General features: G+C 37.1%; 6 protein-coding genes and 1 pseudogene across 7 annotated transcripts; 4 read left to right on the forward strand and 3 right to left on the reverse strand.

Moving 5' to 3' along the window:
* The first annotated feature begins 80 nt into the window (after nucleotides 1-80).
* Nucleotides 81-2522, forward strand: LOC143568890 (UPF0481 protein At3g47200-like). The gene is made up of 2 exons (XM_077054924.1): nucleotides 81-942; nucleotides 1637-2522. The coding sequence occupies exons 1-2, from the start codon at nucleotides 340-342 to the stop codon at nucleotides 2360-2362; spliced, it is 1329 nt and encodes a 442-aa protein (XP_076911039.1). The 5' UTR covers nucleotides 81-339; the 3' UTR covers nucleotides 2363-2522.
* Nucleotides 2523-2743: 221 nt separating this feature from the next.
* On the reverse strand, nucleotides 2744-12924 carry LOC143568895 (protein SHORT ROOT IN SALT MEDIUM 1-like). The gene is made up of 21 exons (XM_077054928.1): nucleotides 12691-12924; nucleotides 12228-12309; nucleotides 11225-11362; nucleotides 10353-10571; nucleotides 10092-10189; nucleotides 8980-9522; nucleotides 8858-8903; nucleotides 8395-8487; nucleotides 8257-8312; nucleotides 8050-8167; nucleotides 7733-7944; nucleotides 7588-7651; nucleotides 6807-6971; nucleotides 6677-6707; nucleotides 5285-6297; nucleotides 5132-5206; nucleotides 4587-4661; nucleotides 4049-4492; nucleotides 3922-3963; nucleotides 3780-3842; nucleotides 2744-3309 (listed from the first exon to the last, which is right to left on the reverse strand). The coding sequence occupies exons 2-21, from the start codon at nucleotides 12306-12308 to the stop codon at nucleotides 3223-3225; spliced, it is 3663 nt and encodes a 1220-aa protein (XP_076911043.1). The 5' UTR covers nucleotide 12309; nucleotides 12691-12924; the 3' UTR covers nucleotides 2744-3222.
* Nucleotides 12925-21986: 9062 nt separating this feature from the next.
* Nucleotides 21987-25577, forward strand: LOC143568901 (uncharacterized). The gene is made up of 5 exons (XM_077054936.1): nucleotides 21987-22040; nucleotides 22135-22290; nucleotides 22820-22946; nucleotides 24494-24680; nucleotides 24800-25577. Exons 1-5 carry the CDS (start codon nucleotides 21987-21989, stop codon nucleotides 25575-25577), a joined length of 1302 nt encoding a protein of 433 aa, XP_076911051.1.
* A 3492-nt stretch (nucleotides 25578-29069) lies between these two features.
* Nucleotides 29070-32723, forward strand: LOC143568896 (uncharacterized). 2 transcript variants are annotated; one of them, XM_077054929.1, is made up of 8 exons: nucleotides 29082-29759; nucleotides 29847-29946; nucleotides 30381-30437; nucleotides 30955-31066; nucleotides 31148-31230; nucleotides 31851-31912; nucleotides 32209-32290; nucleotides 32359-32723. In XM_077054929.1, the coding sequence occupies exons 1-8, from the start codon at nucleotides 29524-29526 to the stop codon at nucleotides 32419-32421; spliced, it is 795 nt and encodes a 264-aa protein (XP_076911044.1). In that variant the 5' UTR covers nucleotides 29082-29523; the 3' UTR covers nucleotides 32422-32723. The 2 variants fall into 2 exon arrangements, with proteins under 2 accessions (XP_076911045.1, XP_076911044.1); XM_077054930.1 differs by lacking the exons at nucleotides 32209-32290; nucleotides 32359-32723 and having other exon boundaries at nucleotides 29070-29759; nucleotides 31148-31319; nucleotides 31806-31918.
* A 150-nt stretch (nucleotides 32724-32873) lies between these two features.
* LOC143568902 (inactive leucine-rich repeat receptor-like serine/threonine-protein kinase At1g60630 pseudogene) lies at nucleotides 32874-33649 on the reverse strand (annotated as a pseudogene).
* A 13955-nt stretch (nucleotides 33650-47604) lies between these two features.
* LOC143568903 (putative late blight resistance protein homolog R1B-16) lies at nucleotides 47605-52886 on the reverse strand. The gene is made up of 4 exons (XM_077054938.1): nucleotides 51933-52886; nucleotides 51426-51900; nucleotides 48221-48625; nucleotides 47605-48178 (listed from the first exon to the last, which is right to left on the reverse strand). Exons 1-4 carry the CDS (start codon nucleotides 52807-52809, stop codon nucleotides 47605-47607), a joined length of 2331 nt encoding a protein of 776 aa, XP_076911053.1. The 5' UTR covers nucleotides 52810-52886.
* Nucleotides 52887-58177: 5291 nt separating this feature from the next.
* On the forward strand, nucleotides 58178-60538 carry LOC143568904 (putative late blight resistance protein homolog R1B-16). The gene has a single exon (XM_077054939.1). The coding sequence runs from the start codon at nucleotides 58178-58180 to the stop codon at nucleotides 60536-60538; it is 2361 nt and encodes a 786-aa protein (XP_076911054.1).
* Nucleotides 60539-60948: the final 410 nt, after the last annotated feature.

Genomic DNA, 60948 nt, shown 5'->3' on the forward strand with positions numbered 1-60948 from the left:
ATAGGGGGTTTTCCCTTTTATTTATCTCACAAAATAAATCAGAAAAAGTACAAAGGTTTAGACTGAAAAGATCCATAAACGTACGTATTAACTTTGCTTTCATGTGAAGGTTTGAACACCTTCTCTATAAATCCATAAAAAGCATGACCAAACATTAAATTAATAAAATTTAGAAAGACCAAAAGGCAGACCTTCTTCATGTACTTTCATATTCTTACTTGCTTCATGAGCCAAAACCAACTAAGATAAAAAGAAACCAATGGAGATCAACAATTTCCACAAGATCAATACTCATAACCCACAAATCATATCAACACATTTTCTGTTTCCACACCTAAAATGGGAGAAAATGATTGGGTGATGAATGTGAATCAAGAACTTAAGAACATGGGTGATTCATCATCAGAAATGGAGCAATGGAAAAAAAGATCAATCTACCGCGTACCCTCGTGTGTAACCGATCTCAACAAAGGAGCCTACAAGCCGCAATCGGTCTCATTCGGACCATACCATTATGGAGAATCAAATTTAGAACCCATGGAAGAGAACAAACACCGCGCTCTCCTTCACTTTCTTAAAAGGTACAAGAAACCTTTTGAATGTTATGTGAAGGCTGTGTTGGAGGTTGCGGATGATCTCAAGCATGCATATAGTTCACTAGATCAGCAGTGGCATCAAGATACAATGGGATTTGTGAAGATGATGATTTTAGATGGGTGCTTCATGCTCGAAATCTTGCGTACCGCGACTGGTGAAGATGTTGATGGTGATAATCCGGCTGATGGTGTTGATGATTATGCTTCGAATGATCCGATTTTCAGCAACCATGGAAAGTTGTACATCATGCCTTACCTTAAACGTGACATGCTAATGCTCGAAAATCAGTTGCCGATGCTGCTTCTTAACACGCTCATTGCGGCTACAAAAGACGACCCGAAGCAGGTGAATTCTGTTTCACGCTATGAATTATTCTAAGCAAAATAAGGTGGTAATAATCTTATAAATAATAAACAACATATTGAACTTCATAATTATAAAAAGTATTGTGAAAAGTGTAAAAAGACACTACTATAGTTTACCATTCTGAAAAGACACTACTATAGTTTGCCATTCTGCATTCCCCATGTAAATGTTTGTTTTTTGTTGGTTTAGAATATTTATAATTGTTTCCTGTAGCCTTTTAAGGGTGTTGCTAAATGTACGTCCTCCCTACTGGTTTTACTAGTTGTACTCCCCCTTAAACTTCTCAAATGAATTACAATTTTCTATAACATTTTTACTTACATATTAGTCCTTTCAACATTTTTCAATGCAATAAATTGGGGCTTTAGTGACGACAAAAGTCGTAGTGATAGGTCTTGTTTGTCCTCATAGCCATTCTCGACGACTTGTCGCCGACATAGCTGGCATCGCTGAATAATGGACATAATAGCTGAAATTTGCCGTGGAGATAGATGTCGTAATAGCTGAAAGTCATCTATTCATTCATCATCCACAAAATTGACCATAACTTATTTAATGTATTTTCTACAGATATGATAACAGAAATAAATAAAAGTTGGATAAAACTTCTTTGTACTAGTTTTTGGTTACATATATTAATTATATGCATGAAGTTTGCTAAATCAATTTGCAGCATGATGAGGAATTCGTAAACAAAATGATGCAAAGATTCTGCTCTCCCTATTCTCGGATAACAAAAATGGGGAGATGCTTGCATCCCTTAGATGTGTACCGAAAGAGCCTGCTATGGGAGAACCCGCATCACAAGAAGAAAACGGTCACCAAATCACACCATCACTATGTTATCGAAGAAGGCGATGAAATCGTTAGATCAGCAACAGAACTATACGAAGCAGGAATCCGTTTCAAAAAATCCAAAACAAGAAGCTTAAAAGGCATATCATTCCAAGGTGGTGTCCTCAAGCTTCCTCCAGTCATGGTAGACGATGCAACAGAATCGTTGTATTTGAACCTGATTGCGTTTGAACGACTGCATGTTGGGGCTGGAAACGAGGTGACTTCGTACATATTTTTCATGGATAATATTATTGATCATGCAAAAGATGTTAGTCTTTTGCATTCACAAGGTATAATTCAAAATGCAATTGGTAGTGATAAGGCAGTGGCTAAACTGTTTAACTCGTTGTCGAAGGATATCACTTTGGATCCGGAGAGTGCGCTAGATGTGGTTCATAAACAGGTTCATAACTACTGTAAGAAACCATGGAACGAGTGGCGTGCAAATCTTATACACACTTATTTTCGGAGCCCATGGGCGATCTTGTCGGTTCTTGCGGCAGTTTTCCTCTTTGCACTCACTATTATTCAAACAATCTACACTGTTTTTCCACATAGTTAGGCAAGTGTTGTGTTTTCTAAAAAAGAAAAATGATTTTCAAGCCAGATTTCAACGGGAGCGGCCTCTCTATCTCATGGGATAGAGAAAAGATTTGTCTTCATCCTCTCGATAAGTGAAAATAAACCGGATACGTGTGTTTGTTTGTTATTTTGTTGTGTTTTCTTTTTTTCTTCCAAAAAGTCGATCTTTCTTGCTTGATGCCATTGTTTGAAAAGTAAGCATTACAATAATATTGAATTTTGGGAATTATTGGATTTTTCATGTTGTGATTGGAACTAGCTTAGGTACTCTTTTGACAATGCTATTCACTTGGTTCATTACCTCTCACTTTTTTCTCACAAATTCCTTAAAATGCTTCAAAATATTAACCACGACACCACATAGCGGATATGAACAATTACAGCCGAAAGTTAAAGTTCTAAAACTCTTAAGTATGAGCCAAAAATAATGGACGCTAGTTGAAACTAAAACTTCGTTTAACAGTTGGATAAGTTAACTATACGTAAACGCAAAAACATTTGATACTTCTCCTATGCCATGCTATTCTTTCTGTGTACATGAAAGTATGCACCTTTCATAATGCAAATGAGTATATAGTATGCTAGTCTCAGATTTCAAAAGCACTCAATGCATTTTAATATAACATGTCCCATTTGCAAGCAAATATACCAAAAGCAATGCTTACTTGCTTCCATTTGGCAATAACACAAAAAACTACCATACATGAAGTCGTAAAGATGTACAAATATCCAGAAGTATTCGATGATTATTTCCATCAGTACTAAACTAATAACAAACATCAAACTACCAAATTGTCTTAACATAATCAAAGAACCAAGAACTACCAAACACCTTATCTTTCAGATGTCCATCCTCACCAACTTATTGTACAAAATGTGGTCATCCCTCCCGGTATTGCTTTCCAACAATGCACTTTGAACAATATCCTAACACAAACATTAAAAGTCAGTATTTTTAACTTCATCATCATCATCATCATCATCGTACTCAGTATATCCCACCAATAGCAAAGCTATGGTAGGGTCTGAGGAGGGTAAGATGTAGGCAGCCTTACCTCTACCCCATAGGGATAGAGAGGCTGCTTCCGGTGAGACCCCCGGCTCGATAGTAGTTTTGCATCAAGCCTTGGACATAAGGCACATAGCACTCAATCATCGGGACACCGGCTGATCGGTGCATGTACCCTTATCTTTCAGCTATCAACGCCACTACATGATGCCTGATTAACCGTCCGTCACTTTTAACGTTATTTTCACGAGATTAGTAAAATAATGTCAAAATTAGTGCAATTTCACTTTTGCCCACCCGAGGGTTCACACATATATACATCATATGTGCGCACCGCAAGCAGGGCTAAAACTCCATAACTTTATATTGGGTTAATAATATTTCTAACCTTAACATCTCTATGAGACAAGAATTTCCCCAAATTATGGATGATCAACCGCATGTCTTCAACCTAAAATGAAACGAACTTTAGATACTATCATAAACTTAAACTTAAACTTCAATTATTATTAAACAAGAACTCGACTTACCCTTATGTGACCAACTCGATTTCGGTCAAAAAACCTGAAAGCCTGTTTATGAATCAAACAAAAAACTTTATATTAAGAGTTAAAGAAAACTAATAAAATTACAAAATGTGATATGAAGAGAACATGCCTGCAAAAGCTCCTTGTCGATATTCTCTTTCTTTTTTATTTCCTCCTTTTTATCTTTTTCTTTTTCCTTTTCGGTTTCCTCTGCATCTTCTAACTTAATACTCGGATTTACGGTTTCTTTAGCTTTCGACTTGTCTTCGGTTTTTGTATTTTCAGTGTCATCAACCATATCTTCATCTTCTTCGGGATCTTCTTCAGGGTCTTCTTCCGGATCTTCATCCATATCTTCATCACCTTCAGTTTTGATATCGTCTGCCTTCTCAGTAACATTAGTTTCAACACCAGCTTTAGTTTTCTCATCCTCTGTTTGTTCGTCTTGTGTTTCCGCTTTAGAATCATTAGTTTTTACACGCTTAGCTGGCGTGTTCGCCTTTTCCTTTTCGGAAGCTTCTTCTAACTGCCTCTTCTTTTGGTTTCTTTTAGCCACATATTTAATCCTTAATTTCTAAATAAAAAAAACGACACCAAAAATAAGATAAAACAAGAACATGACAGTGACCGCATAAAAAAATGATGAGGTGTCGTTGATTTAAACCAACCTGGAGAAATGTTAATATCCGAGAACCCATTTGATACTGAAGCATTTCATAAAATGTTTCAGCAAATAACGATAGCTGTCATGGAAAAAATTGAAGAAAATGTAAGTGGGCTTGTAGAAGAACCGAGCAAACAGGGTTTTCTTGTTCGTGTTCGTACGTTAAGAAAATGAACATGTTAATGTTAGCTAACAATATAAACAAACGTTTCACGAGCGTGACTAAACATAAATGAACGAACATAAGTGTATTAAAACCAGTTAAAAGTAATGTGAAAAAACACAGTGATGGGCTAAAAAATAATTATAACTAGACTTAGTTGTAATTGGCCAAAAAATGCTAGAATATGTAAACGAACAAACTTAAACAAGCATAAATGAATATAATAAACAAAGTTCACGAACATAAATCAGCGAACAAGGCATGCGTTCATGTTCGTTCATTTGACCGAATGAACAAATTTTTTTGTTCATGTTTGTTCGTCTATTAAATAAATGTTCATTCATTAACTAAATTACACAATTTATTTGGGTCTATGAAAAGATTACCTCAAATGTTGATTCTTCAATATCGTTATCATCATAACCCAAAAGGGAATCAAGCGAAAGTGACAATGAACGCAGCTGTTAATGAAAAAATTATGATAAGTACACATAAGTAACACAATATGATTAAAAAAGCATTCTATTAAAAAAAGTTACTTTGGAATTCTTGTTCCCTTTGGTTTGGAGAAAGAACCCAGGGTGCCGAGGAATCTCCTCCAATTTCTTATCTTTGACCCTTGACTCGGTTTTATCATTTTCTTTTTTCACCTTCTCCTCTTTGGATTTCTCAACGTCTTTTAACTTCTCGTTATTTCCATTATTAACCTTAGCTTTATTCTCATCTGTTACATTATCAGTTTCTTTTTTGTTACCCTCCTTGCTTGACTCAGTGACCACATTTGATGCCTTTGACTTTAAAGTCGATTCGTTGACTTCCGGTTTGACCTCACTTTCCTGGTTGACTAATGTTGCACTTTGTTCTTCACTTTTAGTGTTGGCATTCTTAGCTACTACTTTACGCTTCACGACTTTTTTTATTACTTTCTTTTTAACAATTTTCTTCCCGCTCGTACCACCTGCACTCTTAACTGGTGCTGCCTCATCTTCTTCCTTAACAGTGACATCTTTTGGATTATTATCAAGCGGTGCCAACTCAGATTGTCCCCCTTCATCTTCGTTCTTAACAGTGGCCTCTTCGTTCTTAACCTGAGTTGACTCAGATTCTGCGCGTTTGCCTTTGACTGCTTTCTTAACGGTTTTCTTAACAGGGACCTTTTTTGTAACTTTCTTTCTTGTAAAAGTCTTCACATCGGGAGATGGATTATCAGTTGACTTTTCTTGACCAGCAGCCTCAGTGGTTATTTCTTCCACTGTTTTAGGATCTAATGTTTCACTTGGTTCGGTCGCGTTTTCGGGTTTATTATTTTTTTCAGCAACTTTCTTTTTTACAACTTTTCTTATTATTTTCTTTTTTCCACTACCAGTCTTTGAGACAGCAGCAGCATCTTCTACTTTCTTCTCGGTTTCCGTGTTACCTTCAACTCCCTCATTTCCCGGCTTCTTAGCTTTTGCCTTCGACTTTTCATTGACTTTTGACACCGATCCAGAAGCTTTCTTTTTTACTGGTGTCGTATCCTTCTTCACATCTTCGGTTTTCTCAGGTTCCGTCTCTGAGCAAAATCGATATAAAATCTCAATTTTCAACATTTACATAAAAGTGGGCCTACAAAAGAACACCATTCTGCGCGAAGTTCGTTTATAGATAAACAATCGTTTATTAACAAATAAACAAGAACAAAAAAAGTTGTTCGTTTACATTTGTGGACGTTCATTATCAATCATACTCATTTTCTTCATTCAGGTACATTTTTCATGTTCGTTAATCTTTGCCCACTTATGTTTGTTAATACTCGTTTAGAACATAGACAAACGAACACGAACACATTCATATATTTTAACAAACAAACATGAACAAGAATATGTGTTCGCTTAAATGTTCGTGTTCGTTTACAGGTCTACATAAAACCAAAAAATATCCATATTTTTTACCTTTTAAGCCTTCCTTCTTTTCTCGGGAGACCTATGGAAAAGAGAAAAATAGAAAAACATATTTTAGTTGGTTCGGTTCTTTATTTTTCTATTTTAATTTTAATTGCATGTAAAATAGCAAACCGTGTACCTCTCGTTTAAGACGTTCTCGCTCTGCAACAGCTTTCTTGTGGGCCAGCCATTGATCCCTCCAAGCATCTAGTGAAGGTAAACAATTTGATAAATCAGGAAGATAGAGAACCGTAACCTCTTTATGGCTAAAAAGCCCATCTTTTCCAACTCGGTCATAATGAATCTGCAGATAAAAACAAATTAGAGAACCGTAACCTCTTTATGGCTAAAATCAAATTACAAATTAGAGAAATTTGCACAAATGGTCCCTATGGTTTAATCATGTTGTAAGTTCGGTCCCCAGACTTAATAAAAATTGAACACTTCAACTATTTGTGAGAGGGTTGCATGCTTAGTATTCACCGTTAATCCCGGTTAGTTTAACAGAAAAGTGATGTCATGTGTCATTCAAGTGAGGGTAATTGTGTCTTTCAATATTTGAAATCTTAAGAAAATACTCCAGAACTTCTAATGCCGACTTCATCACCTTCGACTACATGCTGAACCTTCAATTTTGCATTAATTGAAAGTGATGAAGTTGACGTTAGGAGTTCAGGAGTCTGAATGAGTATAAATTTGAGAATATACACAATTACCTCACATTAAAACATATGACAGCACTTTTCCGTTAAAACTGATTGGGACCAACGGTGGGGACCAAACATGCAGCCCTCTCACAAATGTTTAGACTAAGTTAATTTTTAAAAACTAGGAGCCAAACTTGCAATACGGTCAAACCATATGGACCATTTGTGCAATTTTCTCTATAAGTTATAAATGAACTTAATTAATTGAATTACCTCAAGAAAAGGATTCCAACGTTGGCAGTTGTTTAAATCGAGTCCTGTGATGTCTTTGGCATGCCTACACGACATATATTGATAAAAAGAATATAAGAGAGCTGGTAAGGCCGTAAGGGTAATATGTTAACGCTTGTAAACCAACCTGGTGACCGTATTTATGAGAGTTGACTTGTCGACTGAAGGGTCATTGCCATCAGAAGGTTCCCACAAGCCTCCAATTGCAATTAATGCATTCCCATTTTTAAGACAAGCAAACCGAAGCATATTGCAAAAATGGGGAATTCGGTCATCATAATCTCGTTCGGATGATAGCTCCTCGAAAGCATTTTGGCTAAGCCCACTCATCAATATCACCTGAATCAATTAAACAAAGATATCAAATATGAAACAACATTATAATGCATACGAGATAACATATATAAAATACTTATATTCATATTGTCTTGAAAAAAGATTCACCTTTGCATTCCACTTAATACTTCCACTCTCTGATTTTAGAGAACTATCGACCACGGTTACAGCCGATGCCTCTTTATTCTGAGGTTCATCATCAACTTGAACAAAATCATGCTCAAAACTGTTTTATCATAACAATCGGTTAACGTTTAACTATAACATCCAAACTTGTGAAAAACATATGCAAAACGAACAAAACAAACGCCATACCTGACAGGGACAGTCAAAGGAACTTTAACGTCATCCTTTGACCAATTGACAATCACCTGCAACAATTTAGCATTTGAGTTGTTGTCAAATAGCCAAATAGGAAGAACAAACAGTAACTGATGCAGACGCGTGACATACCTTGGAACATTCCGGAGAAGTAAACAACCTAGGATATCTCTTTTCAATTGACAGATAATCCCTCTCTACATCTACTAAACTGGACGAATAAACCTGCAAACTTAAAACCATCAAATGTCTTCGTAATTTCAAACCATTCACAAATAAGCCACATATGTGTCACTAAAACGAAGATAATTCAAAAAGCAGTAGCCCGCAAATTCACTCCAAACAACCTTAAATCACCATCAAGATTCCATGAAATTCAAAAATGAAAAGGAGTTCTGGTGACAAATGAGCAACAAAAAGGGCATTGTGAATCAAGAAGATGAAAAGTCAACTAAGGGGTTTGAGTGTTTGACTAGTTGAGTTATAGCTATGTAACGGAAACGGGATACCTTGTGACTCAACAGAACGGAAAGATTGAAGTGGACAAAAAAAAGATGGGAACTAATAATCATGGCCCGTATGTGCCTTTTGTTACCTTGCAAACATAATCTCTTCGTTTCTCTTTGACGGGTGAACGACGCCTTCATGATAACAGAATACAAAGTTAGCGTTTATTCACGAAGGCTGCATAACATAACTTTAAGAAACAAAATCCACCTATGTGGCGAATCCCGACGGTCCCTAGAAACTTTTGGTGGGGTCCGTTCACGCCTATCCCTTTCACGTAGACGGTCACGTTCCCGCTCTCGTTCCCGTTCCCGCTTTCGTTGCCTTTCCCGCTCTCGTTCCCTTTCACGTTCACGTTCTCGTTCGCGTTCACGTACAATCTCCCGACGACGTTCTTCGTCTCTTCGGTCAAGTTCTCGGGCACGTGCCATGTAATCAGGTTCAGCGGTTGAACCATGAAGACCTTTTCGTGAACCGTAATCCCTACCAGGTGGCAGGCTAACACCATAACCGGGATTAACAGAGGTATGAGCGTAGACAAGATCATCCACACGTTGGGCAGGGGCCGAGACCGGGGTCGGGGCGGCCCCTAATATTGATGGAGCATGTTGTGCACGATGTGATAGACCGGTTATCATTGATAAAGTGCTGGGATCGGGATCGATTCTTGAACCGTAAGGCAGAAGTTCTTGACCCGCGTGACGAACATTAGCCGCCGCCGCTGCCACCCTTGCTGCTAAATAATCAGCTTGTCTGCCAGAAATGTTTTATTGCTACTTAGTGGTTTGAAACATATCAAATTATTTATATCTTTCTTCAACGGTACTGTTTTAGAAAGTGGTTATTCATGCAGAGAGAGTAAAGAAGTATGACATCAGCACTAAATAAGTCTCACTCATTCATAAGCAGAGGCTTAGAGGTGGCAAAATAGATGGGGGGCAAGTTGAGTAATGGGTCAAATTTGTATACGAATCAAAACACGTCTTTTAAAAAAAAAAAACTTTTATTAGTGTGTTAAATATGATTACAAGAATCAATTAGGTTGAGCAATTGCCCCAACCGGTTGTATAGGTTGGTTTGGGTAGATTTGAGATGCTTTTTTCAAAAAAAAAAAACCTCTATTAGAAACAAGCGTTGAAAAATAATAAACTGTTTGAATAAAATGATCTGGGTGGAGGTTTTGTGCATTACAAATATACTTTGAGCTACTTTTGGACCTACTTGACACGTTTCTTTTCTAACTAGCATTTTATTAATGTTACCAATATTTTAAGATTATTACCGAATTAACCATTAATAAGTAGATGGTTTGAAATTGTTACCTAGAACTCCCTTCAACAGAAGTAGATTGAAGTGATTGAGCCTGTAGCAATTCTTTCCGGAGTGCTGACGCGGCATCCAGACGATCATATATGTCCCCCTATTTCAAAATTTAATAAACAGAAAACCATATATATCATAGAGAACAAAAAAAATGAAAAAGTTTCCATATTACTGATAGGCCAAACATAATAATGTACATTTATTAATTTGGTAGGTGATAAACTGTGACCGCCTATATAAGAATTATGATTAAAAAAAACCTGATGTTGATGATGACCATAAGCAACTGAATCAGCAAACCGGGCAGTAGGGTCGCTTTGTGAATCATGAGCAGAATATGCACGCGAAAGCTCACTCTTTTGACCGTATTTTTGACTAGCCATAGAATACTCTCCAGTTGGTTCTTGCACGGTTGGAACATAAGCGGTTCGACCTTCCAAACCAGATGGTCCAGGTCCTTTAGCACTTGCACCAGGAGTCTGCACAGGTAAATGTAGAGTTTACAAGCCATTAAGTTTGTTAAATCAAAGACAATAGTTTTACTGTCCGGTAAGGGAGATAGGGTTTAATGTAATAAGTAAGCTGGTTCATAACAAAACGATACTATAACTCGATATTATCAAACGTTTATTCCATGTATTTAAGTATTAGACGACGTATAACTCGAGGATAATAATAAAAATACATAACTTATGTTTTCACAGATTTCCTGAATAGCATTTCATGGTTAACACGCCTTTACTTCTCAAATACACAACGTTCCATTCGGAGTTAACATTTGTAGAAAGTGTTTATTTTTAAATTTGCTCACCCCCTTTATCAAAAAAAATCTATAATGAGACGCAAAAACATTGGGATAGAAAATATAAAGAGAAACGTTTTCTACAGTTGATACCTGCAAATGGATCCATTGTGTGTTTAAGAAATAAAGGGTAAAACATAAAAAACTATTAAGAAACTTGCAAATACCTACACTAGTTATGTATTTTAACTAGTACTCTTGACTTATATGTCGTCTACTACTTTAAAGCATGAAACAAATGTTTGTTAATATCAAGATATAATATCGTTTTGTTATGAACCTATTTGCTTAATCAAATTATCGTAAATATCATATCACAAGCTGGCTGACCTGTAGAGCACTGCTGAGTGCCATTGCACCATACACAGCACTATATTGACCACCATAATGAGCTCCAGCAGATGGATGACTTGCTAACATGGCTGCTTGCCGTGCTGATATCTGATTGGCCCCACCATCAGACCCCAACTTCAAATCAAAGTGAAATCAGTTACACATTTCACAAAATAAATGAGCTTTTTGGCATTGCTACACGCACAATTCTATGTTTTCTTGATAAATTTGTTCACATTTTGCGGTAACCGCATAAATGCCACTCAATTCATCTTTATAAAAACTCACATAGTCACATTATCTTAATAACAGATTAACAATGTGATATACCGAATACTTGTAGACACTATATATAAATAGTAACCCAATGTTCTTTACACCTCAAATGATGGATTACTTTTTAAACCTAATATTTCAAGCAAGATAACAGTAAAATATGTGGTATTTTCCATAAAGCCACTAGCCCATGCATGTTTACAATAGCACAACATGTATATAAAACAAATATTGAATTGCTGATCTATCTTTTTAAATTTATTTGGCGATTAATGACGACTGTGAATGACATACATAACCTTGATTTATATCTCAGACCAATCAGCAAAGTGATGCCTTCAACCATTTTAGCAAAACATTAGTATAAACTACCTCATAACCATTCTGTGATCACGTCTATCTTAAGCTCCTACAGGATCATGAAATTGATTTTCTTTATTTTTCATGTTACGTAGACGATGAGGATTGCAAAATTAGGTCAAATAGCAAGCTCAACAAGACTATATTCAGCTAGAACTATAGCTATTGTTATGATCATTATCTTAACAATATTCTGATTATCATAACGAATATTATTGAGTTTTAAGAATACTATTAAATTGATTGACTTTACCATCTTTAATTTCATGCCCTACAAACCAAATCTATTCAAAACCAACATACCGTACAGCTTGTAACAAATATAACTACACATAAAAATTCAAACTTTATATAAATTTCTTACATTTTGACCATAAGCAGGTTGACCAGAGTAAGCCTGCTGCTGCTGCTGCCCATGAGTATTATTCCCTCTTAATGGATACATCCTGCAAAAACCAAAATTTAAAAAAAAAAATTGTTACAATTTAATTCATATATATTCTTTCGCATCAAACTAAAAGGCAAACGGGCAACAAGCGGCACCGCTGGCCCGTTGTGGATTGAAAAATCGAGTCTTTTATAAACTATATTATTATTGCATAACCCGTTGAACCCGGTTAAGTAGCCCACAACCCATCAATTAAACATGTCCAATCCTAAATTCTAACAATTGAATCACCAATTCATGACAAACCCACCTCAATTCCACGATTCTCAATCCAAATCATGAAAAAATTAACTTTCAAATCAAACCCAAATCAAGAAACCCTAAATTCAACGTTACAAGGCAAAATCTGGGAAATTAAGAGATGAGTAGTGAGAATTACGTTACGAATTGTGTACGCCGATGATGAAGAAGGCTTTTAACGGTGACCCACGAGCGGAATTTGACGGTGGTTGTGAATTGAGAAATTGGTGTGTTTGTGGTGTTAATGTGAAGAGTGTGGTAATTGATTTGGGGGTAGTTTGGAGCCCTACCCGAATAAACGGGTGGTCTATTATTATTGGCCCGAATAAGTTTGGGCCTGGTTGTTGTGTTCTAATCGTGATATGATGAACATAGAGTCTGCGTTAGATGTGTTAGAGGCGCACAAATCGGGTTTTTCAAATACCGGGTTCGGGTATGACCGGGTATTAGAAAATCGAGTATTAGTAAAAACCGGGTCGGGTTCCGGTATTGTCCTAAAAACCATACCCTATACATCGGGTTCAGGTCGGGTATAGAACCGAGTATTTGCATACCCTATTTTCTGGTATTGAAAAAAACCCTATTTTCGGGTTTTTTCAGGCTTATTTTCGGGTATTTTTCGGGTATAGATTGGATTTTTTAAAAGGTTGCACTTGTTAGGGGTATTTTTTGGGAATTTTTAATGTATTTTTCGGGTATACATCGGGTATTTGGAATACCCGGTTTCGAGTATTGGAAAAACCCGGTTCTGGGTATGGAACCGGTTCGGGTATTACCGGGTACAAAATCGGGTCCGGTTCGGGTTCGAGTTTTACTACCGAATGTATACCCTATCAGTACCCTACAGGTAGGGTCGGGTATGGGTTCGGGTATTAAAAACCCTGGCATTAAAAAACTGATTCCGGGTTTTTATTCCGGGTACGGGTTTTTTATGCACCTCTAGATATGGTGAACATAGAATCTGTATAGTTACTAGTTTGGTTACTTTGGTCTAGATGTGCACAAATCGGGTATTTTCATAAACTGGTTTCGGTATTGTCGACAAAAGTCAAAATCGGGTCCAGGTAGGAACCGGTTCTGGGTATAGTCAGGTTTTTTCGTATTTCGGGTAGAGTGGGGTCAAGTTTTGACCGGGTATTGGTGGAACCGGTTTCAGCGGGTCCGCGGTACAGTTCCGAGAATAAACCTAAAGCCTGGTTCTTACCCGCAGATAGGATAGGGTCGGGTCCGGTTTAGGATAGGAACTGCCGGGTTTGATGCGAAACCGGTTTTTTTTATGCACCTCTACTTTGGTACTTTGGTTGTTCAACATGCTAAGTGTTTTGGTTGATTTTTTTATTTTTTATGGTTTTTGAATTTTAATTAGTTTTTCTCTTTCAGGACTATAATTTTTATTTAGTTTTTCAAAAGAAAATAGTAAATTTTGTTTTAAAGCTGTAACCTTTTCTGATTTTGTTAAATATAAGTTTTTAATTTAAACTGTAACTTTTTTCTACTCAGATTTTTCCAAATTAAATTTTTCATTCAAATATAAGTTTTACACATCTAAAACTACATATTCAAATGCTAATTGTCATTCAAATATAAGATTTACACATCTAAAATTACATATTCAACTTTGTGACTATCATGCATCAAGTGAGTGTAGATTTCTATACTTGGTATGTAATATGTATAATGTATATGTTTTATAATCGTGTTGCACATTGATGCTTTCACAATGTCATAATATTAGGGATCATATCATCATCATCATCATTATCGTACTCAGTATATCCTACCAATAGCAAAGCTATGGTAGGGTCTGAGGAGGGTAAGATGTAGACAGCCTTACCTCTACCCTATAAGGATAGAGAGGCTGCTTTCGGTGAGACCCCCGGCTCGATAGTAGTTTTGCATCAAGCCTTGGACATAAGGCACATAGCACTCAATCATCGGGACACCGGCTGATCGGTGCATGTACCCTTGTCTTTCGGCTATCAACGCCACTACATGATGCCTGATTAACCGTCCGTCACTTTTAACGTTATTTTCACGAGATTAGTAAAATAACGTCAAAATTAGTGCAATTTCACTTTTGCCCACCCGAGGGTTCACACATATATACATCATATGTGCGCACCACAAGCAGGGCTAATATTAGGGATCATATGCTTCTTTGAAATAAGTCATTAATATTGGTTACCATGTATGCAACTGTAAAAAAAATATAAGTAAAAAAAGCATTATGTGACACACCTACAAGACATCAAATAAGTCATTCATATTGATTACCATGTATGCAACTGCAAAAAAAATATAAGTAAAAAAAACATTATGTGACACACCTACAAGACATCAAACTATCTTCAACATTTTATGCAGGGTTTTTTTTACTTTGAACAATAATTGTTTACACCTAAATATCACATAACGTTGCACTTGCAAGAACTTAACTCACCACTTTTGTAGGGGACAAGCAACATATGAATAGATGATTATGTCATTGTTTTTAAGTGATTGTTTTAATAATGAAAAAATGGAACATGGTCAAAAATGTTGAAAAAATGTTTATCTTTTTGAGAGGTTATACATTTGATAGGCGGTGTAATTTACATGAGGCGTGCGTAATACATGTATACCTAGCACTTTTGTAATAGTTAGAAAAAGTTGTGTAAAAATATGAACCCTACACATGTTTTTGTAATATATTATGTTACTATTAGAACATTGATTACTGTTTTACGGAGGGTGTTTGGGATTGCATGTTTTAGCCTACTTATGACTTATACCTTTTTGAAAAAGTTAAAAATGTATTTAGCATTACTTACTGGTGTAAGTGGATAAGATGATAAGCCACAATATCATGACTTATAACTTATTCCCAAATATTTGTCTTATGAAAAAGAGGTGGTTGATGTAGGGGACGATATGTAAAGAAGATAAATTAAATTAGGGTTTGATGAGAAGAGAGTTTCACAACTAAATGAGGCGTTATAAATCGTTTATTGGCTAGTCAGGATTGGTGAGACCCATGACCTGTGAAAATTGTTTTGTGATGATTAGGAGATTATTTCACAAATACATGAGATGTTATAACCTGTTTAAGGGCTATCTGGGTTTGGTGAACTCCATGACCCGCGAAATTATTGTGTGATTGTAAAATTGTTTCACAAAGAAATGAGATGTTATAACTCATTTAAGGACTATCCGGGTTTGGTGGAAACCATACCCGCAAATTCGGGTCAAAAGCATGAGAAGCTTCAAATGACAAATCAAACAATATGGTGGTTTGAGAGGGGTGGGGAGAAACCCTAAAGTGACACATATGATTGTTTGGTATTCACTTACAAGCTGGCCCTGAGAATTCACGTGCTCCGGCCTAGCCGAAAAAATTACATATGTTAAGCCTTAAGGTACTAAATAATGTAAACACATTTTTTTAAATGTCGATTGAAGTTATGGCAATAAACATAACAATTAGCAAAATAATGTTATTAGAATGAGTTTATGACATACTTTATAGGCTAATAGGTAATCAAGGATTTGTGAAGCTCTCATAACATTCTTACTAACAAATTGGTGAATCAACTCTTCGCAAACTGCTCTATAATATTTCTTTCTTGATAGTTATCATTGCTAACTCGCTAAGTCTATCTTGGAACATTGTGGACCGTAAATAAGATTTTAATAATTATACTTTTGAAAAACACTTTTCTGCAGACGCTACCATGATTGCTGGTGTTCGATGTTGTTATCCGGCCTATTCGTTTTTAATTATTTATTTAATTTTTATTAACTAACTTAAAGTGATAGGCCCTTCTCGATTTTTAATGGGTCTATAAGTTTTTGGGTAATCTAAATAGTGGGATTATAAGCATTCAGGTATTTAATATATAGAACATCGGGAATTTAAAAAAAATTATGCCCTGAAAAAAAAGTGCCCCGGTCGGGCGCTTACATGATACACACTAAAATCTTATCATTTCCTTTCTTATCCCATGGAAAAAAAACTTAAGAATACAGTGTTAGAGCCGGCCATGAGAATTTATATAGATAGATATATGCCAAAAGAGAAAGAAAAGGAAATTAAAAGTAAATACGATTTAGCCTTATAGTTGTGATTGGCTTGGAAAAGCCAAACAACATCTTAGTACGTGTATGCAATTGTGAGAAAGAAAACAAAAACAAAAGAATCAAATCCATCAAAATCCCATAGATGTTGCCGGTGAACATTGATATGTCGCTTTCAACTTCCAACGAGTTCAACTATAAAACCAAGACTTGCCCAATCTTCCTTCTGAACCACCCTCTCAATATTCTTTTGGTTCATGGTTTCGGTTCTTTTTCGAAGAACCGAAACCATCTCCGATCATCACATTTAGCTGCACCAAACCCAAAACCGACCTCGCTATCGGTCATCTCTACCACAGGTATACCATTTAAACTATCTCACTACAAATAAAAATTCATTTAATGGTACATAAAAAGTGTCACAAGAAACCAAAAAAGTGCCGCTAAAGAACCTTGTTGGAATGAGTGACACACAAAAAAAAAGTCACTAGAAGCGCTACCACTAAAGCCTTTTAGTGACACTTTTTTCATCTACTACTATAAAAGTAAGCTCGTTTAATAAACAAGCAAAAAAAATATAAAACAAATGAAGTGTACCTTGTTTTCATGCAAGTTGTTCCATTCTTCCCACTAAGGATATATCTAATGACAAATTTCATTAAGTCAAGCGAGAAGTAGAACATAATGTTGTATATCCAGATGACACCGGCCCATCCCCACCCTTGTTTCTTGCAAATTCTCAATCAGCATACACTTTTATTAAAGTTGCCACCTGAAAGGTTTCATATTTTATTAGAAAAGAATGCATGATTAGTAGAGAAAAAACGAGTTGATTTGTTTACAAGTTGTGCTGCAAAGAAAGCACCCAAAAGTAACATCCCTAACGTCCAGCTGCGTAAACGGGTAACGAAGATTAAAGATTGCTGACTATCCTGACTTGGAGATATAAAGCAACCATCATCTCAACTTCACTGTTTCTCAAAGATCTAACCCCAAATTTGTCTTGTTTGTGTGATGGAAATAAGAAAACAATTGTGCAAGAGTGTGACAAAATATTAATATTTGTTGTGTGGCATCCGTAGCATCATCTACAACAATCCCAACTAGTTTTATAAATAAAGAATAAGCACCATGTCAAACCCGATTGGCCAGAAAAATATACCTTAAAGTGAGTTTTTTCAATCTAAACCCGCTTTGAACTAAAAAAACACAAACTATAAACTGTCACAATGAAAAGATTTGCCACCAAATCAACGACTGTTGCAACATTATCTTGTTTATTATTTTCAAAAGTTATAAAACTTTAGTTTTTTTATTTAAATTAATATTAAACTTTGTCCATAATTCAGAGAATGGTAGAATTTATATTCTTGAATCCCATGAAATGGAAAAACGACACCAAAATGAACCATCATTTCTTTTTTAAATCACAAAAAGATCAAATTAAATTAGAATTTATAATTGCCGTTTACAATAGTTTAGAGATTTTGGAGTATTGAAAATATAAAACAATTGTCGAAACCCATATTTAGTCACCTTTAGATTAAGTTCATTGACATGATTTGGTGTGTAAGTTAATTGAGTCGAGCGATCTGTGTAAGTTAAACGAGAAGAGCTCGAGACTTTAAAATAGATATCGAAATGAGTCGAGCTTGAACTCTGTGTAAGTTAAACGATAAGAGCTTGAGCCTAGTTGAGCTCAGCCTCTTGATCAACATCCAACATCTAATAACATCGATCACCGATAACCTCTTGATCCAATATCATTCTAATAATCAAATCAATTAAAAAAATAAATTCAATAAAACTAAACAACCTAATGCAATTTGACAAAATAAAACACCTAATTGCAAAATTAGAAACAATTTGAAGACATTTGAACAATTTGACTTCACAATCCCCAATTTCCAACACTCAACTAACAAAATCAAACACCTAATTGCAAATCTACATAACCTAATCAATCACATAAACCAAAACCTAATCCATTTAGGTTACAAAAAAGAGCACGAAGCATCTAATCAATGAAATTAAGCTACAAACAATTTCTCAAACATATTCACCGTCAATCAGATGAACGAGCGACTCTAAAATATTGCCAATCACTACAATAACTTATTGTAAACTAAAAAATCAATTAACTCTTAACTATCACAATTATCTCTTGAAATCGATGAAATTAGGTCAACAAAAAACGAAAGAAAAGAGTGAAATCGACTAATTGAAGACCATTGATTACCCTTCCTTCCTTGATCAAGAAATCAAATATATAGACGCAAAGATGAAGACACAGACGCAGAACGTTGCATGATTTGTGAAGACGTGGAACGGGAGTTGCAAGTGTTTGAACGATAGATTTAAAACCACTATTATAAGAATATATGAATTGAGAAGATATCAAGATACATAGATGTGTAGAATTTGTTTTTCAGTTTATTGTTTCAATAATGTGTAGAATTTGTTTTTATTTTTAATTTTTTAAACAATCAATTTTTATATTAATTTATCTTGAATTATTAAATTGTTTATTATTAATTTATTACTATTTCGTTTTCCTATTTACCTTCATCATATATGATTTTTTGAGTTAAAAGTGATTTATATTTCAAACCAAAAGTAACTAATTACAATAATAAAAAGGAGAGACACGTGCCCCCCTGAAATTATCATATTCATGTCTTAATACCTAAATCAAAGGCATAATCTATTTAAAAAGTAGTGATTACATGTAAATAAGGTAACACCAAATAAGTAAAATACTGAAAATGCCATTAAAACCTAAATTAGTGGTACAAAATTTAAATGTCATTAAAACGTGAGACACTAGATTTTTAGTGGCACAAGAAAAATGCCACTAAAATAATAAATTAGCGGCATTAAATTAAGTGCCACTAAAAATGTTTTATAAGCAAAACATGACATTCACAAAGTGCCATTAAAAACCCAAATTAGTGGCACAAAAGCTAAAAGTCATTAAAAATGTGCTACACTAAATTTTTAATGACACACTTATCATAAATTAGTGGCATTAAAACCAGGTGCCACTAAAGTGTGTTATAAGTAAAGATGTCATACGCAAAGCGCCGTTAGAAACCTAAATTAGTGGCACAAAAGCCAAACGTCATTAAAAACATTTCGCACAAATTTTTTAGCGGCATACGCAAAATGGCACTAAACTTATAAATTAGTGGCACTAAAACCATAAGCCACTAAAAATATGTTATAAGCAATATGACATATGCAAATTGCCATTAAAAACCTAAACTAGTGGCATAAGAGCTAAATGCCATTAAAAATGTGTGACACTAGATTTTTAGTGGCATACGCAAAATGCCACTAAAATCATAAATTAGTGGCACTAAAACTAAGTGCCACTAAAAAGGTGTTATAAGCAAAGATGGTATGCACAAAGTGCCATTAAAACCTATATTAGTGACATAAAAGCAAAATGCCATTAAAAACGTGTGCTACTATATTGCCTTTTATATGTAGTGTCTATTTCCGAATTTTGATGTCTTGTTCATGTCTTTTGTTTATCCTTGTATCATACTAAGGTAGAAAATTCCATGGCCTGAATAGATAACACATTGCACGGACCCACTTTGTGAAATTCATGCAAGCAATCTATGTATAAAATTATGTCTTTTTGTTATTTAAACTTATTTATTTAAACTATATTTTTTAAGGATATTGGTTTTTAATAATCTCAATTTTCTCTTATTGGTAGATAACACTTCCAACTTTCGATTTAACACTCACCACTCCCAACTTTCACTCTATTTTCCTGTACCACTCAACATCTAAATAAACACTAACATCATTAATGTTTTGGTCTAAAAATGTCATTCAAATTAGTTGAGGGGGTGAAAAAGAAAATTAAATTGTTTAACATATACCAAATTTGTCTCCATGCATCACCACTCCAACCTCATCTATTACCACCACCACTACACCTCTGGTTCAACACGAACCCGTCTACAACATATCGATTCGAAGTAATCATTTACTCGCCGGAAAACGAGTTGCAGGTTTCCGGCGAACACCATATCCATCATTTCACCGCCCACCGCCCCAAAACCGCAAACCCCACCCCCACCATCACCAGTGTCTCACCCAGCCACCTTCCGGGATCGCCTGCGTGCCGGAAAATTGAGTTGCAGGTTTCCGGCGAGCACCATCTTCATCATATCTCCACCGGTGAACAATCTTCGTGATCTCCATCACCTTTTTACACCTCTGAACCATCTTCATTTTCTGAAAAACGTGGTAGTCGGAAAACGCAAATTTGCCGAAAAAAAGAGGTCACCGGAAATGGAGGTTGTGTGTTAAAAATAAAATTTCTGTTTCCCCCTCAACTAATATGAATGACATTTTTAGTCCAAAACATTAACGAGGTTAGTGTTCATTTAGACAGGGAGTGGTACAGGAAAATAGGGTGAAAGTGTGGTGGGTGACAAATCAAAAGTTGGGAGTGTTATCTACCAATGAGGGAAAGTTGGGAGTATTAAAAACCAATATCCCTATTTTTTAATACTAACAAGTTTTGTTAAACGCGCTGTGGCGTGTGGGTATTGTATTTGTTTTACGAAACGTTATTGTATAAACATCTATTTACCAAAGCTTTCAAGAACACCAAACGACTGACTAAATGCATCCACTTGTATAGTTGTATTACAATTTGCACAACAAAAATAAGCAATAGAAAACAGTACCAGTCTTTGAATCCTTGTAGGCTTTAAAGCCGTTATATCCAAGTGACCATATTTATCAATTGTAGCATTCCGCCTTCTTTCACTTGTATTTTTCCCAACCTGCAATGTTAAATAATCATCACATGTTTCCCAACCTTAATCATGTGGTGCGGACCGCGTACCTTGTACGTACCATGAATAGTGAACACAGGTAAGGACTACGGACCTTGTACGTGTTCACGACCTTGAGTATAGGTATAGTCAGCGGACTATGAACATACACTTGGTTGGTTAAGGTAAGTTTTGAACGTGAATGTGCTAAGTATGTATGGTTTGAATGATAATAGAGTTTGAATAAATGTATGGGTGTGGAACAAGTTAAGAATGGTATGTGTATCTTCGGATACGAATGAGTATAAATGTGTAAGTATGAATTGTTGCTTGATAAAACTAGAACTCACTCAGTGTAGCTGACTTTTAGTATGCACGCAGGTGGTTGATAAAGACGGTAAAGGAGCTTGGAGTGCACACAAGGCTATCTACACGGTGTTGGCATCCAAATAGTCATTTAGAAAGAAAGTATTATGTAAATGTAATAATATTTAGTGAAAGTTTTAATAAACTCTGATAATTAAGTTGTGTTCAAGTGTAAATACAAATGTTAGTAAGGTGCCTGGGCCGGGTCCTTACAATGTTAAAGAAAGTCGTTTCAGGGGCTATTGAATCAACTTTACCTCCTGAGTTGGTAATTACTAACAAAGACCCTCTTGTTCCAGCATTAGTGGTAGCTACTCGTTTACTTTGGGATGGTCATTGAACAATAGTTGGTACATTGGTAGGGTCAGGCTCTTGAAGACATAACTTTGGAGGATTCTTCATGGGTCAATGAACAATTCCCTTATCTAAGTCTTGAGGACAAGACTTATTTGGAAGGGGAGAGTAGTGATGAGCTTATTAATCTATTTACCATGAATGACAACTCTAAGTTTTTACAAGTTTATTTTAGAAGGGGTAAAGGAGGAAATACTAAAAGTGGCTAAAGGGATGATTTATATAATAATAAAAGTGGGAGAATCATGCTTCAAACTTTTGTACATTATGCATCTAAATGTGTACAATATTGCAATATTCTATTTTTATATAACTTTATTTTTTTTACTTTTGATCCCTAGACTTTTTCATAGTATATAAATATGTCATATTTTAGTTTTAGTTGTCAATATTTTTCCACTTTCAACTTTGGTGTCTTATATTTTTCATCTTTTACATTTTTTTGTTTAACGTTTACGCTTGAATTTAACGAGTTAACGCGCTACAACGCATGTGTGTGATTGAACGTTATGTTTATTTTCCCGTTTAACAGTCTCATCGCAACGTGTAGATGTTAAGTTGATTTAGTTATTTTTTTCTATATTTTATTATGTTCCGGTCTAATTTTTGGGTGTTAACACGATGCAACGAGCGTATGTGGTTCAACGATTTTACGTCTACTTTTTGTTCAGTTTTCTTAATGGTTAACATTAGTTACTGGCGGCGGGAGAGAGGATGGCGAATAAAGGCGACGGTGATGGTAACTCCGTGCTTTCGAGTGGAGTTGATATGTTCTGGCGCAACGCGGGGGTGTACATACTGGTTATAGAATATTGGAAGGGTAGTATAAGTAATGGGAGTAAAATGTGTTAGTGGCATGATTCTATTTGTTAGTTTGTTACAGGTCCTGCGTGTTGCATGGAGAGACAGAACCTTCCCTGGAATTTCTTTTGATATCTTTCCACAATTTTATTTGTTCACAATTATTGCGTGTCTATTAACAAACCCCTTTCCCAAATTTTGTTTTGTGTCTATTACTCAGACTGGTCGCTATGGGGCTCCGAAGGGTGACGTGGCGGGCGCTGTTGGGCGCGGAACACCGCTGTGGGGCGCGGTCCAACCAAGGGCGCCGAGGGAAAGGTGGTTGTGACGCTGGGCGCGGATGATGGTTGGATGGTGGGTCCCTCTCTCTATATCTCTCAAACACACATACATACATATGTATATATGTATTAAAGGGGCTTCGAAGCCCCCCGCACCATAGAGGGGCGACTTTCGGGTGGGGCTTCGAAGCCCCCAGTGCCCACGTGACGCTGACGTGGCACTGGGGAGGGGCTTCGAAGCCCCTCGCCATAGAGGATAGTCTTATTAGACTACTCGCTATGGGGCGTGGAGGGCTGAGGTGGCATTGGGCGGATGGGCGGGGAACACCGCCGTGGGGCGCGGTGGATTTCGCCGTTCAAACGGCTGGCGCGGATGGTGTGGCTTTGGTGGTCCCCCCCCCAACGTTCATTTGAACGGCTAGTTTTTTTTAAAAAAAAAAAAACTAATTATTTTATTTATAAATACTAACTCATTTTATCATTAAATACACAAACAAATACCAAATACTATCAAATTTCAAAACAAAAACCTCTCAACTCTCTACCATGAATGCTTTCTCAAATTTCACTGGCTCGAGCTCAAACCCGAACCCAAACCAGAACACGAGCTCAAGCTCAAACCCTAACCAAAACCCGAACACCAACCCAAACCCGTGGGATCCGTCTCAAAGGTGGTGGGCTAGTTTACTCGCAAACAATGACCCTACCAACCCTTACTTTGCCACCAGAATGTACCCACAATGCCTCCAAACGATATGTTTTATCGAATGCCAATGCCTTTTATGCCAACCAGAACAAGTTATGTTTTTTTTATGTATTTTAGTTTAATTAAGTTTGATTTTTATTATTTAGTTTGTTACATTAAGTTTGTTAGTTTTATTAAATTAAAAAAGAAAAAAAATTAAGGGGCTTCGAAGCCCCGTCACCATTGAGGGGCATCTTTGGGGTGGGGCTTTGAAGCACCCAGTGCACACGTGGCGCTGACGTGGCACTGGGGAGGGGCTTCGAAGCCCCTCACCATAGTGACCAGTTTTATCAGACTACTCGCTATGGGGCGTGGTGGGCTGAGTTGGCATTGGGCGACGGGCGGGGAACACCGCCGTGGGGCGCGGTTGGTCCAGGGGCGCCGAGGGAGAGGTCCTCATCGACAACGAGATCGTGTCGGTGCTCATGAAAGGTTGATGCAAGATTATTTTTCGTCGGACGCGACTTTTAATGCGGAACAATTCCGGCGGCGTTTTCGGATGACTCGCCAACTTTTTTTTACGAATTGTTGGTGATTTAGAACGCGATTTTGATTTTTTCCAACAAGGGGATGATGCGAGAGGTAAGCCCGGTTATTCTCCATTGCAAAAATGCACGGCGGCAATTCGTCAACTCGCGTACAGGACCACGAGCGACGCCATGGAAGAGTATTTACAAATGTCGGAGGCAATGGCTCGTGAAGCCCTTCACATGTTATGCGAATGTGAGTATTATCATTTTTTAATATGTATTTATAAATCCTCTCATTTTAAATGCAAAGTTAATAAACTGACATTAAAAATTTAATATTAGGTATTCCTCAACTATATCATAAAAAATATTTGAGGAAACCGACTCAAGCCGACATACAAAAAATATACGAGGTGCATGAACAGAGGCACGGTTTTCCTGGGATGCTTGGTAGTCTTGATTGCACACATTGGGCTTGGGAAGCTTTCCCAGTTTATTGGCAAGGTCAATATCATCGGGGTGATCATGATGGACCAACGGTTATCCTTGAGGCTGCTGCATCATTTGATCTTTGGATATTGCATGCTTTCTTTGGGATGCCCGGTGCAAACAATGATATAGCTGTGATAAATGTGTCTCCTCTTTTCGACCGTCTCGTAAACGGGGTTGAACCCGACACCTCATTTTCCACTAATGGTGTCAACTACGAATACGGATATTATTTAGTCGATGGCATTTATCCGGATTGGGCAACGTTGGTTCATAGCTTTACGTGCCCGACTGATGATAAACGACAATATTACAAGAAAAAACACGAGTCATCCGGAAAGGACATCGAAAGGGCATTCGGGGTATTAAAGAAACGTTGGTCTATAATTAGACATCCGGCTCGTATTCTGCACATGGATAAGTTAAGAAATGTAATGTACACTTGTATTATCTTGCATAATATGATACTGGAGGACTCGGGTAGAGCAATATGTCAAGGCGAGTACGACGATGCGCCAGATCCGATGACAACACTAAACGAAGATGAGAGATTTGCTATTTTATTAAGAACACGAAAAAAAGAAACGAATTTCAGTCTTCGAGCGGATTTGGTTGAACATATTTGGAGAAACAAACAACAAAACGGCGCCGCCGCCGCCGACTAAAATTAGTTGATTTTTTTATGTATATGTTTTTAATTTTAATTTAGTTTGTATTTGATAATTATTGTATTTAATAAATTTGTTAGTTTATTAAAAAAAAATTAAGGGGCTTCGAAGCCCCCTTACCATTGAGGGGCATCTTTGGGGTGGGGCTTTGAAGCCCCCAGTGCACATATGACGCTGAGGTGACACCATAGCGAGTAGTCTCAGGTGCACAATTATAACTTTGTTAAATATGTATAACGAGTATGATTGGTCTGAATATATCATGGATAGTATCGAGAGTTGTAAATATGCACATATATATGTGTACATTATGTCATAAAATAGTTCAATATTTCACATACTATACTTCACATATATCAAACCAAATATATACATATATGAACAAACAATGATTATAGGTATACAATCATCAAGATTAACGTCAAAAGTCAGATACCTAACCTAATACATTAACACGTTATGAACAGACGTATTCGAAATTGAAATTACATTGTTGTTCGAAATTGGTGACGTAGAAGGCCGGTTAGAATCATCGATACTACCAGATGCCATGGAAGGATGTACAACATGATTCATATTATTGTGATTATCATCAATGTTGTTTGCACATGTATTGTTAATCGATTCAGTATTGTTTACTTCCTCAGTTGAATGCGTTGTAGATCCAATACTTTTATTATTCATGTTTAAATTCGTAATAAACTGGTTCATTGGAATCACAATTATAATTCATCGAAGTCGCAATTTGCAATAGAAAATTCAAATCCCTAACCTAACTTTGCATTGAGTCGAAGTTCCAATTTGTGTTGATTAGAAACCCAATCTGATCGGAATTGAAGAACGAACGAAGAAATCCATACGCCAATTGCTGATTTAAAGTTTTGATGGTCCTCCACTTGTTCATAATCGAGTTTGAAGTTACGATGGCTTATATACGTTTTCCAACTGTTCCAAATGTGCAAAATTCCATTTATACCCTTTAATTAATGGCTAGGAATGGTTCTCAAATCCTGTATGTATGTATGTATGTACGAACGTACGTATGTATATCGAATTTTCCCATTCACTCACATGAAAGTACCAACAATTGTTAACACATTTTCACACATAAAATCAAATCGAAATACACAAATCCCCAAAATATTATCATATGAACAATTAAGCATCTCACGCATACAACTGATTAACACCATGTAAATATATATATATATATATTTACGTAGTTTTATTGGCGTTTTTACAAAATTCAAAATTAGATCTCGGATATTTACATAACTGTTGATACACATTGAGTTGAACAAAAAATAGCACATTATATGGTAAAAATGGCGACAAGTATAATACATGTAAATGTCATGGCCCATACGCTTGGGAATGTAAGTGTATAGCAGGGCCGGCTCAACGTTTTTTGAGACCTAAAGCTCACTAAACTGTTGGGGCCTTTTTTAAAAAATGATTTGATATAAACCCTCCTTCTTTCCCCAGACTTGGGACTAACAATAATAAACTAAAACGTTTCGAATTCGATTTGCCAAATCAATTATCAATCAACAAATCAGGAATACAATACAAGTAATTACTTATTACCTAAAGACTAAAATATAATTCAATCCACAAATCAACTAAGGCAATCCATTTTGAAGTAGAGTACTAATCGACACTTAGAAGAATGCCAGAATTATGTGTTGACACTCAACAGCCAAAGACCTAGCCGATGCAGTAAATCACACTTTCTTTTATTTTCATAACCATAGTATTATTATTTATCTAACATAAAAGAGGCAGATGCTCAAAATAAAAAAAACATATAATAGTAATATATAATTATTTTTTTAAAAATGGGGGCCTAAATATAATGGAGGCCTCAAGCTAGGGCTTGGGCTCCTATAACTATTCAGCCGGCCCTGGTGTATAGTGCCAATTAATACGCCGAGTTGTTGATGCCATACGCCTAGATGTTGGCGTATGGTGTGTTATGCTATAACTAAAGCCATACACTTGTTATGTAAGTGTACGGATGGCCATTTGCTTGGTGTCATACGCCTAAGGGTGTTAGGTGTATGACATGCCTATTTATAGGCATAACCCAAAGTGAAAGAGATAGAATTCTACCATTTCCTTACCACTTCATAGAATTATGCTGCCGGATTTTCTAGGATGACAGGCCATCACGAGGTGCACGTCGTGGTGTATCGAGCTTAACCAAGTGTGTGTGTATGCATGATGAGTTGCTGTAATCATTCATTTATCAATGAGAGCACTTTCGGCTCGAATCATCTTGTTTATGTCTCATAGATCATGATCCTGGCTTTATCGTGTTTTTACACAAAGCTTACACTTAAACGACTAACAACTCATTTCAAACATCATTATCCGTGTGTATACATTTTTACATTTGATAATTTCAACCGTGTTCTTGCATTCTTGCCTTTTGCTAGGATGCATGTTTGGACTTAAAAAACATGTATGTTAAATGTTCATGTTGCATGCTTAAAGATCATTTAAAGCCGAAGGTATAAATACATTACCCATCAACAGTTAGGCATTGTAGTTCTCATACTTAAAACATTGTAACATAATTACGTAATTAAGTTCTCATACTTAACATTATATCATTGTTTTGTGTTGCACTTCTTATAACATTAAATGTTAGATCACTCTTATTTATGTATTGTAGTTCTCTTACCTTTCAACATCATATCACTATTATCGTTAACATTTCATTATCTACATGAATTTTCACTTGTATAACCATTGTATTGGATAACGGAATATATAGTAAATTTAGAAACACATACCTTATTTTAGCAATCAACTTTAACAAAATAACACAACATTGTTAGTACTACAGGTTTTAGCGAAAGTTTCATGGAAAGAAAAATGTCTTGGTGGAAATAGACCCCGAGTAAGCACTTTACTAGGTGTGCAAGTTTCTTTTAACAAGGCATAAAATCCTAATAAAGAGCTTTTTTCTGTTTTTATTTCACACCGTATTTTCTGTGTCAGTAAAAATGTATGATAACAAACTACAAATGTTGTTTTATCTTGTTAACACCAACATCTATATCAACAAGATGAAATTAAAAACAATATCATAAAAGACAAGATATTAAGTCACCATCACCATAAGACAACACATCTAGCCACAACTTTAAGTTAATTTCTTATATCCATACAATGCAGTCGTTAAAGGTTGTCCCACAAATCTCACATGAGAATACCTAAATTGATTTAAAGGAAAAGGCCAGAAGACTTAACCATTCTTTAACAAGAAACAAACCGAATGTATGTCGCACCATCATCTATTGTGTGCCATAAGTAGTCACGAATACCATGACCTTTTAATAAGTTGATAGCATTATAAAACCCCATATCAGATATTTCATATTTGTAATATAGATATTATCTAAACTAATGGCTACACTTTATAAGTTAGGTTTACAACACCAACAAAACCATTTACTATACTATGCCACCAAATATCTTTATTTCCTATAGTTTTATTATTCTGATATTTGGTGGAATGGTGACACTAATCAGCATCAAATTCTTATATGATTCGCACTTTTTCCTGAATCCCATCACCAATTCCAAATTCCTTCACCACCAATAATAATATAATAATAATAATAATATTTAGAGAGAGAAAGTCAATAACAGAATGTTATAGCATCAATCAAAATGATTATTATTATTATTATTATTAACTTAGGGTTTCAATTTCAATTAACCCCTAATTCATCAATTAAACCCCAATTCAGATCAACCCAAGTCAACCATCGATGATACCAATACCCGGATTCAACTATTGATTCTTATTAAGTTATTATCATCGAATTTGTCTGATTTGGGAATTAGGGTTTCAATTTGGGGGTTTTGAATTCCATTCGATTTTATCATAAAGTAAGCAACTTTATTGTAAAGATTGGATGATTGAGTGATAATGGATACTGGGTTTCATCTAGTTCAAGGTTCTGGTATGAATCAACAAGCTATATGTTTTCAATCTAGCCCTAGATATGATTTGCTTAGAATGAATAGTACTGGTAGCTTGAGTTTTTCGGGGAATTCGGGTGATTCTCTGGTTATTGATTCGGTACCGGATTTGAAGAATCGAACTGGGTTGGCGGTCGAGTGGTCGGTTGAGGAGCAGTATAAGTTAGAGGAAGCACTTCCCAAGTATGTTTCTTGGTTATTAATATTTAGTCATGAATAATATTATTATTGGTTTATATGCATTTAACATGGTTGGATGTATGATTTTAGATATGCTGATGAGCCTGGGATTATAAGATATGTCAAGATTGCTGCCACATTGCGGAATAAGACTGTTCGGGATGTTGCGTTGCGGTGTAGGTGGATGGGGGTGAGCTTTTGACTTTTTGTTTTTAGTGTTGTATTGTTTTCATTTCGTTGGTTACTTGGTTAAATACTATGTCTTTAGTTTACCTAAATCAGACCCGATGAACGGGATACTAACAAGTAGGCCTGACAACCTGGGCGGGTCGGGCGGGTTCGGATCATGGGTCAAAACGGGTACAGTCAATATTGGTTTTGAGCAAAATGAGTTCGGGTCAAAACGAGCCGTTTTAAAAGATGCTTCGATTTGGTTTGGGTCAAACGGGTCGATTTTAAAAAAGACATTGGTTTGGTTGTTATCCTTCAATTGGGTTATTTATTGTGACTTAGTTTCTTTTCATGAGCTGCAAAACTACCCATGGTTATTGGTGCTTAAGTTATGCATTATGAACATAAAAAAGCTCCTTTTTTGAATTTTTACTAAAATGAGATATTTGGCAGAGAAAACGAAGGAAACACGAGGAACAGAATTTGTGGAGGAAGACAAAAGATAAGAAGGTACACCATCACAATTTATATGAAATCAACTATACTTGAACGTGTGATAACCCCTAAAATGCCACTTGTGAGCAGGGTATTGGCAGGCCCGTGATCCCCCCCCCCCCCCCCCCCAAAAAAAAAAAATATTACGGGCCTCGTGGTTACCAATAAAAACTATACTTGGAAAGTTAGTTATGGAATTATGGTAATTAGTTTAATGTAAAAGTTATAGCCATGTCTAAATGCTTAAGTTAGAATATTAGTGTGACCCGGGATTCTATGGTTTATTTTTACACGCCATTAGAAACCGACAACGCTTATAGGATAATGAGGGCTTTGATATGGTCAGGTACCCGGCCACACTTACATGAGATGAATTTGCAAGATCTCAAGATAATAATTAACAACTTGCTTGTAAGGACTAATGTCTAATACTCTGTTTACATTGTCATTAAATACTAGTATCTGTTTATCTCTTAATTAGATATGTATTTCTAGTACAACACTCATCGTTCAACATGTCGTATTTGTTCAGGATAAAGCGATGGAATCATCCTTAAAGTCAAGTGTGCATTCAACAATTAATGTGGCTCCGTTTTCACTTTCAATGAACCCTCGACCTCGGAGTGATGGCATTCATGTTGAAGGTCAGTATTTGACTATTTATTCTCATCGTTTTACAATTTAATTATTTCATTATTTATTATTTATTGTATTTGTTGAAGCAGCATTACGAGGTTCGATAAGACATCTGTTGGAACAGAACAGCCGAGTTCTTGGTCAGATCTCAACTAATATGTCTGCACTAAGGGTAAGTAATATCATGTGTCTAATGTATATATGTGTGTTCAGTATTTTCAGTTAAAAGGACTGATAATACAGATTGCGGTTTAGAATCTTGTATGGTTGAGTAATGCTGAGTATAGGCCTGTAAACGAACACGAACAAAGGCATGTTCGTGTTTGTTTATTTAACTTTAAACGAACACGAACACTTAATAGAACACATATTTGTGTTCGTGTTCATTTATATAAAAAATGTACATGTTTGTGTTCGTTTGTTCAAATCTAAACGAACAGTTGACGAACATAAAGGAACATAATTGAACAAAGATAAACAAACATAAATGAACACAAACAAACATGAACAACCATATATGAAAACACTTAAGTGAACACAAATGAACAAATATAAAACCATTAAGCAGATAACTCTTCCAGATAATGCTTTATTTATTTGCTATTATTATGTAAACGAACATAAATGAACATAAATAAGCGACCATAAATGAATGTTCACGAACGAAACATGTGTTCATGTTCGTTCGTTTACTAAATAAGCGAACTTCCCGCTGAACAGCTCACTGAATGTTCGGTTCGTTTACAGGCCTAGTTGAGTAGTTTTAAACTGATGCTATACATGAATTTACAGCTGCAGGACAATGTTGACCTTTTTAGCCAGATGAAGAACAATATAACCGCCATCTTAAACGAGTATGTTAAGTATTTATAAACCAGTATTAAAGGTGGCAAAAAGGGTGGGTCGGGTTTGTGTAAAAACAGGTAATTTTTAGTAGTCGAAATGGTTAGCTTGACTCAAAATACTCTTTATACATAGAAAAACTAAATAGATTTTTTTGAATAAAGTTATTAGGAAGTGGTACTCGTTAGAAATACATTTTGGGTTGACTTTCCACCGGTTATTGACCCATTATTTTATGTTGACCCGTTGATTGATAAATATTGATTTTTCTTTTCTTAAAATAATAAAGGATTCTACTTTATTGCAGCATGAGATGTATTCCCGGGCCGCCACTGCCTGTAACATTAAACGACGATCTTGTTAATAGCATTGTCTCAATTAAAAGCCAGGTAACTTGCCTACTTGGTTTCTGGAGTAATATATGAAACACTGATATTGATTTTGACTTTTCTGACAGTCAACAACGATGTTCGCCTCATCGGGCGGGATGAATATGAAACAAGAACCGGGATGTTGGTGAGAGATGGTTTCAGTTTCAACTTCTATCGGTTTATAGTTTTCTCTAAGTACAGAATTGAAAATGAAAGTCAACGGTCAACATGTTTTCACCTTGACTTTGCTCATCAAGATGAAAACTTTATTGGAAATGTTGGGTTTTTTTTGTATGAAACTGTGTTGATTGCCTAGTTAGATCCAAACCCGCAATAAGAAAGTTTGTAAAACATCATTTTCAAAAAAAAGCTAAGAATGTTTAGCTTGCTGCTTAAATCGAGTGTAGCCGTTGGAGATCCGTGTTTGTACTGTTTTTGAGTGATACTTAGCAAGGGGAACGAGTCATCTTCATGGTTCATGTTTAATCATATGCCTAGATGGTCGAATTGGTTTTCGGCCTTATGATTTTACCTTTTTAAGGCCTAATACTGATGCAGAGCGGAAGCGATAATAATAGATAATAGTTCTAAAAAGAAATTGACACCACTACCCTTGACATTTATTGTTTATGAATCTAGTACATACAATAAGGTAGATCTTGATCCTTACGAAGTTAGATTAACCAACATTTCCAATCATATGCTTAGACTATCATCTCTTGGCAAGCTTTGAACCGTATCGGACCATCTCCCCGGTGAATGATCACTACTATTCGACGACACATGAGCATGTTCCAATCTTGTTTCCTTAATCATCCTCAACACCTCCTTCATCACGGGCCGGTTCTCTGGGCCCACCGACACACAAGCCATCGCAACGTTCAAAAGAGCCCCAAGTTTCACAAAAGACACCGCTTCATCACTTGACTCGGTTTCTTTTTGCCTTACGGACTTGACCCATGTAGGGAGGTCCGAGCCATGGTCAGAAACCAGGTCTTGGGTTGGAGTCTTGCCTGTCAGGAGTTCTAAAAGAAGAACACCAAAGCTGTAGACGTCGGCTTGTTGGGAGGGCGGGTTTTGGAAGTTGCGGCATTCTGGGGCTCGGTAGAAGAGGGAGTTGGTATTTGTATCGTCGGTGGAGTTTGGGGTTTTGAATAAAATGAGGCCGTAGTCAGTGAAGCAGGACTCGAAGTCAGGGCCTAGGAGGACATTGGATGATTTTATGTTGCCGTGGCTAAGGCCTCCCGGGGCTTGGTGAATGTGGAGGAGTCCGGTGGCTAGATCTTCCGCGATTTTGAGGCAGGATGTCCAGTGAAGAGGTTTGCCACCGGATGATGTTTTGGATCCTGTGCAAGCAAAAAAGATTTGGTGTTGAAATTGTTAAGAAAATACATACTGTAGAGGCATAAAACACTAAAATAAACCACTATTTCATTCTCTTAATAGAAATGGATGATTTTTTTAAAAAAATTCATGGTTATAACAATCAATCTATTGTTCTAACAAATTTCACCTACATATATGGACATGAATCTTTAGCGTTACCTACTTTACAAACTATATATTTTAGGTTTACTTCACAACCCCTTGGTCACGAGACCACTCTCGACCAAATATGATAGTCACCATCTTCAAGTGTTCCTCCTACAGCCACCACATGGGAGCAGGCCATGTCGGTCTTGCCCTTGGCTCGAAGTGCTACAATGAGCGCTCCCATTGGAACAAATCAAACAGCAGCAACCCCTGAAAGCCTTCAAGGATTTAACCTCATGCCACAGATGATGGCTCAAATGATGTCACACTTCCCTTGGAACCAGCTCATCAACTAAGCACTGGGTACTCACCAAGGAACAACAAGTCATAATCCTGCTGCAAGGCTAGATGAAGATTTGGCAAAACCTTACAAGCCCGGTAACCTATCTTGTTTCTCTCAACAAATCGCCGATTATGACTTTCAAACAAAAATCAAGATGCCACCCCATATAAGAACGTATGATGGGACTGAAGATCCCGAAGACCACCTCCAGGTCTTCACTGGGGCGGCCATAAATGAAAAATGGTCACATGCAGAATGTTGTTTGATGTTCATGCAAACGTTAGTTGGGTCAGCCAGGATATGGTTCAATGACCTTCCTGCTCAAAGGGTTCGAAGCTTCGACGATCTGAGCAAGGGCTTCTTGGCCCACTTCTCACAACAAAGAAGGTACGTCAAGGACGCCACGGTCATTTTTCAGATAAAACAAAAAGATGATGAGAGCCTTCGAGACTTCATCGAAAGGTACAAGAAAGAAGGGCTACACTATGTGGGGGCTGACGAAAAAAATGAGGGTGGCAGGCTTCATGAACGCCATCACCTCCAAGCACCTCACAAGGGACTTTAACAAGTGTCTGCCTAAGACCCTTGAAGAAGCTCTCGAACGAGCTAAGGCTCACATCCGAGGCGAAGAGGCTGTTGATTTCAAAGAACAAAGAAAACGAGCTCCTAGTTGGCAATAAGCTTCCTAGACACTGGAACGGCAAAACGCTTAAAAGGTTCCATGCCTAGTCAAAGTCTTGAAATGTACTACAAGAGATGTATAATTCTCCTTTTTGTGAACAACAACCTCTTGAAATGAATGATAAAGTTTTTGTCATAACTTGTCTTTACTATCCTATAATCAGGTTGAGAACCTAGCAAGAAACTCCATGGCAAGGGCCATGTAAGGGGATGAGCTCCCAGGCCACATCGCTCAATAGGTTCAAGGGTTAAATGGACCTATATAAGGGGTGAGTACCTATATCAATTCGACTCCATGGGACTTAGAAAATTTTTTCAACTAAAACTCGTCTCATAGACAGGTCTGAACAACCTACACCAATTCGTTCCTTAAACTTCAAAAAGTTTACGAAAACAAAAAACATACACTAAGTAGTGATATAAAGGATAGCCAACATGTGTTTTTTACCTAATGAAGCCTTGAAGCTAAAAGTGACTGCAGCACTAAAACTTCTTAAGGAAAGTTAGCTAAAAACACATCAAACTAACAAGACAAGCAACCAAAACACAATACTTAGAACATTGTGAGTCATAAACAAAGCCTTAAAAGGCCAACATCATCCATGACATGCCATTCAGGCTAAAACAAAGGAAATCACAGGGATTCCCATGAAAATATTCTATGGGCAATAAAAACAACCAAAACTGAACAAAGCCTCGAAGCCTACAAGCCTTGAAGCCTTTAAGCAATAAACAAAATGTGTGTAAAAGTCAGAAGCCCTTGAGCCAACCTCTCAAATACCTTTGACTTGGGGGGCTGATGACGGGGGTAGACCAAGGAAATAATAAAATGGCTGGAACACATTAACGCTAAAAGGGTTAAAAGGTTAAACGCTTCATTTCCCGCCCAAACTTATGTAAACAAGTACCCACGTGCTACAGTACGATGTCACATCACTGTTCACATCCTTGTCCCCTCTAAGCAAGGGACATGCTCAGATAAAGTAATAATATTTTAATCATGGACCAGCGGTCCAAAGCTTCCCGCCCATAAAGGTCAACTCTCTATACAAGCTGGAGGTAGCTTAGTTTGTACACTGGACAAATGGCTTGGTCTCTTCTTCTATATAATAAGAACTTAGCCATAAACATAAAGGAGGGAGATCTGGGCGGATAACATACTCTCCCTTATCTTCTCTTATTCCTTGAGAAATATGCCTCTTACTTATTTCTTTCTTACTTCAATAACTTCATAGCTTCACCAAGAACATCATCCTAGAACCGATTCCAAACATCACGGTTCCGGATCCTTGGTGAACTATAACAACCAACTACAAACAAGTGAACCTCCTTCTACGTTTTGCAAATGTAGAGGGACACCACGACCTACGTTAGGTTAACCGGAACCCTTGAAGCTTGTTAGCCTAACCAGTCCATTCACTATCATTGGTCTTATCTTTGTTGTAGCAACACTATCAAAGTAATCTAAGTTTGTAAAAAAAATATGAATGATAAAATAGATATAAGAGAATTGGAATGTATTAATGTGACCACTACCTACTAGTTACACCAATCCTATACCATTTGGCGTGGTGGTTAAGGTGGGTTGACGTAAATATCGAGGTTTGGGGTTAGACCCCGTTGAGGGAAGGGTGCATAAAATTTGTATGTAAAAAAAAACTTAAAAACTGAAATTCAGAATTATCACATACACCCCTCAACTATCTAAGTTGTAAGAAAACAACCGAAACTTTAAAATCAACACTTTAAATGAACCTTTAAATGAACTTTCAGGTTATTAACAAACTACCCCTGAAGTCACTAACTCTCAGTTTAACAATCTTTAACGAACCTTTGACTATTGTTACTTTGACATTGCTCACCCATTGACCATGATCACATACAACATCGTCCCATGAGTTCCTACCATTCTACATTTAGTTAGTTGATGATTTCTTATTATTAAAAAAATGTAACAATGTCACGTAAATATTTGACTGAAAGCATAATATATAGACTTAATGTACATTTTAGCAAGGATGACAATGATGTCGGTTTGACTGATTGAATTGATGAACCTGATACATGCTGCCTATCTGTTTGAGTTAAAGACATCAACCCTAAACACGACTAATGTAACCTTTTTATCTCGTGAGTTAGACCAGTTGAAGGGTTTGTAATTTACATGTTGAGATATTGACCTAATATATTATATAACTTTTAAATTTTATTTTAAATGGAATGGCAGATTGTTTAACCCATGAGTCGCTTAATTAAATGAGTTAAACATGTCAACCAAAAATTAGGCATGACATCTGTTGCTACAACAAAGATAAGACCAATGATAGTGAATGGACTGGTTAGGCTAACAAGCTTCAAGGGTTCAGATTAACCTAACGCAGGTCGTGGTGTCCCTCTACGTTTGCAAAACGTAGAAGGAGGTTCACTAGTTAGTTGTTTGTTGTTATATCTCACCGAAGATCAAGAACCGTGATGTTTGGAATCGGTTTTAGGATGATGTTCTTGGTGAAGCTATGAAGTTATTGAAGTAAGAAAGAAATAAGCTAAGAGCATATTTCTCAAGGAAGAAGAGAAGATTAGGGAGAGTATGATATCTGCCAGATCTTGTTGTGTATGTTTATGGCTAAGTCATCTATTTATATGGAGGAGATGTAAGCCTTTTAGTCCAGTTAACTAAACTAGTTAGCCTCTAGTTTGCATAGAGAGTTGACCTTTATGGACGGGAACCTTTTGACCGTTGGTCCCTGATTAAAATAATATTACTTTATCTGAGTCTGTTCCTTGTTTAGAGGGAACAGTGATGTGAGTATTGATTTGACGTTGTACTGTTGCACGTGGGTACTGTTCACGTACTTGTTTACATAAAATTGGGCGGGAAACGAAGCTTTTAACCTTCTAACCTTTTTAGCGTTAATGTGTGAAAGCCATTTTATTAATTCCTTGGGCTATCCCCGTCATCAGCCTCCCAAGTCACAAGTCAGAGGTATTTGAGAAGTAGGCTCAAGGGCTTCTGACTTTTGCACACATTTTGTTATTGCTTAAAGGCTTCAAGGCTTTGAGGCTTCGAGGCTTTGTCAGTTTTGGTCATTTTTTTGATTTTCTGACAAGACAGTTGACTTGATGGTAACTGCATGTTGCGGTTCCCAATGACTGCTTTTTATTAATAGTTATTAATGGTGATAACTATTCACTTTCTTCAGTTTTTTCCTTTTAATCTTCCACAATATTCTCCAAACATATCCAAGTTTCCTTCATCAGGTTAGTACCTATCTTTCTTCTTTCTTTCAAAATTATGGTTGCTAAGAAAGATCTATCGGTTAGTTTTTCCCGATTGACCCAAGAAGAGGTCGAATCGTTTTTTGTTGAATGGGGCATAGGTTTAAAGTTTAAACCGATTGCTCCGCCGGCCGACGCGTCAATCGATCGTTGTCCGGCGGGTTTTATTGCCCTTTATTGCCGACATTTTGAATTTTCGAATCTCCGGCATCCGTTTTCGATCTTTGTCTTGAATGTTTTGGAGTATTACCGTCTGTCGTTCGGTCAGATTCACCCTTTAGGACTTGCTAGGGTTTTACACTTTGAGGTTTTATGCAAAGCTTTAGGTTATGATCTGTCATTGTTGAGTTTTCGTCGTTTTTTTCGCTTAGCAAAAAACGGCGATTGGTATTCTTTCGAACATACCAAGGTCGATACGTGTTTAGTTTCCTCGACGGTTACAACCCTTGGTTCATGGAAGGACCGTTTTTTCTTTGTTTCTGACTCCATCTTTCCTTTTAAATCCATTTGGAGACAACCCGAGGCTGTTTTGAACGAACCGGAGCCGGCTGAATCGGAGTTGAATGAAGCTTTTTTGAAGTCGATTAGGAAGTGTCCATAGTGTCTTCGTCCTCTTCCCGAACATCTTCTTGTGTTATTAGGAATTAGCAAACTATGGGATAAGCCTAATCGGGATACCGTGCTTATGAGAGATAATAAGGGTATGCGTTTGTTTATCACGTTTTTGCTTTATTTTGTTGGTATGTTATGTCGGCTTTATTTTGTTGCTTAATGGATTTTACTTGTGTTTGTAGTTATGTCGGCTTTGGACTTCTTGAAAAGTGATGATACCTCGGACATTGGGTTTACGGATGCTGCTGCTGTTGTTGGGGAAGATTCAATGGTTCGAGGGAAAGAGGGTAAGTTTGAAGATTCTGGTTATGTAGGGGTTCCAAACGTAAAAGGGTTCACCAAGGTTGCTGGTCCTAAGGCTTCCACTCGTCGTTCTACACGGCGTTTATTGAAGTCCTCTGGCCAGTCATATTCTCACGAACCGGTTGAGGTTAGTGATGACGTTTAGGTTGCCGAAGATCATGGTCCAAGTGTGGAGGGTGAAAAGGAGTAGGGTTTGGTGGTTTCCAAGAAAAGGAAATCAGCTGGGAAGAAGGTTGCGATGCCTATGGTTCAAGGGGTGGACGGGAATGCAGTTTATGTGCCAGAGTGGAATGTCAAGGTTGGGGATAGCTTCAAAGATCCCGAGGTTTGTGCTGATGTGTTAGCCAATTTTGCTCCTCCAGGGGTTCATGAGACCATTTCCGGTATGGAAGGTGATTCCATGTTGTCGAGATTGATCTTGAGTTCTTGCAACCTTTCTGCCCTTTTGGCAGAGGGTGTGACTCGTTTTCGAAAGGGGATGCAAGAATATGAGGAGTTTTCGAAGAAGAAGGAAAAGATGAAGGCCTCTATGGCGGCCATGAATAAAGAGGTTGAAAGTTTTTCGGCGAAGAAGGAGAGTTATGTGAAGAGGATTGATGAGTTGTCCCGTGGCCACGATGTTGAGATGGCGGGGTTGAAGAAAGCAATGGCAGCTGATAGAGCCAAGTTGGATGCTGACCGGGAAGCCTTTGAAGTGCAAAGGAAAGCCTTTGAGATGGAGAAGGAAGGCCTGAAGGCTTCAGTCACCCAAACCACTAACGACAACCAGTGGCTAATCGAGCACGGGTTTCATCAGGTCGTGACTTACCTGCTTCATTCTTCTGAATTCAACTCGGTGTTGGGCGATGTTTATACGAAGCTGCTTAGCTATGGGAAACATATGGGCTTTGTTGCTGGCTTCAAACATCACGAAGCTAATCAGCCTATGGAGCGATCGCCCATGTTCAAACCTGAAGCTTCCAAGCTCTTCTCAGAGACGGTTCTTGCAATGGAAAGGCGCACTTACCCTTATGTGGGTGAAATTTCGTCATGCTTTGGTAAGCCTTTTTCTATTTTGAAGGGCTTAAAACCAGCCGGCCTTGATGAAAAGGTTTCCAAGGAGGTTTTTGAGTCCCTGTCCAAGAAGCGTTCTCGTTCCGGTGATAGCGAAGAAACTTTATCTGGAGGTAGCGATGGTTCTCATGTGGCAAGCCTTGAAGGTTCGGCCGTTGCTGGTGGTGGCCCGGAGGTGAAGAAGCTGAAGAAGGGTAAGAGTGTTGAGTCTAGTACTTCAAAGCCTGCTGCTGATGTTTGAAACAATTTATTCGTAGCTTTCTTAGCACTCTTTGAACAATATTATGTAATCTTAAACAATTTAGGTTCAGCATGAAACCCTTAAGGTTCCTGCTTTTATGGTTGTGTTTGGCCTTTTTGGCCCTTTGAACATTTTCATGGGAATTCTTGTGATTTCCTTTGTTTAGCCTGAATGGCATGTCATGGATGATGCTAGCCTTTTAAGGCTTTGTTTATGAATCGTAATTTTCTATGTGTTGTGTTTCGGTTGCTTGTCTTGTTAGTTTGATGTGTTTTTAGCTAACTTTCCTTAAGAAGTTTTAGTGCTGCAGTCACTTTAGCTTCAAGGCTTCATTAGGTAAAAGCACATGTTGGCTATCCTTTGTATCACTACTTAGTGTATGTTTTTGTTTCGTAAACTTTTTCTAAGTTTAAGGAACGAATTGGTGTAGGCTGTTCAGACCTGTCTTTGAGACAAGTTTTAGTTGAAAAATTTTCTAAGTCTCATGGAGTTGGATTGATATAGGAACTCACCCCTTATATAGGTCCATTTAACCCTTGAACCTATTGAGCGATGTGGCCTGGGAGCTCATCCCCTTACATGGCCCTTGCCATGGAGTTTCTTGCTAGGTTCTCAACCTGATTATAGGATAGTAAAGACAAGTTATGACAAAAAGTTTATCATTCATTCAAGAGGTTGTTGTTCACAAAAAGGAGAATTATACATCTCTTGAAATACATTTTTATATTTTGACTAGGCATGGACCCTTTTAAGGGTTTTTCCGTTCCAGTGCCTTGGAAGCTTTTTGCCTTTTGTGTCGGCCAGTTTGTAGGATCCACTCTTGTGAGCTTCGAGGATTGTGTATGGTCCTTCCCACTTTGGGCCGAGCTTTCCTTGATTTTATTTCTTGCTGGCCTCGTTGTTTCGGAGTACAAGGTCTCCAGGCTTGAAACGTTCATGCTTCACTCTTGCATTATAATAAGCTTCCATTTTTTGCTTGTACTTAGCCTCTTGTATTGCGGCTTGATCATGAATTTCTTCAAGGAGTTGCAAATTCAACATGGTCTCGTTGCTGTTTGATTCGAGGTCCATGTTGAGTGTTCTTTGAGTCACAACTCCGACTTCGGCTGGGATTACAGCTTCCGATCCAAACACTAGGCTGTAAGGCGTTCGTTTGTGGCTTGTTTTTTCGGTTGTTCTTATTGCCCAAAGAACATTTGGGAGTTCTTCAAGCCAATTGTTGTTATGCCTTCCCAAACTTTCCTTGATTCCTTCAACAATGGTTTGGTTTGTTCTTTCAACCTGGCCATTGGATTGAGGGTATGCAACTAAGCTGAACACTTGGGTGATTCTGAATTCTTTGCACCAAGTGCTAAAAGGCTTCTCAGCAAATTGTTTCCCATTATCCGTGACCAACACTCATGGCAACCCATAGAGACAAATGATGCTTTCCCACACAAAGTCGATGACTTGTTTGCCCGTTATTTTTGTAAATGGTTTGACTTCAGGCCACTTGGTAAAGTAGTCGACGGCTACTAGCAAAAAATTTACCCCACCCTTGGCTGGTGGGAATGGGCCAACGATATCCATTCCCCACTTGTGGAATGGCCAAGCCGAGGAGATGGGGACTAGATCGTGCTTAGGGCTTTTTGGGACAGGTGCATGAATTTGACAAGCTTCACACTTCTTGAATTGTTCCGTTGCATCTCGGTGCATCGTGGGCCAGAAGTATCCGAGGTTCATCAATTTTGCAACCACCGTTCTTGGCCCAAAATGAGCTCCACATATCCCCTCGTGAACCTCTTTGATGAGATATTGACTTTGTTCGGGGGCCACACATCTCAGTAGTGGTGCAAGGTAGGCCTTTTTATAAAGGTTTCTCCTTGCAACACATACTGTCTGGATTTGATTCGAACCCTTTCAGCCTCTGTCTGGTCCAAAGGTAACTCACCATTTTGAGGCACTTTGCTATGGGAGTCATCCAATTTGGACCTTCTTCAGTGATTACATCTTGAACCTCCAATTCTTGAATTGAAGGAGTTTTCAACACTTCCACCAATACTTTCTTGGTGAGATGTGCAAATGTGAGGGATGCTAGTTTGCTCAGGGCATCGGCTCATTTGTTTTGTGATCTTGGGACTTGTTTGATGGTGCATTCTGGAAACGTGGTCATCAACCATTTTGCCTTTTCACGATACTTTTTCATGTTAGGCTCTTTGGCTACATAGCTATCATTGACTTGGTTTGAAACAAGCAACGAGTCTGTGAAGACTTGTAGCTTTTGGATCTTCATCTCTTTGGCAATCTTCAGACCACCGATCAATGCTTCATATTCAGCTTCATTGTTGGTGGTCTGAAATTCAAGTCGAAGAGCATATGTAAATTCTAACCCTTCAGGGTTGATTAAAATGAGCCAAGCTCCTAACCCTTCGATGATAGAAGCTCCATCGGTAAAAGGCTTCCAGGCTTCAGGGTTTAGAAGGTTCAGTGGTAGTTGTATGTATTTTAGGAATGACTTGCTTTGGAATTTCTACAATGAAGTCCGCCAAGACTTGGGCTTTGATAGCTTTTCTTGGGACGTAGGTGATGTTATGTTCACCTAGTTCCACAGCCCATTTGGCCAATCGGCCTGAATTTTCTGGTTTTTCAAGCATACTTTTGATGGGTTGGTCAGTGACCACTTGTATAGGGTGTGCTAGAAAGTACCTTCGAAGCCTTCTGGCCGTTTGAATTAAGGCCAGGGCAACTTTTTCCAAAGGAGGGTATTTTACCTCTGCCAGTTTTAGTGTTTTACTAAAGAAATAAACGGGTACCTGAACTTTGTCTCGTTCGATGGTTAGAACCGCGCTTAATGCTTCTTCAGCAACTGAGAGATAGACATAGATCAATTCTCCCATTTCAGGGGCTGCAATAGCTGGAAGTGAAGCTAAGTGTTGCTTCATTTGGTTGAAGGCTTCTTCTGCTTCTTTCGTCCACCTGAAATCTTTCTTATTGGTGCAACCCTTTAGTGTTTTGAAAAAGGGTAGGGATTTCTCAGCAAGCTTGGAGGTAAAACGCTTCAAGGATGCAAGCTTCCATTCAGACTTTCCACTTCTTTTTTGCTTTGTGGGGATTTGGTTTCAAGAACAGCCCTGACTTTGTTGGGATTAGCTTTTATGCTTTGTTTCCCCAAAATGTGCCAAAAAAACTTGCCTTCCTCGAACCCGAATGAGCATTTTCCAGGGTTAAGCTTCATGTTGATCTTTCTTAAGTTTTGGAAAGTTTATTGTATGTCTTCAAGCATTTGATGCTCGGTTTTGCTTTTGATTACCAGGTCATCAAAATAAGCTTCCAGGTTTCTGCTAATTTGGCTAGCAAATGCTTTGTCGATCAAACGTTGGTAGGTTGCACCGGCATTTCGTAGGCCAAAAGGCATCTTTTGATAACAAAAAATACCTTTGTCCGTGTGGAATGCAGTTTTTTCTTCATTTTCCACTTTCATGAGAATTTGATGATAACCCTTGTAAGCGTCGAGGAAACACTTAAAGGGATGGCCGGTTAAAGAGTCAACCTTGAGGTCCATCTCGGGTAAGGGATAGCATCCTTTGACATGCTTTGTTTAAGTCTTTGAAGTCGATGCACATTCTCCAAGACTTGTCAGGCTTTCGAACCATGACGGGATTAGCTACCCAAGATTGATATTTGACCTCACGTAGGATTCCAGCTTGTACAAGCTTTTCGACCTCTTGGCACGCTGCCAAGCTTCTTTCAGAAGCTAGGCTCCGTTTCTTTTGGACAACAGGCTTGATATCGGGAGGTATTTTTAGCTCATGTTCTGCAATACTTCGAGGGATGCCTGTCATGTCTTCCGGGCACCAAGCAAAGACATCGCTATAGTTTATCAACAACTTTTCAAGGCGTGAGAGGGTCTCTTTGGAAAGGCTTGTGTTAACCCGTACCCTTTGTTCGGGGTACTTAGGGTTTATGGTCAAGCCCTGCTCTTCGTCTTTGCTTTTTGAGCTTTCCCCTTCAACCGTGTAGACCTCTTGGGTGGGTTGAAGGGTTGCAATTCCCATGTCGGTGGGAAACTTCACATCACCTTGACCAACCGAGACAGCCATGTTGAATACACATTGTCCAGGCCTTCCTATGATTACATCATAGCTGGAAGGTGTGTCGATAACCACAAAAGTGAGTGGTTTGGTTTTCTTCATCTTGCCTTTACTAAAACAGACATCAAGGGTTAGTTGGCCTAAAGGATTTAAGGGAACGTCGGCGATACCTTTTATAGATGACTTGGAGGGTTGAAGCCTTGAACGCTCTTCCTTGCTCAGCCGGTTGAAGAATCTTTCATACATGATCTCTGTGGCCACCCCTGTGTCAATGTAGGCTTTGTTTGTTATGAGTGTTCCCACGTTTGCTTCTACCGTTAGAGGGTTTGAGAGTAAGTCACCTTGAAGCGGTGGGAAGCAGATGCATTGAAGCTCCCAAGCCTCCAAGCGTTGTCGTTTGTGGGGAACACCTTGGTTTATATTCACCATATTCACTTCTTTGCTTTTTCTTTCAGCCATCTTGTCTTTGACCCCTTTTACCAAATGAGCCAATTCTCCAGACTTGACAGCTTCCTCAATTCTTCTCTTGAGTTGAAAGCAATCGTTTGTGTGGTGACCTTTTTCTTCGTAGAACTCACAGAACTGGGTGAAGATTTCGTTCTTCTTGCTTTTGGGCAAGGGTCGAGGAGGTCGGAAGTTGTGTTTCACTTCTTCGGTGGCAAGGAACCCTTGAGGGGTTTTGGTTAAGGCTGTGAAATTCAAAGTCTTCTCCCTGCTTAGAGGGTTCCAGCCTTCAGGCCTTCGTTGATCTGAGCTCCTGGGGTATTTGTCATAGGGATTGTAGTTCCCTTTCTTTCGGTTGGGGCTGTTGCCTCGCCAACTAGGAGCTCTCTTTCTTTGCTCTTTGAAATCGACGGCCTCCTCACCTCGGATATGAGCTTCAGCTCGGTCGAGAGCTTCTTCAAGGGTTTTAGGCAGGCACTTTTTAAAGTCCCTTGTGAGGTATTTGGAGGTGATGGCGTTCATGAAGCCTGCCACCCTCATTTTTTTCGTCAGCCCCCACATATTGTATCCCTTCTTTCTTGTACCTTTCGATGAACTCTCGAAGGCTCTCATCATCTTTTTGTTTTATCTGAAAAATGACCATGGCGTCCTTGACGTACCTTCTTTGTTGTGAGAAGTGGGCCAAGAAGCCCTTGCTCAGATCGTCGAAGCTTTGAACGCTTTGAGAAGGAAGGTCATTGAACCATATCCTGGCTGACCCAACTAACGTTTGCACGAACATCAAACAACATTCAGCATGTGACCATTTTTCAATTATGGCCTCCCTAGTGAAGACCTGGAGGTGGTCTTCGGGATCTTCAGTCTCATCATACGTTCTTATAAGGGGTGGCATCTTGATTTTTTGTTTGAAAGTCATAATTTGAGCCATTATCTGTGGCATGAGGTTAAATCCTTTAAGGCTTTCAGGGGTTGCTGCTGTTTGATTTGTTCCAATGGGAGCGCTCATTGTAGCATTTCGAGCCAAGGGCAAGACCGACATGGCCTGCTCCCATGTGGTGGCTGTAGGAGGAACACTTGAAGATGGTGACTGTCATATTTGGTCGAGAGTGGTCTCGTGACCAAGGGGTTGTGAAGTGAACAAAGGGAAAGCCGTTGGGCTTGGTCTCCCATAGGTGTAGGGAGATGGGTTAAAGGGTTGACAGGTTACACTTGGACCAACTTCAAAAAGAGAAGCAGCCGGTCGTGAGCTTGTTAGAGGGGAAGGTGGACGTCCGAGCGACAATGAGGGCTCTGATTCGTCATAATCTAGCCTTATTCTTATCCTTTTTTCTCTTTCTTGGCTCACGTGTTGGTTAAGAAGATGTCTTAGTTGCAAGAAATGCCGTGATACCCCTTCCATCGTCAAGTCAACACGTTCCGGGGTGTTCGTGACTCCTGCATGAGGAGAAGGAACTCCGGATCGTGAAGGGGTTGGAGTTCGAAAAGGTGAAAACTTGAGGAACAAAGGTCCCATCGAAGTTCCTCCCGGAGTGGAAAAAATCGAGGTTGTCGCCGGAGTTTCTTGGCCGGCACTTGGTGTCGGTGTTCTTGACACTTGGTTGACTTCACCGGGAGATCCACCTTCTGACATGGTGATGGAGCTACACTACTGGTCTTTATGATAAAGTAAGTGGCGTAGCCCCACGGTGGGCGCCAACTTATTGCTACAACAAAGATAAGACCAATGATAGTGAATGGACTGGTTAGGCTAACAAGCTTTAAGGGTTCAGATTAACCTAACGCAGGTCGTGGTGTCCCTCTACGTTTGCAAAACGTAGAAGGAGGTTCACTAGTTAGTTGTTTGTTGTTATAGCTCACCGAAGATCAAGAACCGTGATGTTTAGAATCAGTTTTAGGATGATGTTCTTGGTGAAGCTATGAAGTTATTGAAGTAAGAAAGAAATAAGCTAAGAGCATATTTCTCAAGGAATAAAAGAATATTAGGGAGAGTATGATATCTGCCCAGATCTTGTTGTGTATGTTTCTGGCTAAGTCATCTATTTATATGGAGGAGATGTAAGCCTTTTAGTCCAGTTAACTAAACTAGTTAGCCTCTAGTTTGCATAGAGAGTTGACCTTTATGGGCGGGAACCTTTTGACCGTTGGTACCTAATTAAAATAATATTATTTTATCTGAGCCTGTTCCTTGTTCAGAGGGAACAGTGATGTGAGTATTGATTTGACGTTGTACTGTTGCACGTGGGGTACTGTTCACGTACTTGTTTACATAAAATTGGGCGGGAAACGAAGCTTTTAACCTTCTAACCTTTTTAGCGTTAATGTGTGAAAGCTATTTTATTAATTCCTTGGGCTACCCCCATCATCAACATCACAAAATATGATTATTTTCAAGTTGTGTATCAATTTCTCAGTTCTGAAAGGGTTGTTACCTCTACTTAATTTGTTTTCTTCGCATTTAATCTGCATGTTCATCTCATTCTTGTGATTCAAAGTGACAATTTTTAGTTTGTTGTTGGAAAGAGCAATAATAACTAAGTGTGTATATATATATATATATATATATATATATATATATATATATATATATATATATATATATATATATATTTAATTTACATATTTGAAAGTGTAATATGCTAAGATCATTCTACAAATTTGATCGTACATAGCCTTCATTGACTTGTTAACCTCTTAAAACTTGATAACTTTTGTTATTATGATGGACCACTAAATACTTGTTAATTAACAACACATACCTGCATCCACTTCATGAGCATAGTTTGAGCGCCTTCGCTTGTGAAAACGAAGCCTGCTCTTTTGATAATACGTTGGAAAACTATTTTGCATGTACTTTCAAGACACTGTTTCCTTCACCTCCCTGCTCGTTCTGAATATCTTTTGCAGATTTATATACAGAAGTGCTGCATTCACTGACCTCAATCACTTCCAATGTTAAAATCTTCCCAAGACCAAGCGGGACACCATTGAGTTTTAAGCAACGCCGAGTCACTAAACGTTGTAGTCTAGGAAAGTTATCCCTCGTGCTAATCCATTGCCTCATGCCTAGATTTTGCAATTTCAACATCTTGAGTTGCCCAAATTCCGCATCTCCCATATCCCACTTTTCTCCAATACATGCATTAAATTTTAAGTTTAAAACCTCAAGGTTAGGTAGCAAGGAGAAAGACCACATCTCTTCCCAATCCATGCCAGTATTCGACATTGTTAGTTTCTTAAGCTTCTCAGGAAACATTATAGGATTGCACGATCTAGTTGTTTCATAATAGGTATCTGTATTTAACAACTTCAATTCTTCAAGGTGCTCCAAAGAGCCTAAATTTGAAAATTCGAGATCACCTAGCGTCGATATTAAGGGGCCACAAAACCCAAGCTTCCTAAGATTGGGAATCCTTGCAAGTGTATTTTGAAAAGATCAAGGACTTACTTGAGACAAGGTTATCAGGCTAGCCAACACACTTGGACAACCATCATTTTCTATCACTTGTAATAAACAAGGATCCTCAAACAAATTTTCTCCTGATTTCAAATATAGATGCCGAAGATTCTCCAGATTCCATATGGTCTTTGGTAGAAGAACATTCTTCCTTGATATTATTAGCATTTGTAGGTTAAGAAGGTTTGATATTGAAGCAAGGGGACTTCCATCATACGCTTTGATAGCCAAGTATCTCAGATTAACCAGTTGAACCACATAAGAAGGAAATGAGGAGATAGTGATATACCCTACACCTAGAATCCTGATGAATTTGTATGAATCGATAGGAATAGTTCCACCCTCTTGAAAAACTTTTCCTAGTTCCCACAGAGAGCAAAGCATCGATGAGACCATACCGTACCTTCAAATCATGTTTCTTTAATTAGTAAACTTTGTCCAGAAAACCTTATCTCTGGTCTATAGGCTATATACAAACAGACCCTAATAATATAATGCTATTATCTATAATTAACACTTGCCCTGCTTGCGGTGCGCGCATATAATGTATATATTGAGGGCCACGGGATCGATTATAATGAACAATAATACGTAAATAACAACAATTATAATAAACGAATATTTCTATTATTGATTTGTAATGAAACGGATGATTACAAGTGATGTTGGTCGGAGGTATTTATACCCACCGGCGGTTACAATATACTGACGCGATGGTTCGTATAAACGACGCAACCTTCGTTTATTTTCTAACTAATTACAACAATATACACCAACTATTAACTAATTACACTTTGTACCCTAACTATACTAACTGAATATTCTAACAGAGTTTATCTATTAATAATAAACTAACGAACTATTTTAACGGAACTTTAACGAGATCGATGATTAACCAACAATCACCCCCTTAATCTCGATCTTCAACACGGCTTGCTTTGTCTTCATAGTAGTGTAGTTAAACTATGTATGAGATGAGCATCCGGATCTTCTTTTTCTTTGTTTTTCCACTTTGGGCATTCATATGCGAAGTGACCATATTCATTACATTCATAGCACTTGAGATCACTTTTGTCTTTGTATCCGCGACTCGCATTTCCACGTCTTCTTTCTTCTTTGAAAGGTTCTCTTCCTTGATCTTTTTCTTAGCTTCTATTACCATGACCTTTTCCATGACACCAGTTCTTTGGATGATTACTAGCCATCAAAAGCTTTCTTTCGTTATCGTCTTCTGGTTCGTCTTGACTTTTAAGGCGTTCTTCAAAAGCTATTATTCTTTCTACCGCTTCTTCAAATGGCATTTTGTCAATTTCCAAATATTGCTCGATGGATGCCACGATTGATAGAAATTTCTTTGGAACTGAATTGAGCAATTTTCTTACAATTATCTTATCCTTGAGATTGGAACCAAAACTTTTAAATTTGGCTCTTATGCTTCCCAATTTTCCAGAGAAATCACTCATGGTTTCATTTTCTCTCATCTTTAACTTCTCCAACTCGCTCCTTAATGACTGTAGACGTGCTTTCTGAACTAGATCCGCTCCTAGATGTCGAACTTTTATTGCCTCCCACACTTCTTTTGTTGTCAGGTGTTGTGCCACTTGCATCAAAATATCTTCTGGCAACGTTTGTAAGATCATTGCCTTGGTCGTATATGCCTTCTTTTCATCAACTTCTTCTTCTGAGCTTACCGCTTCCCAAAGACCATAAGCCTTTAAGATTGTCTCCATCAATAATGCCCATGTCGTATAGTTTGACTCAGTCAATTTTGGACATTGAAAAGATATATTCCCTTGCTCACGAATTTTTGTTGATACACTTGATGAATCTTCTCTGCCAGACATAATTTCTTACTTTTTACTCGATTGAACCATACAGGTTTTTTGCTTTTACCACACAGGATTTATTTGCCGCACAGGTCTTATTGCCATACAGGACTTAGGTTGCCACACAGGACTTAGATTGCCACACAGGTCTTAGATGCCACACTGGTCTTACTCTTGCTCTACGAATCACGAAGGTTCGGAGCCACTTATTCTCAACGAATCACGAAGGTTCGGAGTCTTGCTATTAGAATCACACAGGTTCGAATTGTTTATTCAAGTTTCTATATTATTATTTTAGAAAAATAATAAATATCTTGAATACCTTTTTTTAATAATAAATTAATAATTGTTTATTAATTAACCAATCTTATTTTGGTCAATAAGATGACCGTCTCCCAAAATCAACACACTTTCCACAAAATTAAACTTGCTGTTCCTTTCCCCAAACCACCATTTTGACTTTTCCGATTACCACAAGTCACGCCGGCCGTTAAATTTAATTGGATTCTCCTGGTCGGATATCTTTCGCCGGTCTTTCAACAGGTAATTCTTATCCGTCTTCTTCCCTGGTTATTGCAATTCACCGATTAGGGTTCCGAAATTGGGGTTTTTAGAGCCTCGCTCTGATACCAAATGAGGGCCACGGGATCGATTAAAATGAACAATAATACATAAATAACAACAATTATAATAAACGAATATTTGTATTATTGATTTGTAATGAAACGGATGATTACATGTGATGTTGGCCGGAGGTATTTATACCCACCGACGGTTACAATATACTGTCGCGATGGTTCGTATAAACGACGCAACCTTCGTTTATTTTTTAACTAATTACAACAATATACACCAACTATTAACTAATTACACTTTGTACCCTAACTATACTAACTGAATATCCTAACAGAGTTTATCTATTAATAATAAACTAACGAACTATTTTAACGGAACTTTAACGAGATCGATGATTAACCAACATATATGTGTGAACCCTAGGGTGGGCAAAAGTGAAATTGCACTAATTTTGACGTTATTTTACTAATCTCATGAAAATAACGTTAAAAGTGATGGAAGGTTAATCAGGCATCATGTGGTGGCGTTGATAGCCGAAAGACAAGGGTACATGCACCAATCGGTGGTGTCCCGATGGTTGAGTGTTATATGCCTTATGTTCAAGGCTTGATGTAAAAATACTATCGAGCTGGTGGTCTCACCGAAAGCAGCCTCTCTATTACTAAAGAGTAGAGGTAATGCTGTCTATATCTTACCCTCCTCAGAACTATCATAGCTTTGTTATTAGTGGGATATACAGATGATGATGATTATCTATAATTAACACCACGTTTATCAATAAATGAAGAAAAATGTTCATACCTTGAATTGTTTGAAAGAAAATGTTCTTCCTCTGCTTTTCTCAAGCAAAAGTTACGCAACAAATCATGAACGCGACATGTTTTAACTTGACCATCACCCTTTGTTGTGGGAGCCATCACCAGGCTTCTCTTGATTAAGTCCATTAAGAAATCCTCTGCAACATCCTCCAACATTCCGCTCCCAGTTTCAGGTATGAACCCATGAGCAATCCATAGCCAAGTCAGCTTTGTCACGGAGACTTCATAGTCTTCAGGAAATGCTCCAAAATAGAGAAAACATGGTCTTAAGTGAGGAGGCAAATGGTTGTAGCTTAAAGCCAGTGAGTCCATGTACTGGCTTGGATCACTAACGATAAAAGAACGTAAACTTGCAGCAATTTTCCGCCACCGGGTACTTGACAAATTGTTTTTTAGTAGGCCAGAAGCTATGCTAATTGCAAGAGGCAAACCTTCACATTTGTCACTTATTACACATCCTAATGATTCCAACCTACCAGGGCAATTCCGGTCCTAAACACCTTCTTCAGAAATATCATCCAACTTTCAGTTATAGTACGGAGGCGCAAAATATGGGCAAATCTTGCTGCATGCACATGTGAATTCACCTCTACATCACGGCTGGTAAATAGAATCCAGCTTCCAGTTTTGTCATCTGGAAAGTACATCTTGAGATCATTCCAAGCCTTACAATCCCATATATCATCCAAGACTACCAAATATTTACGACCCTTTAACAGTCTGTAAACCTTTTCCCCCAATTGGTCATCGTTCATATTATCAATCTTGTCATCACGATTACCATTGATAAAACAGCATAATATGCTGAGTAACAAATCCTTCTTGAGATATACTTGAGAAACACAAGTCCATGCTCGAAAGTCAAACATATACTCGATTAGCGGATGACTGTATAGTTTTCTAGCCAAAGTCGTCTTACCAAGCCCAGCCATTCCTGCAATCGAGATAATTTGTAACTGCTTTGTAGAAGTTCCAGCAAGTTGATCAAGTAGAGTTTCCACTTCCTCATCAAAACCTACAAAATCATCTTCTCCATATGCCTTTGAGTTATATCTTATGTTACAAAGTTGTTCACAAACAACTATAATCTTATCCATTATTTTTTCTTCACGCTTATACCAAGATTCGCTAGCCCCTATTTCTTCCATATCCTCATTTTCATACCCTGGCAACTTATCCATCACCGGTTTCGCATGCCTATCCCAAGCTTCACTAGCAACCAATTCTTCCATTAATTTTAATAAATTTTGCACTTGTTCATTTTCATACCCTATCATCATGCTTCTGAGGTGATTCAGGAGACCGTCAAAAGATTCAGCCACCGTTCTCTTGGAATCTAGTGCTTCTGTGTCAGATGAATATCGCATAAGGTTGCTACGTAGTTTCTTTAAGAAAAGACCAAGAAATCAGCCATGCTTCTTTCCAGGTATCATATATAAGTATATCTGGTGAACAGAAATCAATTCAAAACCACATATTTGTGATAGCTGCCATGGATATCCAATCAGTTCACAATTCCTTGATTTGGGGAACAGTCCAAATTTTGATCGAATCGTTATAAGGTTTGTAGCAGGATCTTATATAGTTCTCTATGAGAGTTAATCTTTAATTTGTCAATGTTTTAAGGGCCAAATTAGATGGTAGAAAGAAACATGAGGATTGCAATATTCTTACGATTATAAGAATTAATGATTGAACCATATGAGCACAAATATACCTGAATTAAATCGCTTAAATCTTAACATTTACAACAGCATGTTTGATGACAGTAAAAAAAACTCACCCTCAATCATGATGATTGGAGCTTGGTTGTCGCCTTTCTAGTATTCAAGTCAACTAAAGACTAAAGGTCGGCCACATATTTACTCTGTGTATCTATCCAATATTAATTGTTTATATCTCGATTCTCATATAAAGAACACTTTGCAAAAAAAAATAATAATAATAAATAAATATAAAAAAATAATAGTAAACTAGCAAATTATCCCCAACTTTTATCTGAAGTTGTAACACAACAACATTTATGTAAACCTAAGAAGGTTAGAAGGGTACAATAGAGATGAACAAACAAATTAATATATGGCGCACATCCACAAAGTCTAATATTCTATACATGACAAATATTTTATTTTAAGGATATTGTGTACGTCGTCTTACCATATTTTGAAAAAGAAATTATTGAGCATAAATGGGTACACGTACCGATTAATCAAATGGGCGACTTCCACAATTAAAGGACGAAGGTTAGATAAGTTCTAGATAAGAACCAAAGGACCTTTCACCTAGTGGTATCCAAAAGAAGTTAGATAAGACTTTCATTTTTAAATGATTAAGTTCAAATTCCGTGTAGTTGACAAAAGTAAAAATAGCGTTAAGGAAAAACAAGGTACGTTCTGAAAATTTTATGATATATACCTAGTTTTGGTGAAAGCACACACAATATGTATACATAATATGATATCAGGGGAGGGTTATTCTAAAAAGAAGTTGTTTCCTAGGAAGACTAGGAATAAATCATAGCCATTGGATCGTGTTAATCAATAGTTGAGATTTAAAATTACCAATAACCGACATAGATTCCTAGAAATACTCTTTCATCACTATAACCGACATAGTTTCCTAGAATTGTTCTTTCACCATAATTTGTAATGCCAAATGTCAAAAAATTGTTGGTTCTTACCATTAATAGGAAACTCCTTATTCTTATTTGAACCATTTTCTATGATATCATTGAATAAATTTGTAATTAGAGGTCGCAATACGTTGTTTTTATAAGAGATTCTAGCTGTTTGTCATCAAATTGAGGGCTAATAATTTATACACACACACACACACACATATATATAGGGGATGGTTCAAGAGAGAAATGATATTATTGCAAAAAATGTAAGAAATGAATATGGACCACCAATACGTTTGTTTTAAGTTTTAAATGTTTAAAGCTAAATAAAGAAACTATTAATTATTCTCTTTCTTCAATTAATATAACTAATAAACCATAATACTTATTTATTTAATTAATATAACTAATTAAATTATTATAATTAGAAAATATTAAGAACTCATTTATTTTTATAACTTACTTTTTGTTTCTTGAATTTTTATCCTACACACGTATAATTTATTCATACGTTAAAATCTCTTTCTATCCAAAACTAATTTATTCCAACTCAATATATTAATAGAAACATGATCAAATACATTTTATTCTTAACATGAAAACGGTGAGAACCAATTTATTGTTATGATTAAGTTTATTTTTATAGGTGTTTGTTGCTATTTTTTGTTCGTATTTGCTAAATTTTTATTATGAGACATTATAAGTATTTGCTTATTTATATTTTGTTGTTATTATTAGATGTTTTCTTTTGTTGTTATAAGTATTTGTTGGTATATGCTGTTATTATTTTGTTCTTGATTTTGATTATTTTGTTGTAGTTTTTAGGTTCTTTTCTTTGTTATTATAAGTCATTGTTTATGTAGATTGGTATTGTAGTTGGTATTGTTTCTTACGTTCGTATTTTTAAATAAATTGGCATTATTTCCTACGTACTCATATAAGATCAAAATGTACATGAACCTTCCCCTATATTAATATCCATCAACACATACTTACATAATGATGAATAATACCAAAAAATAATTTTACGTGTGTTTTCATTAGATATCAACAGAAAACATACAACATACACAAAAACGTATAATCTACACTTGTTCTAAGAATAAGACAACATATAACCTACATACGAAAAACATTTAACCTACACACAAAATTCATCATCAATAAAATACACACGAACACGAAAACATATAACCTACACACAAAAAACATATAACCTACACATGAAAATTTTAACTTTGTGTAGATTATCTACACTTGTTTAAAACAAGTGTAGGTTATATAATTTTGTAGGTTATATAACTTTGTGTAGGTTATATAACTTTGTGTATGTTGTATATTTATTTAACTTCGTGTAGATTATACGTTTTTATTGCTCAAAACAAGTGTATGTTATATAACTTTGTGTAGGTTGTATATTTATCGGACTTAAATACGTTGATATATGCTAATATATTGAGTGGAAATTATTTTTTTAATATAAAGAAATAGTATTATATGAATAAATTGTATTTATGTTGAATAAAATGAATAATGTGTAAATAAAAACTAAAACTAAATTAGTGTTTTTATTTTTTTAATTATTATAGTTAAATTAGTTATATATTAATTAGAGATATTTATTATGGTTATATTAGTTGTATTAATTGGAGAGAGAAAGTGCATTTATTATTGCATTTACATCTTTTTTATTTATTTTGAAATATTTAAAACCTAAAATAAAACTAGTGGCTCATATTCATTTATCTCATTTCTTTGATTTCTTTCTTGAACTCAAACCATATATTTAATATAGAAACTTAAGTGTAAAGATTGTTAGATAGTATATAAATAGGGAAAAAACAAACTAAAATAGGCAAGTGGATCAAAAAATATGCAAGGAAAAACAATTTAAAACTAGGCAAACCGAATGAAACAAAGACACATAATCTCGTTTTGCAATGCTTTAGTCTAGTTAATTCTGAACCCATGAAAAATAATTTGGTAGCACCACAAGCTAACATGTGTCGCACTTAGGTTAAATATGTTAGTGTTTTAGTGTAATTAAGGATTAACTTGTTGATTAAGTTAATTGTAATACGAATCTAAATAAGTCGGGTGCGGGGTGCACACTTATTTGATCTTATTATAAATTATAATCTTATTGGTACTTAGGGACGAAGCCCCTAAGTCACGGGGGTTCCAAGGGGGCAACGCCCCTTGGCGGGGGTCCGGGGGCAGCGCCCTGGTAGCGGGGTGCGAGGGGCGGCAGCCCCTGGCAGGTCCAAGGAGCAACGCCCCTGGCCGGGGTCGAGCTGCCAGGTCAGCTTGGAAATTTTTTAATTTCGGACATATGTTTCTTTATTAAAAACGTATTAGAAAATTAATTAATTAATTAATTTTCGTTACAAAATTTAATAAAATTAGAGGAGCGTATATTCAGTTATTGGTTTAACTGTTATGATAACTGCAAAGCAGTTACCATCATCCCTGCTTCCAAACCCTAATAATAACGTAGTTTGATCATATGTTTTTAATCTGGTTTAAAAAAAAAACTCTCTCAATCTCCATACTAATTCTTGCACTCAATCTGAGTTTTATCCGGTCAAAACATTTGGGAACTAACAAATAGTTTTGATCTGAAAGTGTTTCACGGCTCTCATATTTCCTAAGATATACGATTGTAGAAATCCCCAACAAAATAGTAGCCTAAAAAAGAAAGATCAGGCTAAAAATCTGTAGAAGATTACGCTAAAGTGCTGCCCAGTGATGCCTAACAAGATTAGGTGTTCATTGGGTTTTCCAAGTTTAAAAAACTTGTTTTCATTGTATTTTTGTAAATGTTTTGATCAACTTGTCTATTTCAAATATATTGCTTTATGAAAAGACATGTTACCAGATATAAAGAATAGCCATTGTTGTTTTATATGAATGCCATGTTGTTAAGTTCCGAGTTAAGCCCACACATTTAAGGGGAGGTTCGTTATGTCCGCTAGTTATCTTTTAAACAAGATATCTTTCAAGAAAAATAATGTAGCTCCTCATGAGTTCAACGTTGACTGTAAAGTCAAAGGAATATCAAAGTATATTATTAGTCAAAGTCAACAGCGAGGTACGGAATATAGAAGATTATTACTTGTCAACGCAAATAAAATGAATTAAGTAGGAGCCTTGGAGTGGTAGTAATCTGACTGCAGTGAGTTGGGCTAGCACACTTATTAATCGTTGGCAATGAGCTGAGGTTTATAAAATTGGGGCTTTACGTGCTTAAAACAGAAGATGTGTTGTTATTTTATAATCACTGCGTATAGTACATGGGTTAATTCACTCAGGCGCGTACTAAATTTGGTCTTAGAAATGTACTTCCTATGTCGGATCCATCCAGATCCTTGGCACGCCGAAATAATGCTGATCTTATGTAATCTGGGTAAAAGAGCCAAACATATCGTTCAATTTGTTGTAACACAAAATTTTGGAGGACTGAAGATATATCAAGATATATTAGTCACGTCAAAAGCAAGATGAGTCATAGCTAAATATTAGTCACGTCAAAGTCAAGACTTAGCTAGTCATACGGTCATCACCAATAAAACAAATTATATTATATTTAGATGATAATTCTATGGAGACTTGAAGTCATTCAATCAATCAAGAAAATACAGAAACTAGTGTGGTTATCTGCTAAGGTAGCAGCTGTGAAGTGTGAACGGTGGTGAAAGACGACGGCAGCGGTGGTGAAGGGTGGCTGGAGACGGCAACAAAGGTAATCTACATTCTAGTTTAAATTGGATTCCTTAAATCTCAACTTGAGATTTAAGATCAAGATAACCATGATATTAATTAGCACTTGTTTTGTTATCAATCTGGTCGTTTATATGATTTCAGTCGTTTACAACTACTTATCGTGCTATGTATGCTTAGCCTGTTGAATATTCATTGATAACATTAAAATTTTCATTTTGAACAACAGTGATCATAGATTCTATTTTCTACGAACTTTTGTGCCTGGTTGCGATCATATATTGGGTATTACCGTTTTATAGAGACTGAGGTGTTTAGTGTTTATGATACTTCTGTAGGAGTTGGCATTTAGGCTGATCAACCCAAGTATTGTCTGTTAAAATAAATAGAAAACCATGGCTGATGATCTTAAGCTTCACATCAAGCAGCTATTAAGCCTCACTAGACGTCCTGAAGTGTTATCTCCAGTAGGAAAACAGGATCTCAGGAGAAGGATAGCTGAATCCTATGCTGGTCTAATGAATTACCTCCGAAACATGATGGTAGGTTATGAAAACAAGGAAGTGTGGGATTTATTGACAGATTTGGGATTAATGATGTATAACAAAGGTTGGTTTGATAAGATACTAGTGAACTGCGAAAAACTCTGCGAAATCAGATATAGCTCAAATATTGAGGACGAGGCTGTTGCAGGATTTGATGCTGAATCAGAAATATTACTGGATCAAATTACTGGAACTTCCACAAGGAAGTTACAGATCATCTCAATTGCAGGAATGGCTGGGCTTGGCAAGACGACTTTGGCAAGAAAACTATTCAAGGATCCGCTAATCGAGTATATGTTTGACATTCGTGCGTGGACTTGTGTTTCTCAAGTATACCACAAGAAGGACCTGTTACTGGGCATATTAAGCTATTTAATGAATGATCTTATTGATGAGATACACAAAATGAGCGACGAACAATTGGGGGAAAAGTTGTATAGACTTTTTAAAGGTCGTAAATATTTAGTGGTCTTCGATGATATCTGGGATTCTAAAGCTTGGAATGATATCAGAATGTATTTTCCGGATGACCGAACCGGAAGCCGAGTGCTGTTTACTAGTCGTGACATAGACATGAGTTTACATGTAAAGGCTGCAAGACCTGCTCATGTTTTGCGTCTTCGTACTCAAGATGAAAGCTGGGATATATTTGTGAAGAAGGTATATAGAATGGGAATATGTCCTAGTCACTTGGAGAAATATGGGAAGGTGATAACAAGAAAATGTGAAGGTTTGCCTCTTGCAATTGTGATAGCTGCAGGCCTTCTGAAAAACAAGTGGTCACTTTATTGGTGGAGGCGAATTGCAGAGAGTCTAACTTCATTTATGGTTAGTGATCCAAGCCAATACATGGACACGCTGGATTTAAGCTACAACCATTTGCCTTCTCACTTGAAACCATGTTTTCTTTATTTAGGAGCATTTCCCGAGGACTATGAAATTCCTGTAACAAAGCTGATTTGGCTCTGGATTGCTCATGGATTTATACATCAAACGGGAAGCAGACTCTTGGAAGATGTTGCAGAGGATATATTGATGGATTTAATCAAGAGAAGTCTGGTGATGACTCCGACAATGAGGACTGATGGACGAGTTAAAACATGTCGCATCCATGACATTTTACACGACTTTTGTTTGAGAAAAGAAAAGGAAGAGAACTTTCTTCTAAACATTTATAGGTATGACAAGATCTCATCAATGCTTTTCTCTCCATTAGAGATAGGGAAAGTTCTGCTGGCGGGTAGATCAATTCTTATTGATACATATAAAACTCTTAAGATTCTGGATATAGCCTCTATCCCTATCTCCTCATTTCCTCATGAGGCAGCCCAACTGATCAATTTGAGATACCTGGCCATTCAAGCACATGAAGGAAGTCCTCAGCCATCAATATCAAACCTTGTCTACCTACAAATGCTGATAATATTATCAAGGAAGAATATGCTCATACCAAAATCCATTTGGAATATGGTAAATCTGAGGCATCTATATATCAAATCAGGTGAAAATATTATTGAAGAGCCCTGTGGTATACAAGTGAAAAAGAAGGATGGTTGTCCGGATTTACTAGCCAGCATGCAAACCTTATCCCATGTAAGTCCTCGATCTTGCCGGAATATATTTTCAAGGACTCCCAATCTTAGGAAGCTTGGGCTTTGTGGACCATTAATATCAAGTCTTGGTGATCTTGAATTTCCAAACTTAAGCTCTATGGAGCACCTTCAAAAGTTGAAGTTATTAAACACGATTGTGTTTCCTGAAGCAACACGATCGTGTAATCCTCTTATGTTTCCTGAAAAGCTTAAGAAACTAACGCTATCAAATACTGGATTGGATTGGGAGGAGATGTGGACCTTTGCATGGCTTCCTAACCTTGAAATTTTAAAACTAAAATTTCATTCTTGCGTAGGAGAGAGGTGGGAAACCGGGGATGCAGAATATAAGAAACTTAAGTTTTTGAAATTTCAGGATCTTGACATTAGGGAATGGATTAGTTCAAGTGATAATTTCCCAAGACTACAACGATTAGTGGTTCATCGTTGCCTAAAACTAGATGGTATCCCGTCAGTTTTAGGCAAGATTTTGACTTTGGATGTGATTGAAGTAAGTGGATGCAGTAGTTCTGCACATGAGTCTGCGATGAGAATTCAGAAACAGCAAGAGATGGACGGAAACAACTTCTTAAAAGTCCACGCAAAACCAGAACTATAAATCAGAAAGGTTGATTCAGTTACTTTTATTTAAAGAATGCTTATGTATGTAAAAGTTTTATATAAAGAATGCTTATGTATGTAAAAGACTAATCACAGGTGTTGTAATATAATGTTACCATGAATGTGTGTTCAAACTTGTAATCAAGATAACTGTTTCTATATTGCTTGTATCAAATTGTTATGTTTACACAGAAAATAAACTACAACTAAGTAGGTGAAGGTTGACTCTCAACTTGGAAATACAAATAAAAGGAATGAAATATTTCTTTATTTGCCTTCAATGGTCCATACATCTTAGCCGTCTTCTCTTGCTATGGAAATCCACAAATTGGTAATTTATGTGAACTTGATATTTTATTATTTTGTAACATTCAACACCCCCCCCACCCCAAATTGTGTATTGGGGTT

This window comes from Bidens hawaiensis, unplaced genomic scaffold (genome assembly GCF_021521415.1).
Source record: "Bidens hawaiensis isolate Kalapana, Puna unplaced genomic scaffold, B.hawaiensis_p1.1 tig00024244_1, whole genome shotgun sequence".
NCBI classification, from domain to species: Eukaryota; Viridiplantae; Streptophyta; class Magnoliopsida; order Asterales; family Asteraceae; genus Bidens; species Bidens hawaiensis.

What these genes read in the sequence shown, in the direction of transcription:
- LOC143568896 (XM_077054929.1), top strand. Translation starts at nt 29,524, where the DNA reads ATGGATACTGGGTTTCATCTAGTTCAAGGTTCTGGTATGAATCAACAA. An exon ending in TTAGAGGAAGCACTTCCCAA is followed by an intron (nt 29,760 to 29,846) that starts GTATGTTTCTTG and finishes GTATGATTTTAG; the next exon opens with ATATGCTGATGAGCCTGGGA. An exon ending in CTAATATGTCTGCACTAAGG is followed by an intron (nt 31,231 to 31,850) that starts GTAAGTAATATC and finishes ATGAATTTACAG; the next exon opens with CTGCAGGACAATGTTGACCT.
- LOC143568895 (XM_077054928.1), bottom strand. Translation starts at nt 12,308, where the DNA reads ATGTATCCATTAAGAGGGAATAATACTCATGGGCAGCAGCAGCAGCAG. An exon ending in GTTGGAATCCTTTTCTTGAG is followed by an intron (nt 6,972 to 7,587) that starts GTAATTCAATTA and finishes TTTTATCTGCAG; the next exon opens with ATTCATTATGACCGAGTTGG. An exon ending in TTGAAGAATCAACATTTGAG is followed by an intron (nt 4,662 to 5,131) that starts GTAATCTTTTCA and finishes TTTCCATGACAG; the next exon opens with CTATCGTTATTTGCTGAAAC.
- LOC143568903 (XM_077054938.1), bottom strand. Translation starts at nt 52,809, where the DNA reads ATGCGATATTCATCTGACACAGAAGCACTAGATTCCAAGAGAACGGTG. An exon ending in TTTCTTTCAAACAATTCAAG is followed by an intron (nt 48,626 to 51,425) that starts GTATGAACATTT and finishes CATGATTTGAAG; the next exon opens with GTACGGTATGGTCTCATCGA. An exon ending in TTGGCTAGCCTGATAACCTT is followed by an intron (nt 48,179 to 48,220) that starts GTCTCAAGTAAG and finishes TACACTTGCAAG; the next exon opens with GATTCCCAATCTTAGGAAGC.
- LOC143568901 (XM_077054936.1), top strand. Translation starts at nt 21,987, where the DNA reads ATGTTAAAGAAAGTCGTTTCAGGGGCTATTGAATCAACTTTACCTCCT. An exon ending in GGTTATAGAATATTGGAAGG is followed by an intron (nt 22,947 to 24,493) that starts GTAGTATAAGTA and finishes TTGGTGATTTAG; the next exon opens with AACGCGATTTTGATTTTTTC. An exon ending in CACATGTTATGCGAATGTGA is followed by an intron (nt 24,681 to 24,799) that starts GTATTATCATTT and finishes AAAATATTTGAG; the next exon opens with GAAACCGACTCAAGCCGACA.
- LOC143568904 (XM_077054939.1), top strand. Translation starts at nt 58,178, where the DNA reads ATGGCTGATGATCTTAAGCTTCACATCAAGCAGCTATTAAGCCTCACT.
- LOC143568890 (XM_077054924.1), top strand. Translation starts at nt 340, where the DNA reads ATGGGAGAAAATGATTGGGTGATGAATGTGAATCAAGAACTTAAGAAC. An exon ending in CAAAAGACGACCCGAAGCAG is followed by an intron (nt 943 to 1,636) that starts GTGAATTCTGTT and finishes ATCAATTTGCAG; the next exon opens with CATGATGAGGAATTCGTAAA.